Source organism: Pinus tabuliformis, chromosome 4_1 (assembly GCF_031772625.1).
Source record: "Pinus tabuliformis cultivar Carrire ecotype Pingquan chromosome 4_1, CPIR1, whole genome shotgun sequence".
In the NCBI taxonomy this organism is placed as follows: Eukaryota; Viridiplantae; Streptophyta; class Pinopsida; order Pinales; family Pinaceae; genus Pinus; species Pinus tabuliformis.
The window spans coordinates 842,205,610-842,277,698 of NC_142303.1; the positions used below are offsets into that span (position 1 = coordinate 842,205,610).

General features: G+C 40.1%; 1 protein-coding gene across 1 annotated transcript; it reads left to right on the top strand.

Annotated features, from left to right (window-relative positions):
* Positions 1 to 21,911: 21,911 nt before the first annotated feature.
* On the top strand, positions 21,912 to 23,015 carry LOC149178842 (histone-lysine N-methyltransferase SUVR5-like). Its single transcript, XM_089422250.1, has one exon. It carries the CDS (start codon positions 21,912 to 21,914, stop codon positions 23,013 to 23,015), a length of 1,104 nt encoding a protein of 367 aa, XP_089278376.1.
* The last annotated feature ends 49,074 nt before the right edge of the window (positions 23,016 to 72,089 follow it).

The following is a 72,089-nucleotide window of genomic DNA, read 5'->3' on the forward strand; positions in this document are numbered from 1 at the left end:
CTCTGATGCTGAAGCTCTACCTGCTGCTGACAAGTTCTCCCTCTCTGACCTCTAAGCTGCTGCAACACTCCATGCATCTCGCACCATTGCACACCTCTCTGTGCCATCCTGCACTGGTGCAACACTCCTGTGCCTCTCGCATTGTTGCAACCTGCTAGCTCTACATAGTCCTGGGACTCCTGCACTGTAGCTCTCTCTGCCGCTCCATCCGCATCTATCTCTACCCACTCAGCTAGTCCTGCTACTCCTCATCGGGGCTCCTGTAGCAAAGTCAAATCAAAGAGGTTGGGTACCTCAAGGATCTTACCCCTATTCCAGCCTTCTTGGGACTGTCACTCCACATCGCCCCACCTTCGACCTGGAGGTATGGATGCATGTGATCCCTCTGCCCATCTGGCTCGAAATTTCCCCATACTAGATATCTCTGCATGAGTAGATGTCTCTACTTGATCTCCTCTCGGATTCTCTAGTTGTGGTTGCTCCACAACCTCTTGAAGCTGCTTCAACAATTGTGGCTCCTCCACTATTGTCTGAGACTTCTTCTGGCGCTGCATGTTGAGAGGTAATTTACTCTCCCTCTCAACCACCAAGTATCTAACCTTTGCCTTGCTCCTCAAGGCCTTGCATGCATCTTTCACCTCAAATGCATATAGGTTCTTGGCTGGCACACTAATCTGTTTCATCTTTCTCGCCGTCATGAAATTTTCTGGAAAAATAGCCGATTTTAAATCAGCGATATCTCCCTCATCTGAACTCTGATTCAGATGATTTTTTTTTTGAATTTGGGTCTTGTTCTGCAAGGAATCCATATATACTATTTGTTTATGAAAATTTTGCACAAATTTTTTTAGATCTGCTCTGAAAACTCGCTGCCCAATTTTTTTTTACTTCGAGTTCTCTTCTTTGTGTATACTATTCTCTACTTTGATCACCTTTGCTCTGATACCATGTAGAAATTCCCACTGTAGATCAATAGATTATGCAATATACTAAAACAGAATACAAGATCTACTTCTACAACACTTTGCGGAAGCTTAATCAATTTGAGCACGATCAATGAGAACACATATAACTGACAATGAGAAGCAATCACACATAACACAGAAGAAATAACCTAGGGAAAGCCTCAGCCTAAAACCCCAACTCTGTATTATCATACAAGTGGAAATATAGTCAGTATTACAAAAAGAATTAGCTCAAAATCTATCCTGCTCTCTCTGCAATACCTCTTATGCTCATAGATAGTCAAAGGCCTCTCTCAAACCTGTGGTTTGCCCTCCAAGCCTCCTATTTCTTTGCGCAATTCTGAATGGGGTCCAATGTAGCCACTTGTGTGAATTGGCCTCTTCACACACTCACTAACCTCTGATCCAACAACGCAGTCCTGAAGGAGATAAATCCCTCTCCATGGATGAGCTTCCTTTATAGGAAAAATCCATCCAACTGATAATACATTGTCCCTCCTCTGATCTCAACTGAGTCTCTATCTGAACTGACATGCATGAGTTATTCATGAGAGAATATTCAGTTATCTGAAGTGCAACAGTTATATGCAAGCATGCATTAACTAACTGAACTCACATTAATTTAAACAAACTGTTTAAATCAATCTAACTGGACTTGACTCAGTTAACTGAGCCAACTAATTACAACTCAAATTAGAACTCATCCTTATCTCTTTAACTGATGGATAAATTCCTCAATTAATAGAGAAACTATTGCATGTCCTCACATAGACTTCATGTTTGATTTTTCACAACTAATTAACTCATGATGAATTAATTAATTTATTTTCAAACAACTGTTAAGTTCAAATTCGAATTTTACTTCCTATTTTAGTCCAGGGACTGACTAAAATTGGAATCCATCCTGAACTGCTAAAAATATAATGTTATTTTTATCACGTCCATTTTTTATTCCCTATTGCTCATTCCAGCACTGGTACCCCAACTGTTATTTATAGCAGTGTTATTTTTAGCACTTCTATTTTTAGCATTTCTTGTTTCCATTTTCAACACAACCTACACCTATCCTCCTTAAATACATCCACCTTTTTCTTTTCCAATATCCTTGAATATGAGAATATCTTTGCTCCAAAACCTCTTGGAATATGAGCTAAAATTACTATGGAACTCGACCCTAGTTAGGGAATTCTATCTCTGTATAAAACTAGAATTCTCCTTTCTACAAGCCTCCTCTTTGTTGCATTTTAGCTGGAGATAATGCGACTCTATTTAGGGAGCCTAGTAGGTTTCTTGACCTCCCTAAATAAGACTCCTTCCCACCTATGTTCACACAAAAATACACGACCTGCAATAAGAGAGACTTGCTGATTTTTGTGCCCAAAACAACCCTTCACCCACTTGGCCTTGTCTCCTCATTTTCTTGCCTTTACCTGCAAACCACAACCCTAAAACAAACCCAAAAAAGTGCATACCCAAAATTGTTCTTCTCTCCTTCTAGGTTGTGCCTACCTCAGGGATCTCAGCCTTCTTGTTTTAGACTTCACATGAGGAAAAGATGCCATGTTGGATGAGGAATGAGGCTCCTCCTCATCCATATTTATATCTCTCTCTAGGGTGATGTCTGGCCTATCAAGAATGGCTTCTTATGCTAAGGTTTACTTGATCTTGGGACTAATTCACCCACACACAACCTTTAAAAATTAATATCTTCAATTTTCGATGTCCACTCTTGATGATTTTTGTTTCCCCTAGTTCCTCTAGAGGTCCTCTATTATCTCCATTGGTCAAGAGATCGAAAGTCCACTTAGTTTTGACCCAACTAATTTGAATATAAAACTCCCAACCTTGAGTTCTAAGCCCCCAAACCATATTTGTGTGTTGATTCCTCGACAACCCTCTAACCTAGGGTTTGGAGTACCTTCCAAGCTACAAATATCAACACTCCCTCTAAGCAAGGGAGGTACTTCCAAAAATAGGAAGTCTCCATCAACATCATCACCGATGAAACTAGCCCATCTGACATCCATCACTACAACATACTCTGAAGAATGAACCTTGCAATCATGGTAGTGACTTTGCCTCATCCATCTAAACCTGAAGACCTCTACACTTCCATAGGGTTACTCCTTTTAATGATAGACTCTCTCTGAGTCTACACAATCTCCACTAGCTCAACTTGTCATTGATCTCATGTCCTACAAGGTCAGTTCAAGTTGTGGTTGAACACAAACCATTATCACCGCAACCCAATCCTACAAGTACTTGTTCTTGTGGTTCAAACACAACTCTTGCACATCCCTAAAATCTCAGACATGCAACATTACAATCCAATGAAGAAACTAACCTACCAACATGTGGTCCTTCACATGAAGCAATCTTGATCAAATCAATCTCGTCCATGCGAAAGAAATCCTCGAGTTGTCCCAACGATCCATGGAAATTCAAAGGAAGTCCATGATCAGGACTATTCCCTACAACAAACTGTTGTTCTCTAGGCTCACCACTAATCCACCAGAACTCCTAGTCAATCTCACTACCAAAGCAGTCAAGACCACATCTCCATGTCTTCATCTAAACCCTTTGCTCCATGATCTAAACGATCTTAGCTCCCTCTGAGCTACTTTGTTGTGCAAACTCTGATTCACTGGCCCTTCAAAGTAGTTCTCATATCATTTTTTTTTCCACGATATTGGAGTTTAGGTTAAAATATTACAATCATTGATGCTACCAATCCAAGTATCACAACAAACTACTTTGGACAACAGAACAATAAATAGCATTAAATCAACATGTGCACACATATAGACAAATTTTTACAATTTTAGTAACAACCCAATTTCATTATATTAATCAACTGTTAATACAATTGTCTAGGGCTCCCGTACCAAGGATAATGGCCCTCATACATCCACTGATACAAAGATATACAACTGGGACCTGGTGTCAACAACTATGACAACCAAACTGCCCAAACAAGATACACTAATCCTCTCGCTAATGTAGCACTCTCTCTCAGCTCCTCTTAGTCGTACCTTGAACACACTTGCCCAATCCTTTGGCTCACGATCTACAACAAAAACTCTTTGCCTCTACCAATGCACCAGGTCCATTAGGTCACTGAACACGACTCTACCATCCAGCTGACCATAAGTCCTACAACCAACACATCGACTCTTCACACTCATTGGATGCTCCTTAGTCCTTCAAGGACACAACCCTTTGAGACTTCTTGCACATTGTCGCTCCTTAGTCCTTCAAGGTCACAACTCTGAGGTACTTTCCTGATGAAGACACACTTAGGGCCAGAGAGCTTCCCTTCTACTCAATACGAATGTCCTTCTCTTCTAGTGAACTAGGGCTAATGTAATCTTCTCCCTAGACCTCCTTTATTTGCCCTTCAGGAATCAACCCTAAGCTTACAAGTCTTCCACTGCTAGCAGTCCAAACGTATTTCTTTTTCCTACACTTAGGGCTCAAATCTTCACCAAACTTACAACTGTCAATGTCCTTCTTAGCTAGCTAACTTAGGGCTAGTTTGGGTGACCTAATTTCCACCCTCCACCAACCTTAAGGGACCCAATACATTTGTCCTAAACTAGGACCTCCAACCTACACATTTCCTCCTTAAATACGTGCACCTTCTACTCTTCCAATACCCTTGAATTTGAGCAAATATTCCCTCCAAAGCCTCTTAAAATTTGAGCTAACTTCACTGTGGAACTCAACCTTGGTTAGGGCATTCTCTCTCTGCATAAAACCATACTTCTCCCTTCTACAAGCCTCCTCTTTGTTGTGCCTTAGCTGGAGATAATGCGGACTTGTTTAGAAATCCTAGTAAGCTAATCAACCTCCCTAAATAGGCCTCCTTCCCACCCACATTCACATAGAAATACATGGTATTTAATAAGATAGAATGTTGTTGATTTTTGTGCCCAGAACAACCCTTCACCTACTCAACCTAGTCTCCTTTTCCCTACCTTTACCTGCAAACCACAACCCTAAAACAAACCTAAAAACATTCCAAACTAGAATTTTTCTTCTCTCCTTCTAGGTTACGACTACCTTAGGGAACTCGACCTTATTGTTTTAGGATTCACATGAGGAAAAGATGCCATGTTGGATGAGGAATGAGGCTCCTCCTCATCCCTATTTATATCTGTCCCTGAGATGACATCCAGCCTATAAAGAAGGGCTTCCTATGCTAAGGCCGACTTGATCTTGGGACTAATTCACCCACACACAACCTTCAAAAATTAATATCTTCGCTTGTAGACATTTGATCTTGATGATTTTCACTACTCCTAGTTCCTCTAAAGGTTCTCTATCATCTCCATTGGTCAAGCCATTGAAAGTCCACTTACTTTTGACCCAACTCCTTTGGATGATAAACCCCCAATCTTGGGTTCTAAGCCCATAAACCATATTATTGTGCTCATTCCTCCACAATCCTCTAGCCTAAGGTTTGGAGTACCTCCCAAGATACAAATATAAACAAAAGACTAGTGGGAAACTTACTATGAGCAAAGGGACAAGGAGTAAACCTCAATACTTTCAACCACACCATGTTGGAATTATTTCTGAGATTCCATCAAAGAACGATATTTCCTTGTCGGGAGCTATGAATATAAGTACATAAAGTGGACCACACTATGACAGGAAAAGGACCAAGACGTGTCAGAGTTCACGAACATTTTCCATATCCTATGCACAAAGTTGGGTATCAAGGATTTCACTGACATTTGACGCTCAAGTATCGTAGTTGTCTACACAAATACAACGAGGAATAAATGGAGTTCTTAGACATCTCCTCGCATGGCACAACATACCAAATCTCGATATGCTGTGAGGATCGAGAATAAATTTAAACAGAATAAGTGAGACCTTGGATCTTGTTGGAAATACTGAGAGGGGGGGTGAATCAGTATTTCTTTTCAATTGTTATTTTTACCAGTTAAAACATTTATATTTAGAACACAAAATGAACAACAGGAATAAATGCTCTTATTAATATAATCTTTACAATAAATCAGATACAATGTATATAAGGTTCCAATCTGTTGCCAAGCACCAACTTGGACTTTTTGTGAGGCTCCAACCTCCAGGGCACCAACCCTGTCTTGTCAAGGCACCAACCTTGGATTTAGGAGCACCAACTCCAAGGACACCAATCCTTCCAATTCTAAGGCACCAACCCCAAGGGCTCTGACCCTATCTTGTCAAGGAATGTTTGATAGTAATTCTCTGTTCCCAAAATATTCTTTACTGAATTCTGTCAATTTACAGCTTCACTGTAGTCTCCATGCTACAACATCAATGGCAAACTATCTTCATATGAAGGAGTCTTCACAACTCTTCATACTGTCCACACAGAGTCTGCAAATTTACCTCATGATGATATCAAATAGCCATCATGATCTCCAATAATGTCTCCACACAACTTCATTGTGTCTACAATGAACTGCACTAAGCTCTGCACAAAAACCAACTCTCTGTTTCAAGCCTCTATTCTCACTGTCACGGTAAATGCTTCAAGCATGACTGCTTCTCACTGTTCTTGCTATCTCTTACTTCCCAGAAACAAATTCACATACACTTCAATGTTGGTGCTAGCTACTGCTCCCTTCAAACGATGTCAGATGAAACTTTATTTTTCCCTTCACAGAATTGTTCTTCAGGTTGCGTTATGTACCTGATTAATTCATCACTAGTCTGAGCCTTTCAAAGGTTAACCCGATCAACAGAGTTGCTTGTCCTTCGGCTTCCTCCTGTCCTGCTGGACCTTCGGCTTCCTCCTATCCTATTGGACCTTTGACTTCCTCCTATCCTACTGGACCTACCGCTTGCTCTCTTTCTTCCAGTTCACACATTGTAAACTTTTCCTTGTTTTCTGTTATAGATGCTTGATATGCCATGACCTTTGGCATCCTTTTTCGCTCGCTTGATCTTTGGCTTCCTCTGTGCTCGCTCGACATTTTGGCTTCCTTCTTCGATCACTTGATCTTCGGCTTCCTCTACGCTCACTCAACCTTCTTTGCTCGCTTGATCTTCGGCTTCCTGATCTTCGTCTTCCTCTATCTATTCGAGTTCACCAATACTCAAAAGACATGTTCTTTTGGAAGAGAAGCCGACTTATGATATCACATATTAGAATTATATCATAGAGGCCCTTTCATCCATAGACTTAATTTTTGACGGAAATCGCATTACAAGAGAGTTTATAACCATATTGGAGATCCCATGTGCCACGTCATTCCTTTAATCGCAATCACAGCTTTCAGAAGTCTTTTACAAGTCGTGCCCATAACATACTCTGCCATCTGATATCAACATCATCAATCTTCATATATCAACATAGTTAAAACCATATAATGGGTGGTCCCACTAGCCACATCATCACCTTAATCGCAATTGCAAGTTTTCAGAGGTTTTCACATAATATAGTGATTCCACTACTGCCGATGGAGCGGATGTGATGCGATCTTAAGCAGTTATTAATAAACCCGTTGGGGCCACAACCTTATCGCAATCGGCGGTTTTCCATTGTTACATCTCTTCAATACTTGTGATATGCGACAGATGCGATATTTCTTTAGGACACATTATAATGGTGCAGTGGGTTCGCATACTTATATTGCAATCGGGGTTTTAATGTGACAATAGCTTTAATAGGACTTGCGATGTGGCAGATGCGATGTTGTATTACAGTGTATTGTAATGGTCCTGTGGGTTCATATATATATCAAAATCACAGATTTCAAGTGGCATTCCTTTATGATACATGACTTCCAATGCAGATGCAATATAACATTAAATCATGTTGTAATGTTGTAACGAGTCCACAATAATATCGCAGTCGCAGTTTTTAATGTGACATCCATTTATGAATTGCGATATGAAAGTTCCAATGGGAGGATGAGATATTGTATTAGGGCTGTGACCATAAATTGTTCGAGTCTGTGTATTATATCGAAATCGGGGATTTCAGTGTAACAACAGTTTCAACACTTGTGATGCGATATTAATTTAAGATTCTTTTGATAACTCAACCAGATCACAACTTTATCACAAACGACGGTTTGTGGGAATTCGACTGGCACATGGATTAAAAACCAGCCTTAACCCATGTAGTTGACCGTGATCTTAGGGTTGACTATGAGATCGACGGTTAGGATTGAGTGTGGGACTTCACGAGTGTGGGACTTGAGTCGTACTTTCCTACCCCTGCTCTTCCGATAGCTGTTGCTCCTGTTGGCTCTTTCCTCGCTGTGTGTTCCTCTTTGCTCCTTCTGATGAATTCTTCCTATCGGTTCTTCTTGGGCATATATTACATGCGATACTCCCGATATGGCTCCTCCGATGTTAACTCTTTTGATACTCTGCAATACTCCTCCGATATGTTAACTCCTCTGATATGTTGGCTCCTCCGATATTTCATGCGATATCTTTGATATGGCTCTTACTCTTGAGCATATGTGATATTTTAATAAGAACAGTTTGTAACAAACTCTTACTCATGGCTTGGCTTTCCTGTGGCTTCTCCTCACTCTTCCACTCTTACACTTTGGCTTCATGATGGCTTTCGATAAACTGCTTCCGATGAAATTTTCCGATATGCTTCTCTTGCTCCAATAGGTCTTCCTTTGACTTCCAATAGCTCTTCTTTGATAGCTCCTGTTACTTCATGGATCTACTACTTTTGATGAACTCTTCTGATAGCTCTTCTTTGACTGCTCTTGTTCTTGACTTCCAATGGCTTCCAATGTCTTTCCAATGGCTTCCTTGATGGCTTTGCTCCTTGGCTTCTTGCTCCTGTTTCTTCACAGATCTGCTCTGCTTCTCCTTGGCTTCATATCATCATTTAGTATCCTAGAATATTTCCATATTGACATCAATGACAATCTAGATCAACAATCTCCCCCTTTGTTATTGATGGCAATATTCTTCTTCTCTCCCCCTTTGACATCAATGGAAAAGGACTGCACAAGGGCTCCCCTTGTCGAACTGCTCCCCCTATCAAACTGCTTCTGTTCTTTATGAATAATATATTTTTATGGGTATGTTACTCCCCTTGTTGTGGTGCTCTTCTTTTTACTCAAGATAGAAGGATTGCTGCCTCATCATCAACTAGCACATTATCCCTTCTTCATGTCTCAGAACTACTTTATCATGGCTTCAATAATGCTTAAAGATGCTCCACTTCAATGCATCCAAACATATTGCAAATATCCACACACCAAATGTTCAAGTCCTAGCTTTTATGCTTCAATCCATATTCTGTTGTCTCCACAGCAAGAATTAAGAGGCCTTCATAGTCCGAATCAAGAGAAAATTCCATTGAAATTGCTATCTTTCTTCATATCCAAGTTCCTTTGTATCTCTATGCTTCTCCTTAAGTTACTGAGCTATGTTCGACTGCACAACATTGTCCTTTCTATAGTCTTTTGATGAGCCATCTTTTCCTTGTGTTCTTGTAAAAATCTCCCTAAGTCGAGACATAAACTTTTGTAATAACAACAACATAGTTATTTTCCCTATTTCTCTAGTATTAGATGACCTTCTCTGCTACTCCAATTTCTACTTAGTGATCAAGTGGAAGACATCTTCAACAATAGTCCAAAGAATAGTTAAGAGATCATGTTCTTCAATCTAGTGCTCCCGAGAAATGATGTTTAGCAAAGGATGATTGTTAATATAGCTCATCAAGAATTTCATAAGGAATCTTTCACGAATAGCTTCTGCAATAATGATCAAGAATCACAGGCTCCCCCTAACTGTATGCATCGTCTCTTTTGGCAGAGTCTTCCCATCAAATGCTTAGATTGTTGAAGATCAGGCCAATAACATGTGTTGTTGGCTGGAGAGTTCAAGGGACTTTCGGATTGTATTTGTTGAGAATGCAACAAGATGATGGAGCTTAGTGGAAAGGAGTCGCCTTCACTAAGTGGGCTCGCAGGCAAATTATGGCGCAAAGTCTATTTTTAGACTATGTCTATTTTTAGACATATGGATCATGGTCTATGAGCTGCAGAATGTTGTTTATGGATGATTGGTCATGTTGGAAAAAATAGATGGACTTCTATTTTTTGATCACAGCAGGAGTGATTAGAGTCTATTTTTAGACTGCTAGTCAAAAATAGAAAAGTCTAATATTATTGTCTCATAATAATATTTGGACTATAAACTTTATCTTATCCTCTTGGAGCACTTCAGTTTGAGCTACAGATGTGGCACATGCAGTAGAAGGAAATGCGCTTTCTTTGTGGGTCAGTTAAGTTATTGCATGCAGGACTTTAGTTAGAACTCAAGCAGTTGAGTTTGGTGGAGTTGATTGTGGAGTTGATGGAGTTGTGTTCAGTTTGACTTGGTTAAACTAGTTGTAATTAGTCTAACTGTAAATAGACTAATGATGAGTTGTTAAACTAATTATTAACTCATAAATCAACTAAATAATACATCAGTTAACTCAGTTGCATGTCAGTGCATGTATAGTTCAATAGGGACAGGTGTTAGAGGTTGAGATTGCTATCAGTTGTGACTATAGTTGTGCATGAGGATTTGCACAAGCAATGTATTGAGTATGCCAATGAGTATTGTGTTGATTTGCCCAGTAGAATAGCCTGTTCTCACGTGATTTCCAGTGTGAGTGATTCTCAGCAGGTTTATGCAATAGAGGCAGGCAAAGCAGTGGAGCAGATTTGAACTTGTGACTTGTTTGGGTCTGAGCTGGTTTGTGTGTAACAGGTGGAGATAGTGCTGGATACTTGTGAGGAGTATTGACTATGTAATGTTACATGTTCTCAATCATTAATATACAGATAGTGTGGGGTTTTCAGCTGTAAGCTTTCCCCGGGTTACATACTGTGTTAATGTGTGCATGCTATTGATGTTTTATTGTTATTGATGCTGCTAAATTGATGATCAACGTAGAGGAGCTTATGTATTGTGTATGTATTCCGCAATAGTACATGATCAGGATAATCTCCGTTGAATAAGTGTCATATTATTCAAAATTTCTACATGGTATCGGAGCTGTTGATCATCAGATCTACTATTCAGGAAGTGTTTACATTCTATTTCTTCAGGCAGAGTTTGTAATCGGGCCAGCTAACCTCTGGATTCATCCTTCCTTTGGAAGGTGAGATATCTGGTAAAAGCCCATACAGTCAATCTCTGTACGAGAAATATTTTGTTCTCACGAATCTTAGATCCGAGTCGGTTGCGTTTGGAGCTGGTGGAATTTGAATTTGCAGCAGTGTTTCCTTGGTGTCAAAGAAGCAATCTCTTTCAACGGATTGCGATTGGAGTATGCTCTTGAGGGAAGCTCAAACTATATTGCATGCAAGGACAGGATGGAGGCAGTATTGGATGATAACGAGCTGAAGGAGTTCATAGAGACTGATGTCCCAAAGCCCATTGATGCTACTCAAGCTTATGCTTGGCAAAAGAAGACAGCAAAGTGTCAAAGGATTCTGTTGGAGGGCGTGAAGGATCACATTGTGTCCAGCCTGCATGGAAAGACTTCTCCATACTTGATGTGGAAGGCTTTAATAGATCTATTCCAAAGCAAGAGCGATCAGAGGAAGCTGGCGCTCAAAGATAAACTTAGAAACATCAAATGTGAGAAGGGTGACAGTATGCCCAAGTATCTCACGAAGTTCACTCAGTGTCGATATGAGATGGGAAGTGTGGGGGTAACTGTCGATGATGAGGACTTGGTGAGCTTGGCTCTCCTTGGTCTTCCGAAGAGTTGGCATTCCTATCAGGACTCTGTCAATGGTCGGGAGAAATTGCCAGGATGGGAAAGACTGTGGTTAGATCTTGTGCAGGAGGAGATCAGGCGGAGTACCAGGGACGGATCTTCATCAAAGGGAGCTGATGAAGAAAATTGCACTTTGGCTACCAAAGAAAAGAAGGGGAAGCACAAGAAAGATTCTCAGTCTGGTGCGAAAGGAAAGAAGCAGGACATGTCCAAGGTGAAGTGTTTTCACTGTCACCAGTTATGCCACTAATTGTCTGCAGAAGAAGAAGAACAAGCAAGCTGCTGGATCTGCAGCAGGAGAGGCTCTAGCCTCGCAGTTTGAGCTTGATTTTTCATTGATCGCATGCTTGGTTTAAAGTGTGATGGGATCGGTGTGGTTCTTGGATAGTGGTGTGTCTTTTCACATGACGGGAGATCGAGATTTGTTTTCTGATCTGGAGGACAAAGATCTTGGAGTGCACATCGAGATGGGCGATGATGGTAGATACAGTGCGACCGGTATCGGTACCATTTCCTTTGAGAGGGAGTCTGGTAAACCCTTCGTATTGAAGGAAGTCATGCATGTTCCATGATTGAAGAAGAATCTTATCTTTGTGGCGATGTCAGAAGACAAGGGGTATGATGTTGTTTTCAGCAAGGGACAGGCTTTCCTACGCAGCAAGACAACTGGTGAAACCTGGAAGATAGGGGTTCAAGTGAGGAACCTTTATCAGTTGCATGTAGATGGATGCGCAATAATGGCATGCAAGGCAGAAGGATTGGTGAGCCAGGATGATGGCGAGTTGTGGCACAGGAGATTGGGTCACCTTCACCATGGAGCCTTGAAGATACTGTAGCAGATCACTACAGGGCTTCCTAAAGGCACTCTTGCGCAGTCGGATCAGTTCAAGGGGTGTACTTTGGGGAAGTTTGTGAAAGCCACCTTTCACGAGAAGGATCGTCGTGCCACGAAGATCCTTGAGAGAATTCACACAGATGTGTGTGGACCTTTGTCAGTTGCTTCGACAGCAAAACACAGGTATTATGTGATTTTTGTTGATGATTTCTCTCATAAATGCTGGATCTTCTTCATGCAGAAGAAGAGTGAGACATATTCAAAGTTCTGTGAATTTAAAGCACTGGTTGAGAAGGAGTCAGGGAAGAAGGTGAAGGCTCTTAGGAGTGATAATGGTGGTGATTACATCTCTGATGAGTTCAAGGATTTCTGCAAGGCAGAAGGGATTTGAAGAGGGCTCATAGCTCCCCATAACCCACAGCAGAACGAGGTTGCTGAGCAGAAGAACAGAACGATTATGGGTGCTGCACAGGCGATGTTGCATGATTAGGGCCTACCCCTTCACTTGTGGGCGGAAGCATGCAATACAACAGTTTATGTGTAGAACCGTTGTCCTCACAGGATACTTGGAATGAGTACACCCGAGGAGGCTTATTCTGGTAAGAAGCCTGATCTTTCTCATTTGAGGATTTTTGGTGCTAACGTTTACATGCATGTGACGAAGGATACTAGGAAGAAGTTGGAGCCAACCGCAGAGGTTGGGATATTTGTGGGGTACACTGATACGCCCCACAACTATCGTGTGTATTTTCCAGACAGTGGTAAAACTGTTGTGCGACGGGATATAAAATTTCAGGAGGAGAAAGCCATGAAGTGTTTGCTTGAGAGGGAGCTACACTTGCATGAAGATGAGGAGCTATTAGTTCCTAAGGATGAGCTTCAGGACGTGGATCAACCATAGGACGAGGTCCATGGAGTGGAAGAGACCACTCATGCAGTGCCAACCATCAGAGGGAGAAAGCGCTTGACAGAAGCTGAGCGACTGGCTCAAGATGCAGAGAAAGTTGTAGGACCACCTACAGCTCAACGCAGACAGAGACAATCACCTGACACTGGATACATGGCTCTTATGAGCAAGTGTGTTGTGATTGAGCCATCCTCTTTCGAGGAAGCTATGGAGGATCCCACATGGGTAGACACCATGGTGGAAGAGTATGATTCTATTGTCAGAAACAGTGCATGGGATATTGTTCCTAGACCGGAAGGGAAATCAATGGTGGGTTCGAGATGGATCTACAATGTTAAGCAGGCAGCTGACGGGAGTGTGGAGAAGTACAAGGCAAGATTTGTTTCCCGAGGCTTTTCACAGATAGAGGGGACCGATTATGAGGAGACCTTTGCACCTGTCACAAGGTATTCTTCCATATGGACGATTCTTGCTCTCTCGGCACAGATGGGGTGGCACATTCATCAGATGGATGTGAAGACTGTGTTCCTCAACGGAGTCATTGAGGAGGAGGTGTACATTGAGCAGCCCGAAGGTTTTGAGATCTTTAGCAGCGAGTCGCATGTGTGCAGGCTCAAGACAACTATTTCACTGGACTTGGATTCTCCAAGAGCGAGGCGGATCCTAACCTATACCAGACTGTGGTGGAGGGTAAGTTGCTTATCATTGTACTGTATGTAGATGATTTGATTCTAACGGGTGATGAGCTGTTGATACTTTCATGCAAGGATGATCTTGCTAAGGAGTTTGAGATGAAGGACTTGGGCCTCCTTCATTATTTCCTGGGATTGGAAATTTGGCAGCGTAGTGGTGGACTGTTTGTTTCTCATGGTAAGTATGCTCGGGAGATACTGGAGAAGTTCAACATACATGGCTGCAAGCCTGTTGATACTCCTCTTCCTGGAGGTTGGAGGAAGGAGGATGCCACTGTTTATCGGCAGTTAACCAGCTTTCACAAGCTATGGTTAAGCCTACCAAGCTCTTCTGGAAGGCGGGCAAGCATGTATTGTGTTATTTGAGAGGCACATCAGGATATGGATTGTGGTACAAACAGGAGGATGAGGTGAAGCTATGTGGCTTCACGGATGCAGATTGGGCAGGGAGCCCAATGGACAGAAAGAGCACATCAGGAGGGGTCTTCAGTATCGGGTCGACAGCAGTTTCTTGGTATAGCAGGAAGCAGAGATCCGTGGCACTCAGTTCAGCAGAGGCCGAGTATATGGCAGCAAGTTTGGCTGCATGCGAGGCTATATGGATGAGGAAGATCCTAGTCGATTTGTTTGGTTCTAATTTGGATCCTACTGTGATTTACTGTGATAACCAGAGTTGCATTAAACTCTCAGCTAAACCTGTATTTCATGATAGATCTAAGCATATTGACATCAGGTACCATCATATCAGAGATTGTGTGCAGCGAAGAATCATGTTACTTTCATACATTCCAACGGAGGATCAGGATGCTGATATCTTGACGAAGGCGCTCACCAGGAGAAAATTCGAATACCATCGAGGCAGGATAGGGGTTGTTGATAATCCATATCTTGTTGAGAGGGAGTGTTGAGAATGCAACAAGATGATGGATCTTAGTGGAAAGGAGTCACCTTCACTAAGTGGGCCCGCAGATAAATTATGGTGCAAAGTCTATTTTAGACTATGTCTATTTTTAGACTTATGGATCATGGTCTATGAGCTGCAGAATGTTGTTTATGGATGATTGGTCATGTTGGGAAAAATAGATGGACTTCTATTTTTTGATCACAGCAGGAGTGATCAGAGTCTATTTTTAGACTGCTAGTCAAAAATAGAAAAGTCTAATATTATTGTCTCATAATAATATTTGGACTATAAACTTTATCTTATCCTCTTGGAGCACTTCAGTTTGAGCTACAGATGTGGCACATGCAGCTGTCAGAAGGAAATATTCTTTCTTTGTGGTTCAGTTGAGTTGTTGCATGCATGACTTCAGTTAGAACTCAAGCAGTTGAGTTTGGTGGAGTTGATGGAGTTGTGTTCAGTTTGACTTGGTTAAACTAGTTGTAATTAGTCTAATTGTAAATATACTAATGATGAGTTGTTAAACTAATTATTAACTCATAAAGCAACTAAAGAATACATCAGTTGCATGTCAGTGCATGTATAGTTCAATAGGGACAGGTGTTAGAGGTTGAGATTGCTATCAATTGTGACTATAGTTGTGCATGAGGATTTGCACAAGCAATGTATTGAGTATGCCAATGAGTATTGCGTTGATTTGCCCAGTAGAATAGCCTGTGCTCAATTGATTTCCAGTGTGAGTGATTCTCAGCAGGTTTATGCAATAGAGGCAGGCAAAGCAGTGGAGTAGATTTGAACTTGTGACTTGTTTGGGCCTGAGCTGGTTTGTGTGTAACAGGTGGAGATAGTGCTGGATACTTGTGAGGAGTATTGACTATGTAATGTTACATGTTCTCAATCATTAATATACAGATAGTGTGGGGTTTTCAGCTGTAAGCTTTCCCCGGTTACATACTATGTTAATGTGTGCATGCTATTGATGTTTTATTGTTATTGATGCTGCTAAATTGATGATCAACGTAGAGGAGCTTATGTATTGTGTATGTATTCCGCAATAGTACATGATCAGGATAATCTCTGTTGAATAAGTGTCATATTATTCAAAATTTCTATAGTATTTGCTTCCTTCTCCATACTTGTGTAACTTTCTTATCTGGCATAGTTCTAGCTTGAAAAGGTGCCCAAATCAAGTTACAATTACGTGCCATATGACCAATCTTGTGACACTTGAAGCACTCTATGTTGTTCTTGAATAAGAATTCATGACTTCTTCTTGCAAAATTGCTTCTCGAAGATTGATAAGGACCATTATATTTATCTTTGTGATATGCCCTACAATATTTTGCCATATGTCCAAAGTTTGTACAAGAATAACAATAACCAAGAAATAAACTTTGGTACATGGGAGATGGATATTTCCTTGATGTACTTCTAAAGCCTTTCTGCCTTGAGATCCTTTGATTGTAACCATTTCTTCTTGCGTCCTTGACATCATCTGCATTTATTCTTGGAATAGGATTTCCTTCATTGCTGCCTTGACTCTTATCCTTGCCTTTGCTGGAACTGGGAGCATCAACATTTCTTTCTGGCTTCCTCACATCCCTTTTGTTTGAAGCATTATCATTCTTGCTTGAGGATTCAGCTATATATCCGAGACCTGATTTATCAAATGGACATCTTTGATGGCTGACCATGTCATCCAAGGCTTGAGAGCTCTTCAAGGTTTTTTCCATCCCTTCAACCTTTTTCTTGAGGGAGACAATCTCTTCTTCCAATCTTTCGCAATCATTATTCTTCTTAGCAAGTTGTTTCTCAATCTCTTCCTTAATACGTATTGCTTCATTTTCTTCTAATTTAAGGGAGATGATATCTGACTTCATTTTGAAGATTTCTTCATTTTCCTTTGTTAGTCTGCTCCCCATTTCTTCCGTGATCCTTGTAGCTTTACATGTTTCGGCCTTGAGAAGGTTGATGTTAGATTTTAATTTGAATATTTCTCCATCCTTTTCATTTAGTTGACATATCATGGTGTTTCTCTCCTTTTCTACTTCATCAACCTGTCCTTCTATGATTTCCAATGCTTCCATTGTCTTCTCGATTCCTTTTCCTAAATTTCTTGCTTCTTGTAGTTGATATTTGAGAGAGGATACCTCTACCTTGTACCGACCAATCTCTTATTCAAGTTTGTTCAAGCTCTTGTGCATTTGTTCAAGTTGACTTGACAAGGTATCTTCCCATCTCTTTTCTTTATCCAATTGATTTGTCATGGATATGACTTCTTCATGATGCTTTCTTTTGCTTTGATGAAATTCTTTCTTAAGCTTGGAAAGCTCTTCATCCATTTCTTGTACTTGAAGCTTGACAAGGTCAACTTTCTTCCTTGTTTGGTCTTGGTCACCAGCTAGTGCTTTCTTATTAAGTTCCTTGTTTTCCTTTTTCAAATTGATAATCTCTTCCATGGCAACCATAATTTTAGTGAGGAGATCTTCTACAAAGTCTTTTTCATTCTCTTCATCTTCTAGGTCTTCTTTAGCCTTGATGTCATCATTCTCATTTTCAGCTTCTATGATGGGTTCTGGATTTTTTTCTTGGTTTCCATCATCTTCTCAACTAGTGGTCATGGTCAATGCCCCTTTTGAGTGAAGGTTATGAAGTTTTTCCCATATACCTTTTGCTGATGAACATTTTCCTAAGTTGTTCTTTATAGAATCAGGTAGCCCATTCAAGATTGCCTTCATTGCTTTTGCATTGTACTCCTTGGATTCTCCATCCATCATGCTATCAGCAATCACTAATTTCCAGATTTCATTGCCTTGAGTCTTTAAGAAATTCCTCATTCTTGCTTCCCATATATTAAAGTTTCCATTGATCCATGGAGCCTTCTCAAATTGATTGTCTTCTATTTCAGTGGTAGAGGGAGACACATATTTAGGAGGATTGGAGACTTTCTTCCTTGGCTTAACCATTTGTGTTCTAAAGATAAACCTTCAAGTTGTTAGGCTTTGAGTGAAGGTAACTACTCTGATACCATAAGGTTCCAATCTGTTGCCAAGCACCAACTTGGACTTTTTGTGAGGCTCCAACCTCCATGGCACCAACCCTGTCTTGTCAAGGCACCAACCTTGGATTTAGGAGCACCAACTCCAAGGACACCAATCCTTCCAATTCTGAGGCACCAACCCCAAGGGCTCCGACCCTATCTTGTCAAGGCATGTTTGATAGTAATTCTCTGCTCCCAAAATCTTCTTTACTGAATTCTGTCAATTTACAGCTTCACTGTAGTCTCCATGCTACAACATCAATGGCAACCTGTCTTCATATGAAGGAGTCTTCACAACTCTTCATACTGTCCACACAGAGTCTACAAAGTTACCTCATGATGATATCAAATAGCCATCATGATCTCCAATAATGTCTCCACACAACTTCAGTGTGTCTACAATGAACTGCACTAAGCTCTGCACAAAAACCAACTCTCTGTTTCAAGCCTTTGTTCTCACTGTCACGGTAAATGCTTCAGGCATGACTGCTTCTCACTGTTCTTGTTATCTCTTACTTCCCAAAAACAAATTCACATATGCTTCAATGCTGGTGCTGGCTACTGCTCCCTTCAAACGATGTCAGATGAAACTTTATTTTTCCCTTCACAAAATTGTTCTTCAGGTTGCGTTATGTACCTGATTAATTCATCACTGGTCTAAGCCTTTTAAAGGTTAAGTCGATTAACAGAGTTTCTTGTCCTTCAGCTTCCTCCTATCCTGCTAGACCTTCGGCTTCCTCTTGTCCTGTTGGACCTTCGGCTTCCGCCTGTCATGTTGGACCTACCGCTTACTCTCTTTCTTCCAGTTCACACATTGTAAACTTTTCCTTGTTTTCTGTTATAGATGCCTGATACGCCTTGACCTTTGGCTGCCTTTTTCGCTCACTTGATCTTCAGATTCCTCTACGCTCACTCGACCTTTTGGATTCCTTCTTTGATCACTTGATCTTCAGCTTCCTCTGCGCTCAATCGACCTTCTTCACTCGCTTGATATTTGGCTTCCTCTATCTCTTCGAGTTCACCAATACTCAAAAGACATGTTCTTTTGGAAGAGAGGCCAACTTATGATATTGCATATTAGAATTATATTAGAGAGGCCCTTTCATCCACAAACTTAATTGTTCACAGAAATCGCATTAGAAGAGAGGTTATACCCATATTGGAGATCCCACGTGCCACGTTATTCCTTTAATCACAATCGCAGCTTTTGGAGGTCTTTTACAAGTCGTACCCATAACATACTTTGGCCTCTGATATCAACATCATTGATCTTCATATATCAACATAGTTAAAACCATATAATGGGTGGTCCCACTAGCCACAACATCACCTTAATCGTAATTGCGGTTTTTCGGAGGTTTGCACATAACACAGTGATTCCACTATTGCTGACGGAGCGGATGCGATGCAATCTTAAGCAGTTGTTAATAAACTTGTCGGGTCCACAACCTTATCGCAATCAGCAGTTTTCAATTATTACATCTCTTCAAGACTTGCGATATGCGACGGATGCAATATTTCTTTAGGACGTATTATAATGGTGCTGCGGGTCCGCATACTTATATCGCAATCAGGGTTTTAATGTGACAATAGCTTTAAAAGGACTTGTGATATGGTAGATGCGATGTTGTATTATAGCATATTGTAATGGTCTTGTCGGTCCGTATGTATATCGCAATGACAGATTTCAAGTGGCATTCCTTTATGATACATGACTTCCAATGCGGATGCGATATAACATTAAATCATGTTGTAATGGTGTAACGGGTCCACAATAATATCCCAATCACAATTTTTAATGTGACATCCATTTATGAATTACAATATGAAAGTTCCAATGGGCGGATGCGATATTGTATTAGGGTTGTTACCATAAACTGTTTGGGTCTGTGTATTATATCGGAATCGGGGATTTCAATGTAACAACAACTTCAATACTTGCGATGTGATATTAATTTAAGATTCTTTTGATAACGCAGCTGGGTCCACAACTTTATCACAAACGACGGTTTGCGGGACTTCGACTGGCACATGGATTAAAACCGGTCTTAACCCCCACAGTTGACCATGATCTTAGGGTTTTCTATGAGATCAATGGTTAGGATTGAGTGCGGGACTTCACGAGTGCGGAACTTGAGTCATACTTTCCTACCCCCACTCTTTTGATAGCTATTGCCCCTATTGGCTCTTTCCTCACTTCGTGTTCCTCTTTTCTCCTTCTGATGAATTCTTCCTATCAGTTCTTCTTGGGCATATATTACATGCGATACTCTCAATATGGCTCCTTCGATGTTAACTCTTCTGATACTCTGTAATACTCCTCTGATATGTTAACTCCTCGAATATGTTGGCTCCTCCGATATTTCATACGATATCTCTAATATGGCTCTTATTCTTGAGCATATGTGATATTTTAATAAGAACAGTTTGTAATAGACTCTTACTGATGGCTTGGATTTCCTGTGGCTTTTCCTCACTCTTCCGCTCTTACACTTTGGCTTCATGATGGCTTCTGATAAACTACTTCCGATGAACTTTTTTGATATGCTTATCTTGCTCCAATAGGTCTTCCTTTGACTTCCGATAGCTCTGATTTGATAGCTCCTGTTAGTTCACGTATCTACTGCATCCGATGAACTCTTCCTATAGATCTTCTTTGACTACTCCTGTTCTTGACTTCCAATGGCTTCCAATGTCTTTCCAATGGCTTCCCTGATGGCTTTGCTCCTTGTCTTCTTGCTCCTGTTTCTTCACGGATTTGCTCTACTTCTCCTTGGCTTCATATCATCATGTAGTATCCTAGAATATTTCCATATTGACATCAATGACAATCTGGATCAATAGATCTGTGAATTTGGAACAAGGAAAAGTCATCTCCAAACCATAAAACAAAGGACAGAGCCAAGGTGGAGCGACCCAGGACAACCCATCAAAGACAAAAGCAAAGAATAGCATGACGAAGACGAAGAAGAACACTAGAAAGTGGTGTGAGTTACATAAGAGCCCCACCCACAACACAAATGAATGTCGCACCAAGAAGTCACTGATGGGCAAGCTAAAAGCTTCAGATTCATATGCATATTCTGACTCTGAGCCAGAACCCGACAAGAGGAACGATGAGGGGTAGCAAATTATTGATGCAAAACATAGTGCCACTATTGCCACTGTTAGACTCCGTCTCATGTCAGAGATTGATTCTTCTTCAAAACCCTGTTTTGAAGAAGAAATCATTAAATGTGGTGCTTTAGAATATGTAATTTATTCTCTAGCTCTTCAAAAGGCAGCAGCGACTTCAAGCTCCTCTCCCTGCACAAGCACAATTCAAAACATCATCAGCAATCATATCCATTGTTTGATTTGGTCTAGAAGCTGTCTTGTTACAGTTATCATTTGGTTTTACAGCTCTCCATACATCTGGTTACTCAGATCTGGTTACTTAGTCAAGGAATCGCTGGACTGAAAGGCATACTTTAATCTCTTGACAAGCATATGCCTGTGGCCTTGTTGCTTAACCTCTGCTGCAGACTTCTTGACTATGAGGTTGAGAGGAGCACTAATATTCATAATTCCACCGTTGTACAACGCCCTTTTATCCGGTTGTATACTTGAGTCAGAGGTGGCAATCAGATTATTGAGTTTGTTTATTTTAATCAATCAGTGGTTAAGAGCTCATATTGTCCATTGTGGACATATAATCAATTTTGTTAGATTTGGGTCTTCTTATTATGCCGGCCAAGTTAAATTTTGGGCCATGTCACAGTAGCGAAAAACATTTTCTATTTTGTATAAATTCAGTTGGTCCCATTTTTCATATGGAGCTATATTACTGCGAGGTTGGAATGTACAATGAGAATCGGGATGAATCTCAAACAATGCCGGTAGAAGCACATCAATTCAATGGATTGCAAGGCAGTCTTGATGACCATGCAATGACTCCACGCTTGTTCAACAGTTTCAAGAAGAGAAAAGGAATTGATACAGCAATAACAAAGGATATAGCAGGTGACCTGAAATTTGATGAGAGAAAATCAGAGAAAGCTAGACAGACTTCATACAGGAAAGATGACAATGCCAATGATGTCAAATTTCTGGGACGGAATCTGATTTGTGATGACATATCAAGTGGAACAGAAACATTAAAGATACCATGCACTAATGATATAGATTGTGAGTCAGTTCCACTGTTTGAGTATATCAGTGAAAACAGGTTCTCAGCACTTGTTACTGCTATTCTGGAGAGTGTGTGTTCCAACAAAGAAAAGCAAGCAAAAGTATGTGATGGTTGTGACAGTTTTGACATTGATGATCCCGAGGCTAGTATATCTGCCCATGTAAATTTGAATGGAGGCACCCGTGATCAAGATGCTCGACTTGATTGGCAAGGAGAGCCTATGCTAGGTCGTCTACCATATGATCGTTGTGGCCGTCTCCAGCTTGGGCATGATTCACGGGATGTGGTGGAATGCAATACCAAGTGCCCGTGTGGATCAAAGTGTTTGAACCGAGAACTTCAGAACGGCCTCAAGTTTGCCTTGGAAGTTTTTAAAACAAAGGAGGGATGGAGTGTACGATCTCTTGAACAAATCCCAAGGGGAAAGTTTGTTATTGAATATGTTGGAGAGGTGCTATCTCAGAATGAAGCCCTGGAACGTGCTCAAATGTGTGATGAATACAGCCTCAGATATCTTTTCAGTATGGATCATCCAAGTGTTGCTGAAGAGGATCAACTGGTTATCGACATTTTTAGAATGTCAAATTTGGCACGCTTTTTCAACCACAGTTGTGCAGGAAATTTATTAATTTACAGGGTTTACACAGAGACTTTAGATACTAGAATTTATCGGATGGGTATGTATGCATGCCGCGACATAGAACTTGGGGAAGAACTTAAGTATGATTATAATGTGTCAGTGTAAGTATATGCCAACAATGGAGGCATCCAGGCTACCTCTCAGCAGCTATCAAATGCATGTGCCAGTTTAGGGGTGCTTGTTAAGTTTTTGGTGAAAGCATCTGAAGTCCATTCAATCTAGGGCAGGAGCCAGCCCAGCCTTCAATTCTATTAATTTCCTGCCATAACCAGTCACGTTGTCATTCGGCAAGCGTAATTTTTCACGGCATATGTGCTATCTTAAGTGTAGTGTTAAAGTGCAAGGGACACAGTCAAACTTTTACGCAACTATGCAAGCTTGGCACTATGGGTTGGAGGTAATGAGCAACACCAACCAGATGACATCAATGCAGCTCTAAAGAATGACTTGTAGCTTCATCCTTATTCGAAGTCCCCTGTCAAATGTTACAGTGGAGGTCTCAGTATGGGATTTGGAAGGGACCTGTCCATACCACAAAATCAACAAAAATATATCAGTGCCATCAAAAATAACACTTCCAGTTTTTGAGATGCAGTATCAAAAATCACATAATGCAAAGCCGGTTTATTTTCTTCTCCTCATGCTTCTTGATACATCAGCAAAACCTTTATCGAGGAACTTTTATTGGCTCAATTTTCCAAGTCATTCTCTCCCTAATGTTGAAGATCATGACAACCAACATGAGCCCATTAGCATTAAGAATAATTGTGAATATGGAAGTATGAATGTAGAAGAACCTGCAACTGAGACAACATAGGGATTGCTTTCAGGGGTGTCAAGCCTTTTTTCAGGAAGAACAAAAGCATTCAAATGACAGGGGTGTCTTTGCCGTTTCTCATTCAACAAAAGCCGCAAATGCCTGGACGCGTAGATTCATGTGTCATACCATGCTCAACAGATATGCCCATTATTATCGGATAAGAAAGATTGTAGGGGGGTCGATTTCCATCCGATATATGCGGTGGATTTATTCCAGATTATCAAAATCTTCTCCTAATTTCGGTAAAATGGCCAACGCATTTCCAGATTTGGGGCGCAGTTTGCAAAGTGGCATTCATAGGTTCGTTTGCGTGTCAACAACTTGAAATCGAATCAGGGTAACATGCTTATTCTCCAGGAGAGCTGCACTGATGTATGTGGCTCTTACGTTATTTACGCTCCCGTTGATATAGTGGCCATGAATGTCGTTCTCAACGATGGTGATCCCAACTACGTGGCTCTTTTACCATCGGGTTTTGCTATTTTGCCTGATGGCACACAGTCGAGTTTGGGTAGCGATGTCATTAATGACAAAATCTCCAGTGGCTCGTTGTTGACTGTGGCTTTCCAGATTTTAGTCGACTCTGTGCCAACAGCAAAGCTATCTTTAGGGTCGGTTGCAACTGTCAATAGCCTCATATCCTGTACAGTTGACCAAATTAAGACGGCTCTGAACTGTGAAAACGCTTGATTGAACAAGGCGCCTCTTGTTTCTTGTTTCCATCTGCTCTATTTTTATGGCTTTAGTTGAAACAGCGCCCCTGTTTTGGGGGTCGATCTGTTGTTTTTTGTTTTAGTTGATTTAATGTATAAAAAATTAATTTGTAAGGGTAATAGGGGAGAGTTTCTGAGTGCTGAGAGCTGGAGGAGAAACTGAGTTTCATTGTACAGTCTATGACAGAGATTTTTAATGAAATTTCACAGCTCTGACTTCTGAGATTCCTGTGGTATGTTAATTTAGCATAAGTGTTTCTTGTGTTTCATATGTAATCTGTTATGTTCCATTTCACTACATGATCATTTCTAACTGAACAAATGAAGTGTTTAGGTAAGAATTCATGCCTGCCATGCTCTGCCTATAAGTTTGTTCATGTTTAATGTTTTCCTCTGTTTGGCAAGGATTCAGTTATATGCCCTTGTCAGCTCCTCACCAGTCTTGCCATCCCATTTAAAATCTAGATTTGATGCTAAATGTCTTGCCTACCTTGCCTCAGTCGATAACCTGTGTTGTTCATTATATTTCTCTGTTTCAAGCTGTGATTTTGCCCATGCAGCCCAGAAAAACCCCGTTATTTAATTAAAAAACCCCAAATCAACCTTTATAATCAGTTTACTAGCCTAATATCAGTGTTACATTGTTGGTCATCTCATCCTATTGAAAATCTACCGAGATTGACCGGAGAGAGCCTTCTCCTGCCCCGTAGGGCTAGCTACGAGGCTGAATGGTTTGATGTAGCTTTGAGATTTGCCTTTTCAGCCTGAGGTGAAATTTCAAGTGCTAACAGCCACCACCAAGGTCCAAAATATTGAGCCCAAAGATCCAGAGGAGGGGGAGCGTCTCTTCCACTCACAGATGTGGGTGAAGGGTTCTCCACTATAGTTAATTGTCGACAATGGGAGCCAAAAGAACCTCATCTCAGCATAATAAGTTAAGCGGTTAGGCTTGCCGACCACACCACACTCGTAGCCATACACCATTGTGTGGCTCCACCAAGGACGAGATATTCGTGTTAGCCAATAGTGTCACCTTCAATATAACATCAAGCCCTTCACTAACGAGTCATTGTGTGGTGTTTCTCCTCTTGAAGTCTATGAATTTTTATTAGGCCAACCATACTTGTGGAAGCCTCATGCTGTGTATGAGTCCAGACCTCACACTGTTATTATTTCTTTGGATGGAAAAATATACAGGATACCGGAGGTAGCCCCGCCTACCGCCATTTCTTTGATCTCTGCTAAACAATGCAGTAAGATCATCTCCTAGACTGGAAAATTTGTTTTCTTTCTGATTCGCTCTCAAAGTAAGGGGAAGATCATGGCCACATCCATGGCCCCCAGAAAGGGTTCCTCCATGCAGCAGAAGCAAGTTGATAAGGTCATGGAAGAATACAGGGACATCTTCTCCTCACCCACAAGGGTACCCTTACACTGTCAGGTCAAATATTCGATTGATCTCACTTCCAGAGCTCCTCTACCCAATGGGCCAATATACTGCTGCTCTCTTATGGAAAATGAGGAAATCAAGCATAAAATACAGGAACTGCTACAAAAGGGCACATTCGACCAAGTTCCTCACCTTGTGGGAGACCAATTGTACTCGTACCGAAGAAGGATGGGACCTAGAAACTCTTAATCAATTATCAAGCACTGAATAAAATCACTATCAAGAACAGGTACACGATCCCATGGATTGATGACCTTCTTGACTAGCTCAAGGGGGTCAAGTACTTCAACATGATTGATTTGAATTCCAGCTATCACCAAGTTCCAATAGAACCCAAATATGTACGGAAGATTGCCTTCAAATCCAAGGAGGGTCTTTTTGAGTGGTTGGTCATGTCCTTTGGGTTTCCAAGTTCCCCTGCAAATTTTATGAGACTGATGGATGAAATATTGCAGCCTTTTACCAACTCGTTCATGGTTGTGTATCTGGATGGCATCCTCATCTTCAGCAAGAGTTGGGCATAGCTGTTGCAACATATTTGGTAGTGCCTTCAAACCCTGCAATAGCACAAACTATGTGCCAAATTGGAGAAATGATCCTTTGGCATGAACCAAGTTCAATTTTTGGGCTACATCATTAATGAACAAGGTGTGCATGTGGCTAAGATCCAAGTAATTCAGGATTGGCCAACCTCGAAAACTATAACAGAGCCTCGCAACTTTTTGGGCCTTGCAATTTCTATTGAAGGTTCGTGTTGGGATTCTCTCATATCACTTGGCATTTGAACCAAGTTATCAAGGGCAGAGCGAAAGCAAAGTTATTTTGGTCCAATTCCCAACAAAAGGCATTCATTGAGCTGAAATACCACCTTTTCTCTGCGCCAATACTCACATTGCAAAACCTGCAACAATCATTTGAAATTGAGATAAATGCCTCTGACTATTATATTGATGCAGTTATCACCCAACAAGGGCATCCGATGGCCTATCACATTGAGACACTCTCTGATACGATTTGGAAATACCCCAGTTACAATAAGAAGATGTATCCCATCATGCAAGCTTGTCGGTAGTGGAAATACTACATTATAGGGAAGGAGACGACCATCCACATAGATCACCACCCTCTTCAGTTTATGCAGACACAATGGATGTTGCAAAATGATTATCATCAGAAATGGTCCACATATCTTCAAAAATTTCATTTGAACATTAAATACAAGAAAGAAAACACCAATAGCATTGCATATTGTCTTAATCGACCCACGATAGTGGCGCTAACCACTGTTCTCAACTCTTGTGGGCACAAGACTTCTGGATGGCCATAGTTGTACAAAAATGATCCAGAATTCGCCACCACATACCAGATGTTAATGGATGGCAACCAAGTACCAAAATTCCACCTCCAGTACAAACTATTATGCTACCTAGGGCACCTTGGTGTTCCTTTAAGTGAGCATGCCAAGCTGATTTTGGAAGCATAGTATACTTTGATAGCAGGATATTTTGGTATGGAAAAAACAGTGGCAATATTACAGAAGTATTTTTATTGGCGAAAACTCTGACTAGATGTTGGAATATATATCAAGCCTTGCATTTCCTATGCCATCGCCAATCCAACCATTAAGAAGAAAGGCCTGTATACTCCTCTGCCTACTCCTAGCCAACCTTGGAATCCATTGTTGAAGAATCTAGGGAAAATGTAGTTAATGTAATTCTTCTTAGCATGATAACTATTTTTGAGGCATTTTAAATTTTTTCTTATTAGCACAATATTATCTTGATATCATTAGTGTGTGTATTTATTAATTCATCACTTAGTTACCGAAATACAAGAGAAAAGAACACCAAATGTTGGCTTTCTGCCAAGGCCAAAACCTCTCCCTCTTGGAGAGGAAAACTTGCACAAAATTCTTCTTATAGAGGTTCTACTTGAAGAATACCAAGACCATGACCCTTGACCTACTAGGCCACTCCAAGACCAAGACACCAATCCTATTCTTACTGTTGACATAATCTTCATCATTACTGCATCATCTATATCATCATCATAGCTGCATCATTGAGGCCATCAATATTGCACTCTTCATTGCTGCTACATCATTGTGGCACCTTTATGGAGGGCTTTACAATGATAATGAGATCATCGTTTTTGTAGCATAACTACTCCTTTACTTATATCCTTGTTGCACCCTTACTGAGATCATCTTTATGTCAACGAGGTCTCTATAATGTATGATAGCTGCATCGAGATATTGATCATGACATTATCTTGATGATTACCAACTCACTGAGATCATGACATTATCTTCATGATTACCAACTCACTGAGATCATGATTGTGACTAGTATGTCGAGAATGCTTCACTGTGAGATCACTGAGCTTCTTCTTATTATCATTATTCCAAGACTGTTGAGACATGACCCTTCTCCATTGACACACCAAACCTATGTCTTTATCCGAGATTCCTGTACCCTGAACTAGGCCGAGACTGTAGGGAAATATGCGAGGAGATTACTATAGTTGTCACTGAGATTTCAGAGGTATTCAGAGGTTCTATCATCATATAAAGTTGCATACACTTATCCAAAAATATTAGAGATATTCAAAGTTGCAGACACTTATCCAAAATTACCAGAGATATTTGAATTTGCAGAGGCTTATGCGAAGTTTTGTGTTTCCTGTGGTGACTCCAGCGGGCTATTTGTAGTTGTCACGTCTCCATAAATGAGCCGAAATACAGTGTCAAATGTTGCGTCTATTTATTTAGCCAACATAATATATATATATATATATATATATATATATATATATATATATATATATATATATATATTTTGAGGCCGACATGACAGTACTCCTTATAATTTTTCTTGTTGTCTTCTTTATGAGGATTGAGCTATTATTGGAGGGATAATCTAGTCACTAGGTAGACTTATATACATTACATATATTCTCAAGAAGAGCTCTTTGACTCTTTGACTTTCCTAGAGCTATGAAATGAGCAAGAAACTCATTCTTATAATTCAAAAATAATATTGCTTTTTCTTGACAAGTACAAAGATCAAAATTACATTTGTAGATACCAAACCTAGTTACACTTTCTTCAACACTCCCTCTTAACTAGGGAGGTATTTATAATGGTACTTGGTTATTCTCAATCTGAATAATTTCTCATAAGAAGAATCAGATTGGTAACCCATTTGTATAGCATCATAGTAACCAACATTGTTTCCACAACAAGGCCTTGACTGGTAACTCTATCTCTCATCAGATCAACGCACAACATTGGTGAGACCAATGAATATAGACACCTTCATCATAATCTCTCAAGGTACATACCCGCCTAGTTTTTCACTGAGTATGACCTTCTAGGACTATTCTTATCTTGGGTTCCATCCCTCAAAGAATATCGTTCCTCTTGCCTACTCTTATCTTGGACGCCCTACACATCCTCAAAGAGTATTGGATGCCATATGATTACCCAATCCTCCCATTCTTTCTTCCTAGGTGAAGACACAAATGTTGTCTCTATCTCTCCCTCTCAATTAGGGAGGATACATCCACCATGTGTCTACATTTCTCTTCATGGCCTTCACTAAGACTTACTGCTGTTATTCCTGGTCTAGTGTGTTAGTGTCAGTGTTTCACACTGCCATCAGTGATCAAAATCTGCTCTTTTGCATTTCATAGTTGGAGTCCCATACCGATGAGTTTGCATTCCATTAGGTCATGGATTCACTGATGGTAGGGTTTAATTCAATTTTTCCCTCATGATCTATACTTTTTGATCCTCTTCCATATATTTCAGTCATGGCTTATGTTCCATTTACAATTCATTTCATTAGGTCTTAGGGTTTGGTCTCATTAGGTTTTAGGGTCCCACCATGGTCAAAATCCAATAATTACATGCCAATAATGATCAGCAAGGACATGAGGTGGCAAATAATGATTGCTTCTCCTAAGCATCTAATGATGTTGCCAAGCACCTGCCACTACAAAAATCAAGTCATCATGAGCACCAATTCACCTGCAAAAGTAAAAGAGAAACAAGCACTAAAACCCTAATTTCCTCTCCCATTGAGCTAGGGTTGGCTATGGGAGCAGAGATATATGAGAATAGGAGGCATGAGAGATATTATAAGGTATGAGGTCATTTCATATCATCAAACATCAGGTCTCCATCATTTGTTGAGAAGTCATTCCAAGGTCTCCTATAATTTACCTCATGAACTAAAACCCTCATCTCTATTAGTGCTATCCTACCATATCAACTTCTTATTTCTCCCCAAAACCCCCTCACACATACATTTTGCCAAACTCCCTCATCCATATATTCTGCCCACTACATTCCTCTACACCATTACCCATAGCACCATCCATAAAATCCATACATTATCACATTGTGCAAGCCAAGGGAAACATGGATAGAGACAATGACTTTGAATATGAGGAGGAAAGAGATTTTAACCTGATTGAGCATGAGGAGCCACAACAACACTTTACTCATCATGGAGGTGGCATCATTAACTTGGAGGCTCAGGATGAAAAAACCCTCAAAGACATCATCATTCAAGAAAGGGAAGCTCAAATACAATCTTTGGTAGACAACTTAAAAAGAGCCAATTTCATCATCAAATATTTACAGCAGGAAAACAAACAATTGAGTGACAAACAAGTCCTCATGGAGCTACAAATGATCAAAGCAAACAGGCAACTGGCCAAAGAGGCTCATGTCACATTGACTCCTATTGAGCAAGACATCGAAAATGATAGGGAAACTTGGTTTGAGAGGGTCAACATACATCTTGAAGAACTGATTGAGAAGGCCAACAGGGATAAGAAAATTCTCCGGCACATGTCATATCACTACATGACTTGAAACAAAATTTGTAACATGAGGATCAGGAAGATTAAAGCTAGGTTGAGGAAAGCCTTAGAGGGAAAAAAGGAGAAATATAAGTTGGAAATATTATATGAAGCCTCACTAGCCCATCAAAATAGTTGATAGTGGTGTCCCATGCCAAATTTGGGCAAGTTTTGAAGATTTTTTTGCATTTTTCAATTTTTGAAATTTTCAACACAGAAAACTGGCCCGGTGGCGCTGTGATTTTTCTTGGAGCATCAGATGAAGAAAAAGTTTGTATTTTTTGATTCATGATGAGAACATACACCCTAGAAAGTTTCAGATTTTTTGGAGCAAATTTGGGTCGCCAAAAGGTCCAAAAACTACCAAAAAATGACCTTTCTACCTCAATTTGGACACACAGAAGCAGTCTTGGAAGATTCAAGTTTTGAGGGGGCAAATTACCTCTAAATTAAAAAATTCCAGTTGTTCTAGAAACTAGACTTAAATACCTTTCCAATGAGCGATCATGGGCTCAATTTGGATAAGGGGAAGACCTCCAAAATTAGGTGGAAAGTGGCGCTACACTTTTGACCAGTGGCGCTGCGCTTTTGACCAGTTTGCCCAAAAAATCAAAATTTCGCCTGTTTTGACTGTGGATTTGTCTTCTCTCTCCTCATGGATGATTTCACTCATGTAATTAATGACATGGCATGTAAATGTGATGGTAAAATAGTGTTAGAGGGTAGATTCATTAGTTAGAGGTGGTTTTGAGGCTAATGAATCAGTTTCCCTACTTATAGAGGCAAGTTGTTTGACTGCCTATATTCCAGTTCTTAGTTGGGAAATGGTTGAAACTGCCCCTCTTCTCATGGATTCAACCCCTGATGGTTAGGATGAGTGGTTTTGATGTCTATATTATGTATTTTTTTTTATCATTAGAAAAGGTTGGATTTACTTGGATGCTCTGAACAATATTGTACATCATTGTAAGTAGTTTGGCAAGGAAATTAATAGGAGTTGCATCTATTTTTATGGGATACCTGTGGTATGGTTCTTTTGCATAGTTTCTTCTTTTGTTATCAGTTTTTTACATGTTTTATATGTGCCATCATCTATTTCACTACTTTTGACTGAATGATATCAAGATAGACAGGTAGAATTCATTGTTTGCAGTGCTCTACCTTGGGAAACCATTCAGTATTCTATGTTTTCTGCTGTTTGAGAAGGATACATGATAGCAACATGCCCTAATCAACTCCTCACCAGTATTAGACATCTCACCTTACTCAATTTCAAATGCAAAAGCCTATACCTACCTTGCCCCATAGAACACCCTGTATTCTAACCTAATTTCCCAGACCCAAATTCCCTAGCTCCATCTGATCCAGCAAAACCCAACAAATTCAATCAAAACCCTTGAGCTACTATACCTAGCATAAAATCTTGTTCATGATCCAGTCATCTTGACTGAGATTCATAATGAGAGAGCCCTCTCCCGACCTAGTAGGGCTAGCTACCAAGTTAAGCTTGGTTTGTGGTTACCCTAGAAATGGCTCCCTTCAGCCTGAGGTCAATCTAGGATCTAACATAGTGCATGCCACATGAAATAGAAAACACAATTGTCACTCCTTTCTAATCAGGGGTGACCCAATCCAAGATCCATCTTGATCAAGGACTTGTCAGAGCTCCCTCTTAACAAGGGATTCTCCTTTTCATCATAAACTTCTTCTTCATGGGTCCGTCAGCTGGTTGATCAACTTATTTCCTTGATGTCATAAAATTCAGTAGAGCTTCTTTTTTGTTGGGAATCAGCCATCGATCACTTTCCTTCTTGGTTCGTCATGTAATTCCTTTATTTGTGGAAAGTGGCCTTATTGATACATATCTGGAACCTTCGTCATATAGCTACTTCTTTCCCATCATGCTTCTTTCAAGAATTTCCATCCACCACATGAATGTCAGTTTAACTTGTACTTACAACTCTTGTTCCAATAGCACTGCATGCACTCATTCAGATATTATTCAAGAAATCAAAACATAACATTAAATCAAATCATACCTTACTATATGTCTCTTCATCATGACATCTTCCTGTAGGTATCCGCATCTTGCATTCATGTTGACACATCTCCCAAAGATATCCATTGTCAAGGGTCTCCATCTTTTTCAGACTTTCATCAGAGTCTTCATATCATTTTGGAAGCTTTCCTAGTCAAATCTTCTTGGTCTATTGGATGTTGATTGCCTTCATCATGGTTGCATATCTCACGATCTCTTCCTTCCTCACTCATTCCATTCCATGAGATTTCAATCAGAGTTTCTTAACTATAGTCAACCACCTCATACTTCATGTGAGGACATATTATGTTGATTTCATCTTAGTGTGACTTTATTCCTTCTTGCATCCTTTCAGAGGAGGAGATCCTTTTTCTCTTAATCATGCTTCTTAAGATAAAAGCAATGATCCCTGTTACCTGCAACCATATGACATGATATTATAATATTAAACACAATTATACATACCTTATTTTACCTTTAGAACATCAAGTTTTCTTCCAACAACTTCCTTGATTGAAATGATCTTCAATCCCTTGATCTTCTTCATGTCATCATATCATCATCTCATGGATTCCATAAGGTGATGTTATTGTTGAAACACTTGCTTCCTCTCTAGATTAGTGAACCCTACGATGAGGATTCCATCAGATAATTTTGAGGATCTTGTATATCCCAAACTGGCAAATGTTTCCTTTTTGACTTGATGTGTGATGAGCCTTAGATGACTCCTTTATTTCCTTCAATGTCCACTGAGTTTCCCAAGAGATATATATCCTACATATTGTATGCCATAGATTTTGTCCTTGATTATCCCTATGGTGATGTTACAAGCTCTTGTTTCTAATGCTTCCATGATGCCATGATGCATATTATTATCATTGTCATATCCTATAACACAAGATTTAGGATCTTTTGATAGGACCCTTTTGTGAGGGATACTATATTACTCATAGGAGAGATTTGTTACTCCCTTTTTCCTTGGCACTTTTCTTCAGCTTCCTCCATATTTCAATGATATGAGCTTCCAAATCTTTCTATAGCATTGAATCTTAACTATACTTATTTTTTCTTTCTTGAGGACGAACCTTGCCTTTCCTTTCTACACATGGTTGAGTTATTTTAACCTTCAATATTTTTTCCATCAACTTGTCTTTCTCTATCTAGCATAGAGACCACAAGTTGTTGAATGAGGTAACCTTCTTGTTCATGGATATTTTTTTACCTTGCCTATCAGTTAGAACGATGGTGATTATCTTCCTTCTGTTGTGCTATACAACAAACCCCCCATTTCAATATTTTTCTTAATTTTATTCTTAGATGATAAATAGGAAATAGGGTCCCTTTAGTTTATAAAAAGCAATAAAATCTTTACATATAAATAAATTTCTTTATTTCTCGCTTTTTAAATAAAAGTGCTTCAAAAAACCCTCTAAAAACAACACACATTGCAAATCGCAATCGCTTAAGGTTAAGGAACATACAATTCGTATGATATTGTTGCAATCTGAGAGTCTCAACCTTAGAGCTTCTTAAGAAAATCATTGACAAACATGCGATGCGATAAAGTGATCGCATATCGCCTATCGCATCACAGATTCCAAGTGATAGGTTTAACGGGACATTGAAACTTTGCGATGTGATAAGATTCTCGCATCTCGCATATCGCTGAAACCAAGAGAAGCCGCACCCAAAAACTGCGATGCGATAAGGTTCTCGCATCTCGCATATCGCAATCCCAACAGAAATAAGTGATAATCACCTCGGGGACGCACAATGCAATGTATTAATATAATAAAGTGGTTTAATGATAATATGGAGAAAACATGATACGGGCGGTTAAATAAATATTTTCCCAACTCTATGTGCCAGGTCATCACTGATCGCAATCGCAAAAATTAGAAAGACTCTTAGAACATGGCACTTACACCTCCCGACTTGCGATATGTGATGTCTCTTTAAAAGAATATATATTGAAATCGCTCATCACAAAGTCGGAAAGTTTATGAACCACATTCTAATTAGGCTTTAACAAAACTGTGATGTGATCTATTTATTGAACATTTAAGTTTCACATCGTTAAATATGGAAAAACATTAAGAACAGTAATGACTTCAGTCCTTCAAGATTTTGTCGTTCGTGTTAATATTATTTCATAATACGAAATATTTCGCACCAAATACTCCTACCCTGATTTTCGACTGTACTATTATCACCACTATTTGTTCAAGCATTAGCCACTCTAAAAGTTTAAGTTTATCTCTCTTTTCTGTTTCATATAATTTCAGTGTGAATCTGGAAGTATGTAACCAGCTAAAATGACAAAGAAAGCCCGAAAGACAAAAGCTTCCCCTGCAGTAGCCGAAGGAACATAAAAATTTGTGTTGATCTGAGATACGACATGCCAAGACTGTGGGAAAATTTCATGGGAAGGCATTTATGATATGATGGAAAAGGAAAAGCCTAAGGTAACTAAAGAACAGGTAATAGCAGATGGACCTACAGAATTTGAGAATACATTGGGTGATTTCACCGACTCTTTTCTTCATAGAATAGCGTCCCGACCAAAGATTTTGCCATACAATGACATGGTAAAATGGGTAGTTGAGGGCATCAATATAACAGACAGGACGCTATTCACAACCGATGGAAGAATGTTTGGATCCTTCAAGCCTGAGGACTTGAAGAAAATGTATCACTTTCCAGAGCCTCAGAAGTGTTATAAAAAATCATTCCTTGAAGCTTTCACAAAGGAAAATGAAATAGAGTCAGACCCCATCAAACAATGGAGGCACTTCCCTAACAAACACAAGCACGAGTCATCCAGTATGTATTTTGTGGACTCTCTAGCATCTCCATATTGTTATGTTGCCACAATGATGTGTAGGCTATTTGGAAGCCCTAATTCTGCTAAGTTTTCCATTGAAATGGTCCCGTTAATAGAAGCAACATTGAATTCTTTTGTGATGGATTGGGCTACTATCCTCTCATACAAAATGGCAGTCCAAATACTTGACTATAGGAAAAATAGGTTTGTGACCACTTGAGTTGTTCCCCCATTCTATATGAGTTCCTACATAGTCGATACCATTTGTTTCAATTTTGATTTTCCCATCATGGGATGGAAATGGACTGTTTAGGACCCAACCCCTATCCATATTTATCATAAAGACCTGTGGCAAAAACAATATAAGAAGCATTTTTACAAGATTTTCCATGGCTTCATCCTACCCATTCATTAGGCCATCTTTAATAGACCAACCCCTCGGCCGTCTGAGGAAGCTAGCATCGATCTAACTTCAATTGGCAGTTGGTTTGGGGAAGAGTTGTTTACATACATTAGGGTTTTTGGCAACATTACCAACCCACATGTCCTTCCCGTATATGTCCCAGATAAATTATTGACTAGGGAAATAGCCTGTCAGATGGTTGAAAAAGGGCTTACAAAAAATCTCAAAGATGCCAAGAAACAATTATGGCCTGCATTTCTGGTTCACTGTGGCATTTATTCATTACATGATTATAAGCACACCCAAATTGAAGCAGATAAAATAGGGGGTTTGAACCTAGTGGTTATTCCCAAAAGATAGTATGACCTGAATAATGTTGCCTTTAATTTCACTACATAGGTAAAAGTTAAACCATTCATCCATCAGAAAGATGAATTTGATGACTTCTTCAGATCAGCCGAGTTGTTCTCACAAGTACACCACCTGGAAAATATTAATCTGGGACCAGGGAAAATGGAGCAGTTCATCCAATACATGATGCAAAGGCTTCAGATAGTGCCACTCGACTTGTTGAGTATTGCACCAATCATCCAGCAAATAGCGCAAAGAACAGAGCAGGAGAAAACTTCTGAGGCATCCGAGACAAGCGATAAGGCAATGGAACAGTTGGACATAGATGTTCACATTGATCCAATATTGATCAAAGAATGGGAACAGTTTGATCAATAGATTAAAGGTCATAGTAATACCCAAACTGTTATCGCACCAGAATCTCCCTTAAAGCAACAACCCTTGATTCATGATCTTTTGATTGATAGATCATCCGGCATGGAATCACCCCTAAAGGAAATCGAGGTAATCCATGAGTACCATTCGTCAGAGATTACACTCATCATAGAAGAGATTCCATCGTTGGATGTGTTCTATAGCCCTAAAAGCAGAGTTGTAGTCAAAAGGTAGCGAAAAAAGAGAAAATAGATTAAGTATCAGCGACAATTCCTAAAAGTGAATGCATGAATATCATTTGGAGAGACTCAGAAGTTAATCCCTGTGAGAACTTGACCAAATTATCTTAGTTTGCATGAGCATATACAACTGCCACGATTGATAAAGCAACCGAAGTTAATCAATTGCTCCAAGAAAAGGATCAGAGAATTAAACAATTGGAAGAACAATTAAGGGAGGAAAAACAAGGATTGATCAGCAAGCCATTGAAAGACAACAACTCCTATCTCAAGAAGTGAACAGCTGAAACGGGCACATCATGAAGAGATCAAGTCTAAGGATGAGCAAATAAATCAGCTACAACTCTCAATAGATCAATTTAAAGATAATCCCAAAATTGAAGAGTTTAAAAAGGAAGCCTTAGAAGTAAATAATTTCTTGTCTCAACAGCTAACCCAACTCTACCAAAAGATAGATCTTATTCACCCGCTATGTATCAAAACCAGCACGCTGATAGATCAAGCAGTGAATTCCAGATTGGAATTCGAAGATGCGGATGAAAAGATTATAGATTACATCTCTTGGCAGAACACAGAAAAGGGAAGGGCTACTAAATCACCAGTATTTGAAGAATCTCACAAAGAGATATTATTTGCAGAATGGGAGACATAATTGATCAAAGAAGAAAGAGCAACTTCCAGGGCCAGGGCAGTAAGGAATAATATCATTGAATTGATTAATGATGACTTACACAGTGCCAATTTAATTTTTGAATGTTCCCCAGAAAACCTTCAAAAAGAAAAGGTGTTGGAAAAACAATGGAAGCAAGATTTGAATACCAGGGAGGAGAAAATAAAAAAATTAAAAAGACTTAATTGGGATGCACATTGGTTCTACTTGGTCAAACTGCATAGTCAAGAAATGACAACCAAATTTCTCGCTGATGCAGCCGATCGCATGATGCCAGAACTCTCGGATGCAATGTACACAGGTCAACTACATGATAGGATGAGTCATCCACTAGAAGTCCAAACTATGCTTGAGATTTTTCAATTAAAGTTGGAGGAGGAATGATTGATGCGATGCATCTTTTTAGAGTTATTGCAATTCTATTTTTATCGCCAAATCCCATATTTTGAGAGAGTTTGTTCCAACCACTTCAAGCACTTCTTACGAACAATTTGTTTTATTTTTACTATAAAGACCCTTTTATGTCAGTGTAGAAAGGGTCCTTAAATTGTATTAAATTAGATTTAAGAAGATAACACTTCTGAACTTCTAGATTTATTTTTGTAGAAGATAAGGATCAAGGTTCAAACTTGTTATAAAGGAGAATTCAAGAGGACTTGCATTTCTGTATCTTTTTGGAGTTTTCGGAAATAAGAAGAACGAACTAGAATTTTATTCTCATAGCAGGATTCAAATACATATGGTACTTTTATCAAATGTCTCTTTGTTACATGTAATGCAAATAAACAATCTTTTTTATTCAATATTGTTATTATATGTGAATGTTCATACAGTGCTGCTTTACATCACTTTTGAGTAAGTTGGAATTGGTATTCTGTAAGGACATATGCTGATAATTGATGTTAATATGAAATGAAATATGTTTTATATCACTTTGTGATCATCATTCATGCTTAACTTTCTGTAGTCAAGTGACTGATGTTTATTAGCATTCAATTACTAGGAATCATTATAAATCGCATTGATATTGTATTACCCGGGTTATTTATATATAGATTTATTTGTATACTTTTGTAAATTTGCAACTCAAACCATCTATCACCTCGTTATATACTCAAAACACTCATTCATCAAAACACATTTGATTGGGAAATTGGTCCCATATTATCCAGGTGGAGCCACCATCCCAAATGGATAAGGAATTGTATTAAGGGTCAAACTTGGTGGTTATCCCCAATGTTGGTGCAACGATTTTAGAGACATCAACATTTTTGGCGCTAGAAGGAGGGTCTGACTATGAATGGTGAGTAAATCTAAATCTACAGGCCATTCTAAGATTAAAATTCCCTCACCATCACCTCCAACTTTTCCCTCCCATTCTAAATCTCCTATTCCCAAGCGAGAAGTTGAAAAGAAAAATACAGAACCCACTACTAAAATCCTAAACAAGCCAGAAATTACTCCTTCTGAAACCCCTAAAGTACAATCTTTGATCCATAGATTACAGGGGATTTCAATTTCTCAAGAAGAGTCTGAGTTATCCCAAGGTAGTGTCACTTCCCAGTATATCCCTTCACAACCGTTAACTAGCGCAAAGATTGAAAAAACTGGAATCCCACCAGTTGAATTCCCTTTGCCAAGTCAAAAAAGGGCTAGGAAGACCCCATCAGAATCTAACAGTGAGATTCTTTCATCATCATCCATACCATTGCAAGTTCACACACCCGCTTCTCAACTCCAGATCATAGTCCAAATAGGTACAGGAGCTTCAACATCCTCTACCCAATCACTTTCAACTGCTTCTTCACCCTCTTCTACTAATAGCTCAATAATGGTACATAATAAACCTCAACCAAGGCCATGGACCAATCTAGGAGCTGTTACAATGCCTGCCCCTTTGACACAATTTCCAACTCATCCAGAAAAATGGTTACCTAAATTCAACCTTGATAATGGCCTATTAGTGGAAGAACATATAAATAATTTCATGTTTTCCATTAATTTGAATGGAGTAACAGAAGAGGACACAGTTGTGAGGTTATTCCCATACACATTACAAGGAGCAGCTGGATCATGGTACTTCTCATTACCATCAGGCTCGATTAATAGCTAGGATGCTTTTCAAGAGCAATTTTTAACCAAATTTGGAGATGATAGGTCTATAGAAACTCTGATAAATGACCTCTCCAATTTGAAAGCCGAGCCCAAAGAACCCATTAAGGACTTCAACTCACGTTTCAATAAGTTATTGAATAAAATACCTACGGCATCCAAGCCTAGTGAAGAGGTTCGAAATGAATGGTACATTTCTGCGCTACCTTCAAACACAACTACATTTTTTGATAGAGATGCTAAACCAACATTAGTAGAAAATATGAAATAAGCAATAGTTGTTGAAAAACGTATTGTGGCCTTAGAAAAGAAAAATGCACTAGAGGAAAGAAAATCCAGAAAAGTAACCTTTAGAGAGGAATCAAAGAAGAAAGTAACTAAATATCCTTATGAGATGGAAGTCTTGCAAAAAGTTCTTAAAACTATGTCCAATGAAATGGTAGAAATTAAAAAACAGGTATTTGAAACCTCATCAAAAAAACCATTTAGAAATTTTAAAAGAAACCAGCCAACTGATCCTAAACCACCAAATGCTATATCAAATGCAAAATCTGATTTAGATGATGAAGAAGAGGAAGATATAGCTTGATTAGCTGATGAAACATAGGAAGGAGAAACAATTGAATGTCATGGAATGTGGGACTTTATTTTTGTTATAAAATTATATATTACGGAGCAATGGAACACATAAAATATTGTAGAAATATACACACAGAAAACGCATAAAACAAGAGAGACACAGATATGCGTGGTTCACCTAGTTTGGGCTACGTCCACCCCGAACAGCCAGTCCTTCATTTCTATTATCCAGCAAAATGAAGAGACACAACCTACAGTAGATCCGCTGTAATATCCTCTATTTTTCTCTCATAGTCTCACCTCTCTGTTTCTCGCTCACAGAATACACATCTATATCTTAGCCTCAAATACAATGCCCTCATAAAAAGAGAGGGGTTTCCTTCTAGGGCAAAAAACCCTAAACTAAGCATAAGTTCTACCATTAGATCATCTGCCTAATGAACGGCCCAGATTGACTAGAAATTACTATACTTTTACAAGGCAAGTTTACATCTGTTTTTAGCTTCGGGGGCACTACCCCGGAGCCCCCGCCAGGGGACCGCTGGCCCTCAGACCTCCCAGCCGGGGGGGATCGGCCCCCCAAAACCCCCATGGGGGGGACAAGTCCCCCCCCGCGTGGAGGGGTGTACAAACTTCTTGGGGTATACATCCAGCTGAACAAAGACCTCTGAACAATCATGCTCCACACACAACAATCTCCTACTTGGAGAATGATTGTAGCAACTCCACCGCTGCTTCATTTGCTGGACAATGACTCCTCTTTGGACTTGGCTGTTCCTCATCTTCATCGTCATCCTTGAAGACCAATTGAAACTAAGCATGTTCTCAGTTTCTCCCTGGTTACAACTTTTGTTAGCATATCTGCAGGATTCTGGCTAGTGTGTATCTTTTCCAGCTTCAACTCTCCATCTTCCAACACTGATCGTATGAAATGGTACTTGAGCTGTATGTGTTTATTCCTCGAATTAAATGCTGAGTTCTTTGCAAGATGAATGGCACTTTGGCTATCACTGTATAACATGCCCATATCATGCTCCTTACCCAATTCACCCATAAACCTTTGTAACCAAATCATTTCTTTACTAGCCTCTGTAGCAGCAACATACTCTGCTTCTGTTGTTGAAAGTGAAACAACACTTTGGATTTTTGAAATTCAACTGACAGCTATTCCACCAACAGTAAATACATATCCTGTAGTGCTCCTCCTGTTATCTTTGTCAACTGCCATATCTGCATCAACATATCCTTGTAGGGAAATGTTTGAACCACCAAAGCATAATGCTTGATTTGGGGTACCTTTCAAATATCTGAGAATCCATTTCACTACCATCCAATGTTCCTTTCCTGGATTATTCATGTACCTGCTTACAACTCCCACTGCATGTGCAATATCAGGCCTTGTGCAGACCATTGCATACATTAAGCTTCCAACTGCTGATGCATATGGAACTTTAGACATATAATCCATGTCTTCTTGGGTCTTTGGGTACATTTCCTTACTAAGTTTGAAATGGCTAGCAAAAGGTGTACTAACTGGTTTTGCATTGTGCATGTTAAATATTTTCAACACCTTTTGTATGTACTCATTCTGAGACAATGTTAATTTGCGATTTTTCCTGTCTCTAGTTATTCTCATACCAAGGATTTGTTTTGCAACTCCCAAATCCTTCATTGCAAATAAATTTGCCAATTTTATTTTGAGCACATTTATTTCCTGCATGTTAGATCCTGCAACAAGCATGTCATCTACATACAATAACAATATAATATAGCTTCCATCATTTTTCTTTTTTAGATAAACACAATGATCAGAGTGGCATCTAGTATAACCTTGTTCAGACATAAACTTGTCAAATTTTAGATACCACTACCTTGGAGCCTGTTTTAAGCCATACAAGCTCTTCTTCAACTTGCACACTAGTTTCTCCTTCCCTTTCACCTCATATCCTTGTGGCTGCTGCATATATATCTCTTCCTCCAAATCCCCATGGAGAAAGGCTGTCTTTACATCTAACTGCTCAAGATGCAAATCTTCAGCTGCTACTAGACTTAAAATAGTTCTGATTGAAGTCATTTTAACAACAGGAGAAAATATTTCATCAAAATCAATACCTTTCTTCTGTGCAAACCCCTTCACCACAAGTCTAGCTTTGTACCTCTGTTTTCCTCCATCTTCTTCCTTCAGCCTATAAACCCATTTATTCTTCAATGTAGTTTTTCCTGCAGGCACCCTGGCTAAGTCCCAAGTCTGGTTATGCATTAAGGAGTCCATCTCTTCTTCCATGGCTACCTCCCACTTCTTCCTGCTTTCAACTTGCATTGCTTCTTCATAACATTCAGGTTCACCAGAATCAGTCAACAATAAATAATATAATGAAGGAGAGTATCGTTCAGGGGGTCTACTTATCCTGGTAGATATTCTAACACCACTTTCAGGTGTTTGGGGTGCCTGTTGTTGTTGTGGTGGTTTCTGTTGTTGATTATTATTATTTTCAGGCACCTTTACTTTTTCAGTGATTTCATCAAGAACTGTGTATCTCTTGTTTTCTTTTTCCTGTTTCTTTTCCTGCAACTAATTTTTATACAAGACCTTTTCATTGAATATTACATCTCTGCTCCTAATGATTTTTTGATTTTCGTAATCATATAAGCGATAACCAAAATCCTTAATACCATATCCAATAAAGGTACATTTCTTTGACTTTGCCTCAAGCTTTGTTCTATTTTCTTTATCAATATGGACAAAAGCCTCACAACCAAAAGGCTTTAAAAAAGAGTAGTTTACCTTTTTTCCTGTCCATGCTTCCTCTGGAACACCACCATCCAAGGAACTTGAAGGCCCTTTGTTTATTAGATAAACAATAGTATCTACAACATCTGCCCAAAACTGTAAGGGCAATCCTGCATGCAATCTCATGCACCTTGCACGCTCCATGATTGTTCTGTTCATCCTTTCTGACACACCATTTTCTTGTGGTGTTCTTGGAATTGTCTTCTCTCTGTGAATTCCATGCTCTGAACAGTACCTATCAAACTCTTTGCTGCAATATTCACCTCCATTGTCTGATCTAAGACACTTCAATTTCTTTCCTGTCTCAATCTCAAACAAAGCTTTCCATTTCTTGAAAGTATCATATACATCAGATTTATTCTTAATACAATAACTCCAAGTTTTTCTAGTTGCATCATCAATAAAAGTAACATAATAACGAGAGCCACCGAGAGATGATACCTGAGCAGGTCCCCATACATCTGTATGCACAAGCTCTAATTTTTCGCTCTTCTTTTCTTTCCCAACTCTGAGAAATCTGACTCTCTTTTGTTTTCCATAAATGCAATTCTCACAGAAGTCCAAATCAACATTCTTCAAACCCGGCAACAAATTCCTTGAGTGAAGAATCTTCATCCCCTTTTCACTCATGTGTCCGAGCCTATGATGCCATAATGCTGCATCTGCTCCTTTGGAAGTTAAAGCATTAACAGAGTTAGAAATACCATTGCATAAATACAATGTACCAACCTTTTCGCCTTTTGCTATTACCAGGGCTCCTTTGGTGACCTTCCAAGCTTTATCTGTGAAAGTTGTCACACAACCTTCACTGCCTAACTGCCTTATTGAAATCAAATTTTTCTTTAGATCTGGAACATTCCTTACTTCCTTTAGTAGCCATTGGTTTCCATTTTGTTGTTTTACAAGAACCTTACCCATTCCAACAATTTTACAGGGTTTATCATCACCCAAACGAACTTGTCCAAAATCTCCTTGAACATAGTCATGAAAGTATTTCTTATCAGGTGTGGCATGGAATGAGGCCCCTGAATCTACCACCCAAGAATCAATGATATTTTCGAAAGAAAGAATCAAAGCATATTGTAACACCTCACCTGTCACATTTGCTTCATGATTGTTTTCTTGATGTGCATCTCGTTCTTTTCCCTTCTGAGATCTGCAGTCTTTCTTTAGGTGTCCTTTCTTTCCTCATTTCCAGCACACTATCCCCGATCTAGACTTGGATTTGCCTTTCCTTGATTTACTGCGATATCTTGAGCTCTTTCCTCTTTCCATTTTTCTTCCCCTAGACTCTGCACTCAAAGAATTACCCGATGTCTCACCGGAGCTTTTCCGTCGCATTTCCTCGCTAAGGATAGCACCAACAACATCATCAAACTTTAAATTACTAGATCCAGAGATAGAGTTACTAATGTCCATTACTAAACCATTCCAACTTTCTGGTAATGAGCACAAGAATAACAGAGCTCTAACTTCATCTTCAAATTTTACCCCTACAAAACTTAATTGACTTGTAACTGTCTTAAAATCATTTAAATGATCTGCAATAGATCCACCTTCCGACATCTTCATATTAAATAACCGTTTCATAAGAAATACCTTGTTTGAGGCCGAGGGTTTTTCATATAGTTTCGACAACGCCGGAATCAAATCCTCTGTCGTTGTTTCCTTTGAAATGTTGAAGGCGACTGACACAGCGAGGCACAACCATATTGTTCCGAGTGCCTTTCTATCGAGAAGGTTCCATTCTTCATCTATCATAGCCATCGGCTTCTTTGTTTTTCTGCTCAATGGTAGGTACAGATCTTTCCGATACAGATAATCTTCCATCTTCATCTTCCATAGCGAGAAGTTTTGGCCTTTAAATTTCTTGACCCTAAACTTACCATCTTCCGCCATTGCTCCCACTCGAATGAGGAATCCTTCTTTCCTGCGAGTTTATCAGCCAAATAGACCTTCGACTCTGATACCAGTTGTTATAAAATTATATATTACGGAGCAATGGAACACATAAAATATTGCAGAAATATACGCACAGAAAACGCATAAACAAGAGAGACACAGATATACGTGGTTCAACCAATTTGGGCTACGTCCACCCTGAACAGCCAGTCCTTCCTTTATATTATCTAGCGAAATAAAGAGACACAACCTACAACAGATCCGTTGTAATATTCTCTGTTTTTCTCTCACAGTATCACCTTTCTGTTTTTCGCTCACAAAATACACATCTATATCTCAGCCTCAAATACAATGCCCTCATACAAAGAGAGGGGTTGCCTTCTAGGGCAAAAAACCCTAAACTAAACATAAGTTCTACCGTCAGATCATTCGCCTAATGAACGGCCCAGATTGACTAGAAATTACTATACTTTTACAAGGCAATTTTACATTTGTTTTAGCTTCGGGGGCGCTACCCCTAAGCCCTCGCCGGGGACCGCTGGCCCCCAGACCTCCCATCCAGGGGAGATCAGCCCCCCCGGACCCCCGCAGGGTGGACAAGTCCCCCCCCCGCGTGGAGGGGTGTACAAACTTCCTGGGGTATACATCCGACTGAAACAAAGACCTCTGAACAATCATGCTCCACACACAACAATTTTGATCAACTCTAATAATGAAAGTGAACAAGAAGCCTTACCAGTAAACACTAGAAGTAAGAGTGTTATAGAACCTAATCAGTCAACTCAAAAGAATAAAAACTCGAATCTTGTTACTAAAGAGAAAGATCCCACGAAGAAAACTCCAATTTCATCTCCTCAAACAAAACCATCTTTGTCTAATCCTCCACCATCATCAAAGACTCTAGTAGTTTCAGATCCCATGGATTATAACATAGTTGAGGATATGAAGAAGACTCGAGCAAATATTTCTCTGCATGAACTTAGCAAGCTCAAACATCAACAAAAGTTGTTGCTGAAGGAATTAAATGCAGTACCTTCTTCTCCTCTTCCAACTAGTGTATTATCCAAGGCTGCCAGAGGATCAGGTAAGCCACCGGCTGATAAGGTGGATACTACTGATGCCATTTTAATGGGAGATAAATCAAATTCTCATACTCCTCCTTTTCTTTTGACTTATGAGATCTACAATAGAAGTTTGCATAACTACTTGATTGATTCAGGGGCTTCATCAAATATAATGCCAACATTAATTTGCTCCAAATTAAATATTGAACCCCAGAAATATGCAGTTCATATTGTTCAGTTAGATCAGACTAAGGTTCAAGTTTTAGGAGAAATAAATTCAGTTACTACCAGACTATCTGCTGATCCAAGGGTTGTACAAATAATTGATATATTGATTGTTGACATCCCTGAGTTTTGTTACTTGGGGTAAGTATGTCAGAGAATTGCTTAAATTTTTTAAAATGGATTGAAGAAATTTCAACCCCCACTCTGGTTATCAATTTTCCTTATCACTCCATGCATTTAGTTTTAAATCCAAGCATGATAAAAATTCGAAAATCTGGAAATGAAAATATTTTTCTAAAAACACAAATTTAGAGATTTCACAACTACTGAAATTGCATAAATATAACACAACAAAATTATGACAGCCACACACAGAAAATAACACAGTGATTTTTGGTCAATGTGACCCTAGAAAAACCCCCCTGCAACTCTTGGGGAAAACCAGTTTGAGAGCTCTTCTTTATTTTTGAAAATGCTTTTACAGAGAAACTAAAATACACAGTAAAAATTCAATTACAAATTATCTCGATTTCCGTGCTTGAACTCCACCTCAAAAATCATGCCAATCAACAAACAACCAAAACATAAATTTTTCTAGTAAAAAAACAACATTAAATGTTGTAAAACCTGCCTCAAAAAATGTGCCCAGAACTTGTTATACGAACTGTACGAACCATACATATTTCAACAGTACGACTGCCTTGAAATTCATGCCCAAATCTGCCTTGAAATTCATGCCCTTAATGTTGTCCTTCTTCCTCGATTTCTGTGTTGTCCCTCTTTGTTAAAGTTGGAAATTGGGCCAAAACTCCATGTGGGTCATCTTATTAATGGAAGCTGATATTTTTCTTGGATCCCTCTCATCAAGAGGTGTAGGATTGATCTAACGATCATCAGATTCCAATAAGTATTCATGGAGATATGAATTTATTTGTGTTATGGGACAATTCGTCAAGGTCGGCCAGCAACCAAATAAATCCCACTTGTGCTCAACGTTTTAGTATAAATAGAAGAGGACTTTAAGTCATTTGAAATTCACTCACTCTTGTGATCTCTCTTCATCCTGTTTTGGGTTTGATGAAGATGAAATCTAGAAAGAGTGCCCTAAGATAACATGCCCTAGATCTAAATGTAGTCATGGAGAATAAGCTCTATGTTGCTCTAATGGACAAGCCTAATGCAGCCAAAGAAGAAGCCATTCTGTTATCATGGATAAAATTATACACAAACCTAAATTACAATCACAAAGAAACCCTAGACACAGTGAAGGAAGGAGCCTAATGAAGAAGAGCCCTAACCTGCTGATCAAAGGAGCCTCCTAAATGCTATCATGGAACAAGGGTTCTAATATTGTCATGCCCTAAACACAGAGAGACCTAAGCTCTATCCCAAAGGAATCATGGTTGTAGCCTAACATTGTCATGGTGATGACCCTATGGAGATGATTAAGACAGTCTCCTAGTCGTAGAACTTAAGATTGTCCTAGGCCACAATCCATGAGGGTATATACGCAGCAACAAGGGAAGGATCTAGCCACCATCTAGCCATAGTCATCTAAGGACCTAGTTGCTGTCATAATGATGCCTAGCTACAGTCAAGTCTTACAAGTAGATCTGGCCACAGTTAAAAAGAAAACCTGTAGCTGTCAAGAGGAATACCAATACGCAGTATGAAGGTGTCCCTAATCCGTTGTCCTAAAGGTCCTTATTATGCAGCCCTTATTCATTGTTCAAGGAGGCCATTATACATTGTCTTAAGTCCACAATAAAGAAACCCTATACATAGCAATAAAGGGTCTCCTTATCCACAGCAAAATATGGCACTTATTCACAGTATAAAGAGGTCAGAAAGGACAGCGTATAAATTCGGATTGTTGTAGGTGACAGCATGACAATAGAAGGATTTTTTAGTTTGGGTCTGCTTGAAGGAATCTGGAACTATAGCCTAGCTGCTTTGCTAGGCTGCAAGCCATAGCAAGAAGCTAAGGCTGATATACATATTGCAGCATGATGTAACAACAAGGTATTGCAAACATGATGAAGCAACAGAAGTATTGCAGCAGCATGATGTAGCAACAAAGTATTGCAACATGATGATGATGATGTATTGAGTATGCCTTGTGTGTATGATTGGGTGAAACATAGTGTAGCATAGCAGTCATTGAGTACAGATCAGTGATGGTGCAACATTGAGTGTAGATCAGTGATGAGTACAACATTAGATGCAGATCTGTGATAAGAGCAGCTCAATGATTGGAGCAGCAAAGTGACAAGAGCAACAACATGAAGTGCAGCATGGTGTAGCATGGTGAGGTGCAGCAAGTGGACAAGATGCAACACTATGATAGGTGGAGTCACCTTGGAGAATCATTTGAAGCAGCATGTCTTCAACAAATCTCATGTAGATATAGAAAGTCAAAGTGTTGACTTCTGTTGTAAGTGTACTATCTCTCTCTCTCTCTGCTGAACTATTGAAGAACATAGAAGAAGAATTGATCAAGGGTTTCCCCACATTGGGGTTTGTCCCTGGCTAGCGCCACATCTTGTGTCCTCTTGTCTTGGCTTGTCTTTTGTGATTTATTTTTATGTTCTATCTGTAGTTTACTTTAATGCTGATGTGATTGCTAATCTGGAAAAGATATTGAGCTAACTGTGAAAATTTAAATAAATTTCTCTAAGCATAGAACATACCTAAAATTAACATTGTATCAGAGCATAGGTGAAGACAATGCCCAAGCAAGAGCAATCACCGAAGATAGTTGGGAAAGGAAAAAAGGATCAATGGATTCCTCATCCCTCTTCAAATTCACCAAGGGTGAAGTCAAAGCATATAATATTATCATAATGGTGTAGCAGAAGTTTCTGATGGCCTACGCTAAAATCACTTCAATGGGAAGTCCGGATCTCCGGGTAGAAGGAAAGGCAGATGCCTTGGTTGTAATAAGTTCGGCCATTATGCGAAGGAGTTTCTGAGGTAGGGACACATTACTTGATGATAATAACAATCATTCCAGGGACATCTTCAATGATCAGAGTAATGACAGGTAATGTAGGTCATCAAGGAAATGATCGACTCTTCAGAGAAAGCAAGGAACCCCATGTATGAAGAATCAAATGTTGTTTCTGATAAGATGAAGAAGCGCTATCTTGTATTAGCCCTCTCTTTCAGATTCTTTGGGAATATGGATTATTGATCATAGTGCTTCAAGGCACCTCATCAGATGGAAAGGGTGCTCTCTTGAATTTGGTAGAGACGGAAACAACTGTGGGATTATACTTGGAGTCGATGCCACCTATCCCGAATAGGGTGTAGGGAATGTTATCCCTCAATTAAATGAGTGTAACTCGATTCATTTACAAAATATCTTTTATGTACTTGATTGCAAGAAGAACCTGGTGTCCATCTCGGAAATGGAAGTCAAAGGTTTTAGGGTGGCATTCATCGATGAAAGGTTGCAGGATGGTCCATTGGGGATCATGTCAATTGACATATCGCATCTATAACACCGGAGGTCTACCTTTGGGGCCCTACCTGATGTGAGTTAGATGGTGATAGGAATGTCTGAATTCAAGAAGAGCATGAAGGTACATGTTTGAGATGTACCAAAGGAAAATCTTAGAAGGGGACCATTCCCCTCATGCAGCAGGTCTACAGGTTTGGAACAACCCGAGGAGCTTGATATTCATGATCAGGAATCTCATGTATACAGGTGGAAGAAAGCCCTCTATGGATTGAAGCAAAACACCCTGGGTGTAGTATGAGAGGATTGATAGTTGTCTGATGAAGCTGAGATTCACTAGGAGTGAAACCGATCCAAACCATTACCTAAAGGTTGTGGATGATAGACCTCTCATATCGGCACCTTATGAGGACGACGTATTTTTGACAGGTGCAGACCCTCTCATTTGTAAGAAGTAAGAGGGAGTTGGATTTTGGATGTGGAATGATAAACTACAAGCCCGTGACTACCTCGAGGATCTTAACTTTCAGAAGTTATATGGTAGTAATGTCAGACCAGATTTGGGAAATGCCTCTAAGTTTCATAAACTCATTCGCGTTAATGTTCTTGGTGAACTTCCGTCTGGACATATGTTTTGCAGTTAGCATGGTGAGCTCATATTTGGTTGAGCCTCACTAGATTGGTGCCAAGAATCTTCTGAGATATCTTCAGGGCACAATTACTCATGGGTTAATATACACTGCCAAGAGATGTGAGACTACTTGGATACACTGATGCTGATTGGGCAGGAAGTGTGGTGGACTGTAAGAGCACCTATGGGTGTTGTTTCTCTTTAGGATCTGCCTTGATATCTTGGATGAGCAAGAAGTAGAAGTCGGTAGCCTTGAGCACCACTCAGGCAGAGTACATTGCTACTAGTATGGCCTCCTGCAAGGTAGTCTGGTTGTGAAAGCTCTTCAGTGAGCTGTTTGGATTTACATTGGATACCACCATGATCCTGTGTGAAAACCAAAGCAGGATTCGTTTAATAGAGAATCTCGTATTCCATGATCATTCCAAGCATATCGATATCAGGTACCACTATAATCGAGATATGGTGCAGTGGGGAGCTATAAGGCTCTAACATATTGTTACAGATGAATAGATCGCTAACATTTTGACAAAGCCCCTGGGAAAGGCCAAATTCTTGACTTTCCGAGAACGACTTGGTGTCATTCAGAGACCCTCTTATGAGGGTCAAGTATGATGTATTGAGATCTAGGAGCTCCAGGGGGGTGCGGGGTACTTATTGGAATGACATGTGACCACAGGGCGACTCACCAGCCCCTGGTGGTACACTATGTACAGGGTAAAGAGGTTCAATCTTTTCCCTCTGATACCCCATGGTGACTGTGGAACAGGATGATTCATTCTCTTATGGGCCAGGATGATTCGTCCTCCGTGGCGACTGTGGACAAGATGATTCATTCTCCTATGGGCCAGGATGATTCATTCTCCGTGGTGACTGTGGAACAGGATGATTCGTTCTCCTGTGGGCCAGGGTGATTCGTTCTTCGTGGCGACTGTGGAAAGGATGATTTGTTCTCCTATGGGCCAGGATGATTCATTCTCCATGGTGACTGTGGAACAGGATGATTCGTTCTCCTGTGGGCTAGGATGATTCGTTCTTCATGGCATCCACTGACAGGATGATTCGTTCTCCTGTGGACAGGATGATTCGTTCTCTTGTCGAGGCATCCTACCCATGCAGTCTAGGACTCATGGGAAGTACCTCTCATCTGATCAATGAGCAGGGAAATGAGGATAGGGACCTTAGTAGTACTATTGATGGATGCATCGCTATATCTACTATACTCCCTATGCTAGGATGATCTCCATTGATCTGGGATCAATGAAACTGGTTTGGGATCAACATGAGTGGTTTGAGACACTCTCTTGTGATATTGATCTGGGATCAATAAAACTAACTTTGGGTCAGTGAGAGTGATGTGACACACTCTCTTCAGATGAAACTGACTTCAGATCAATAGAGAATGGTATGAGACATTCTCGATCAATTATTCTTCTTCATGGTTCAACAGAGCAGAGCAGAGCATTGTAGGGAACTGATGCTAGAGATAGTACAGGTGGACATATGGATCAGCGGATGGAGTTCTCCTTAGTTGAGAGGGAGTGTTAAAGTTTGAAACTATGGCCAAAAATCCATGTGGGTCATCTTATTAATGGAAGCTAATATTTTTCTTGGATCCCTCTCATCGAGAGGTGTAGGATTTATCTAAATATCATCAGATTCTGATAAGTATTCATGGAGATATGAATTTATTTGTGTTATGGGACAATTTGTCAAGGTCGGCCAGCAACCAAATAAACCCCACTTGTGCTCAACGTTTTAGTATAAATAGAAGAGGACTTTAAGTCATTTGAAACTCACTCACTCTTGTGATCTCTCTTCATCCTGTTTTGGGTTTGATGAAGATGAGATCTAGAAAGAGTGCCCTAGGATATACGTTGCCCTAAGATAACATGCCCTAGATCTAAATGCAGTCATGGGAGAATAAGCTCTACATTGCTCTAATGGAGAAGCCTAATGCAGCCAAAGAAGAAGCCCTTCTGTTATCATGGAGAAACTTATACGCAACCCTAAATTCTAGTCACGAAGAAGCCCTAGACGCAGTGAAGGGAGGAGCCTAATGAAGACCTATACATTGTCATAAAAGGGTTCTAACCACTGTACAGAAGAGCCCTAATCTACTGATCAAAAGAGCCTCCTAAACGTTGTCATGGAACAAGGGTTCTAATATTTTCATGCCCTAAACACAAAGAGACCTAAGCTCTGTCCCAAAGGAATCATGGCTGTAGCCTAATGTTGTCATGGTGATGACCCTATGGAGATGATTAACACAATCTCCTAGCCGCAGCACTTAAGATTGTCCCAGGCCACAATCCATGAGGGTATATATGCAGCAACAAGGGAAGGATCTAGCCACCATCTAGCTGTAGTCATCTAAGGACCTAGCTACTGTCATAATGATGCCTAGCCATAGTCAAGTCTTACAAGGAGATCTGGCCGCAGTTAAAAAGGAGACCTGTAGCTATCAAGAGGAATACCAATACGCAGTATGAAGGTGTTAAGTTATGGTATGTTCTATGCTTATAACAGTTTACTTCTTTTTCTTATTATATTCCACAGATTAGCAATCACATGTAAATAAAGTAAAGTGCAGATAGAACATTAAACGATCGACGGAAAACAAGCCAAGACAAGAGACACAAGATGTGGCGGCTAGCTAGGGGCAAACCCCACAATGTGTGGGGAAACCCTCTGATCAAATCTTCTTTTATCTTAAATAATTTAGCAGAGAGAAATAGTACAATAAATCTGATTCATATCAGCAGTAGCAAACCCTAGATCAGCAACATCAACATTAGCGACTTCATCATCAAACTAGGGCAGACGATATCTCACAAACTGACCATCGGATTGGCTTGATTCCACCACCAAAAGTTGTGGCTTTCAGAGGAGGTTAAGATGAACCTATAGCGTAGTTCAGATGATGATATATTCTAGTCCACGCAGGTCAATCTTTACTTCTGCAGGTGCAACTTCAGTTTCAGCAGCTTTTGGCTTCAAACTAGGGCAGTCGATATCTTGCAAACTGTTCGTCGGATTGACTTGATTCCACCACCAAAAGTTGTGGCTTTTAGAGGAGGTTCGGATGAACTTATAGTTGAGTTCAATTGATGAGATATTCTAGTCCATGTATGTCAATCTTTACTTCTGCAATTGCAGCTTTAGTTTCAGCAGCTTCCGGCTTCACATGTGTGAGGGAGAGACCCTTTTCTTCGCAGTAGATAAGAGACTCTTTTCTGCACGGTAGAGAGAGAGAGATGTGATGAGATGAGTGAGTCCAAATGAGGAAAATTCCTCCTATATTTATACACAACGTTGGTGTTTGAATAGATGTGACTATTGGGCTTCTGAGCCTACATAAGTTGTAGGTCAGCTTGATAATAATTCCATAATCAAAATAAATTCATATCTCCATGAATACTTATCAGAATCAGATGATCTTTATATCAATCCTACACCTCTCGACGAGAGGAATCTAATAAAAATATTATCAACCATGAATAAGATGAACCACATGAAGTTTTTCCCTAGTTTCCAATTTTAACACTCCCTCTCAACTAGGGAGAACTTCATCTGCAATCTGTCTATCGGTTGTTACTATTCATCCATTAAATGCACTGCCCTGTATAGACTGACCCTTTCCCTACTCTGCTCTATTCTGCCTATTCTTCTTTGTCTTGTTTTGCCCTATACTGATCTGTACGGCTCTGCTCTGTTATGCATTGCTCTGCTTTGTTCTGTTCTGCTCTGCTTTTGTCCGAATTATGAAGGAGAAGAAATGATCGAGGATGTATCATACTGACTCAAAGTCAGTCTTAGAGTATGTACCACTGGTCCCGGACCAGTCTCAACCAATCCAAATTCAGCATCATAGTGAGTACAATTCCACTGGTCCCAGACCAGTATCATCCTCCACTGACTCAAAGTCAGTCTCAGAGTGCGTACCACTGATCCCAGACGAGTTTCAACTGACCCGAAGTCAGCTTCATAGTAAGTACCACTCCTACCATTGGTCCCAGACCAATATCGCAGTCTCAGAGAGTGTACCACTGTTCCTAGACTAGTCTCAACCGACCCAAAGTTAGTGTCATAGTATGTACCACTCTCACTGATCCTAGACCAGTACTGCACTGACACAAAGTCAGTCTTAGGGTATGTACCACTGGTCCCAGACCAGTCTCAAACGACCCGAAGTCAATGTCATAGTATGGTACAACTCCTACCACTGGTCCGAGAGCAGTATCATTGATCCCAGATCAATGGAGGTCATCCTAGCATAGGGAGTACGATAGATACAATGATGTGTCCATCGGTACTACTATGGTCCCTAACTTCATTTCCCTGCTCATTGATCAGATGAGAGGTACTTCCCATGAGTCCCAGACTGCATGGGTAGGATGCCTCGATAGGAGAACTAATCAATCCTGTCCTCACATGAGAACACATCAATCCTGCTACAATCGACATGGAGAACACATTAATCCAGGCTGTTATGGAGAACACATCAATCCAGGCCTCACAGGAGAACACATCAATCCTGCTACAATCGCCATAGAGAACACATCAATCCTAGCCTCACAAGAGAACACATCAATCTAGGCCTCACAGGAGAACACATCAATCCTGCTACAATCGCCATAGAGAACACATCAATCCTAGCCTCACAAGAGAACACATCAATCCAGGCCTCACAGGAGAACTAATCATCCTGCTACACAAGAGAGTGAATCATCCTGTTCCACAAGAGAGCGAATCATCTTGTCCCACAAGAGAGCGAATCATCTTGTTCCAGTGCGCACCACCAGGGGAGGGTGAGTCACCCTATGGTCGTATGTTGCTCCAGTAAAAACCGCAAGCTCTCAGAGCTCCCAGAGCTCAATGTATGCAACATGCAGGACCCTTATACAAGGGTTTCTTGACAACTCCAAGTTGTTTGGGAAAATCACAGATTAGATCTTTCCTCGGGGCTTTGACAAAGTGTATCGACCTATACATCATCTTAATGCGATGGAGCCTCCTTGCTCATCGACTTACCATATCCCAGATGATGTCTATCTGCTAGAGCAATCGACGAATACGGGATTCCTGAATCCCACCTTTGGTTTTTACAGAGAATCATAGTGGTATGTGCTCAAACAGCTCACTGAAGAGCTTTCGCAACCAGACTGACTCACAGGAGGCCATGCTAGTAGCAATATATTTTGCTTCGGTTGTGCTCAAAGCCACCGACTTCTGCTTCCTACTCATCCAGGATATCGAAGCAGATCCCAAGGTGAAATAGCACCTGAAAGTGCTCTTACGATCCACCACACTGCCTGCCCAATCAACATCAGTATATCCAAGTAGTCTCACATCTCTGGCAGTGTATCTTAACCCATTAGTAATTGTGCCACAAAGATATCTCAGAAGATTCTTGGCATCAATCCAGTGAGGCTCAACCAAATATGAGCTCACAATGCTAACTGCAAAACATATGTTCGGACAGAGGTTCACCAAGAACATCAATGCGAATGAATTTATGAAACTCAGAAGCATTTTCCAAATCTGGTCCGACATCACTACCATATAACTTCTAAAAGTTAAGATCCTCGAGGTAGTCACAAGCTTGCAGTCCATCATACCGAATCTTTCCAATATCTTTACCACATATTTTCCTTGAGATAGGAAACTTTTCCCTGGCTTCTGCCACACTTCAAGTCCTTGGTCCTTCATTTCAAATTCAGAAGCCAACTCCCTCTTACATTTGTGAATGAGAGGGTCTGCACCTGTTAGAAAGAGGTCATCCACATAAAACACCAGTATGAGAGGCTTGTCATCTTCAACCTTAAAGAAAAGGTTAGGATCGGCTTCACTCCTAGTGAATCCCAACTTCATCAAGTAACTATCGATCCTCTCATACCATGCTCGGGGTGCTTGCTTCAGCCCATAGAGAGCCTTCTTCAACTTGCATACATGAGATTTTCGATCATAAATCTCAAATTCTTTGGGTTGCTCCACGTAGACCTCTTCTTTGATCGAACCATGCAAGAACGCGATCTTGACATCCATCTGATGTTGGTTCCATCCTTGTGAAGCCGCAAGGGCTATGATCGAGTGGATGGTCGTATATTTGGAAACAGGTGCAAATATCACATCATAGTCTATACCTTCCTTCTGAGAGAAACCACGAACAACAAAACGAGCCTTATACTTTTCCGTACTTTCATCTGTTGCATGCTTTATCTTGTAAATCCATTTAGAAGTGACAATTGTCTTGTCCTGGGGTCTGGGAACTACTTCCTAGACATCATTCTCCATAATAGACTCATATTCTTTGGTCATAGAATCCTTCCATACGTGATGCTTGATGGCATCTGAGAATGATGAAGGCTCATTTTGTATGATCGTGCTCATGATGGTCAGGTATCCCTGATACTTGTTGGGTTTCTTACTTTCACAGAAGGTTCCTCGGGGTACAACATGTCTTTCAACATCATCAAGTACCCCCCTAAGCCATGAAGGCCTCTTCCTGGAAGAGGAAGGCTCAGGTGGATAAATAGGATCCATCGGTTCTTCCACATTAGGCATTGTGACATCATCATAGGGATAGCTTCCACAATTGTACGATGCCACACCATTCTGCTCTGGAGTATGTGGTGTAGCAGTATCCCTCTTAATGCCAACCTCAGGTATGCCTGAGTGAACCAACTGTAATATATCGGAGGTCTTGCTTAGGCTTGAGGGGAATGGTCCCATTTTGAGCTTTCCTTTGGCACATCCCAAACATACACCTCCTTTTTTTTCTACTCAAAATTTGGGCATCCCTGTTACCATATGTCTTACATCGGGTAGATCTTTGTAATGAAGGTGGGAAAACCTTCGATGCCAAAGTTCAGAATGAAGAGATGTGTCATAAGATATGACACCTAGCAGACTTCCATCAACCTGATATAATGAATCAACACAAAACCTAAGAATAAAATCATCTTTAACATTATTTTTCCATATACGTATCTTGCCATCGTTGAAGGTTACCTTGTAGCCTTTGTCTTCCAATTGCCGAGATGGACACCGGGTTCTTTCGGAGGTCAGGGGCATTTAATACATCTTGGAATTTCTAGCCTTCTTGAATGGTTGTCCTCTTCCTTGATTTCCAGCATTCATTTTACCTTTGCTATTGAATTTTCCATCCCTTCTGTTAGTGTCAGTCTTTCCAGCCTTCCTACAGTGATCAAATATGCTCTTACAAAGTGGTCTCAGAGTGTCAAGGTCAAATTTTGTCATTTCAGTGAGTCTTCAAGCAAAATTTGGTCACTAGGCATTAGGTCTAGGGTTTGCTCTCACCCTTTTTAAAGTTGCCCAAATGTCAGTCCATGTCACTATTCAGCTGATTCTATCATCATTCATAGGGTTTTCATTATCATGTCAGTGTCTAATGAGTCATTTTACACCTTGTTCATGCTTCAGTTGCACCCAGGCAAGGCCATTTCCCTCTCCTAGGGTTTTGAAGGCAATTTCTCTTGGGCGGCCAAATCATCGGAAAAACTCATATCCTGATGTTCATACACCTTCCCCTATCCTTAAAGTACCTTATCAAACACTTCCCAACACTCAGATCCCGCAAAATCCTCATTTTTGCACAAACCCTAGTTTCTAGCTACAACCTGGCAATTTTCTAGGTTGGGCCTGTGTTTTGCCCTTTTGGACCCCTTCCCCTCACTCAATCTCTGATATTCCACTTTCCCCTACTTCCTAACATCCCTCCCCACTCCCCAAAATTTCCCCAAGAATTTAGAAGCCCCTTATCCCCTTCATTTCGCTTCATTTCGACAAAATTCCTTGTTTCACACATCGGGACAAGTTTCACTCAAATGATGTTTCAGAGAAATAAAAGATGAATTTCGGAAAACTGAGAGAGGGTTTTGTCCAAAAAATACCAAGGAAGAAAAACCTCCTTCACTTTTTACACAGGTGTCATGGTTTGAGAGAAATGTCAAGAATACCGTTGCCTCAGGAGAATCAAAAACACCTCTGAAGTGACCTTGGGAAAATCAAGTTTTCTCCTATCTTGGTTGGCCAAATGATTTTTGTGAAGGGTAAAATGATCACTAGACACAAATATCTTTCCAATGAGCTATTATGAGCTCAATTTGGGGTTGAGGAAGGCATTCAAAAGTTGACTGCAACAACACTCTTCCTTGAGGCAGCCTCATTTGGCACTTTTTGACCAGTCTTGGGAGATTTGATTTTTGATAGGTCAAATGAACTCCAAATTGAAAAATTATAGTTGGGTTGGAAAGTAGACTCAAATACCTTTCCAACGAGCTATCCTACACCTGATTCCAACATAGGGAAGGCCTCCAAAAGCCTCCTGAAAAACGTGACCCGTTGAGCTAGGCGCGCGACCCGTCAGAGGCGCGCGACCCGTCAGAGGGTTTCCCACAGTGCAATTTCACAACGGGCGCGACCCGTCAGGCGAGCGCGACCCGTTGGGTGTGGTGCTCGACCCGTCAAGCTATCTCCCTACAAACTCATTACAAATTTGCTCAAACGCCCTCCAAGCCATCAAATCGCTTGAGGTAGGTTCCCTAATCTTGGAATGATTGCTGGTTATGGTTGGTGGATATTATGAACTTGTTTTAATGATCAAATTGTGCAACAGAAAATGCTCCAAATGGCTGTAATAAATGTGTAAAAATTTGTTAGGGTTTCTTGTTGTTTCATGGTTTTCTCCCTTGTAATTATTCTCCCCATTCCCATTTCATTTTCCCTGCATTTCCATGCCAATATCCCTTGTAAATTTGTAAAGCAAATAAACCCTATCCTTTTAACCCTTTAAAAATAAAAATGAAATCCTAACCCTACTTCTCCTTATGCTCATGTAAACATATGAAATTGATGATGTATATGCCATGATGTTTGCAGTATATTTCCCTAAATTCCCTGTTATATACATGTATTCCCATTTTCCTTGTAAAAATGCCCCTCCCCTAACATTTCCCTCATGTTCCTTGTCCCCTTGAAACAACATATAAATCAGCATTTTATAAAGCAGAAGCATCAGTACATTTTTTCCACTTTGCTCTTTTAAACATGTCAGAAACTGAAACCTATGAGCAAAGTGATGACCAAGCATCCGTTTCCGAGATTGAGGAACAGAGGAGGCCACATAGGGGTGGTAAGAGTGGTCACCATGTAAGAGAGGAGCCCACCTTTTTGACTTATTTGCAGGCTTGTCCACTTGCAGTCACATGTTTCCGCCACATGTCATGTTATGAGATTTGTGAGAGGCTATGCTTATCCGGGTCAATGCACACTTGGAGAGGCTTTTGGCTAAGGCCAACCAAGAGAAAAAGTTGCTGAGGAATATGAAAAATCATTATTGGGCGAGGATGCATGTGTGCAAGGCCAAAATGAAAATGTTTCAAAGGCGGTTGACCGAGGCTCTAAAACGGAGAAAGAAGCCAAATCCCCTCCGTATCTTGGCTAAGGCTTCACTCAAGGATCATGGCACACAATAGCCTAGCCACAGCTCAAATCCCAAATTTTTTTGAGAATTTTGGGTAATTTTGGCATTTTTTGGTAATTTACAGGGTTTGGCTCTTTAACGGGTCTCACCCTCGGTGAGACCCTTTGTCATGGAAACTCCTTTTTGCAAAAACTCAGCATTTCTAGATTTTTCATGCAAAGTTACATATGTCTATGGATGGACTTGAGTTTTTATGGAGTTTTGGGCCTCCAGAAGGTCAAAATACATGCAAAATTTGACTTTCTGCCCCTTTTTTGAGTTGCAGAAACTAGTCTTGGGAGAATTAAGTTTTGACAGGGAAAATGACCTCAAAATTCAAAAATTCCAGTTGGGTTGGAAAGTAGACTCACAGACCTTTCCAACAAGCCCACTTTTACTCAATTTGACCACCTGCAAGTGCCTCAAACAGGGCTCCAAAGGGGCGCGACCCGTCAGGCAGGGGGGCGCGACCCATCAGGCAGTTTTGTCCAGAAATGCATTGTACAGCCCAGAAAATGCAGATTTGACTCTTTTTGACTTTTTGAGGTTAATGATGGTCCTATTTGATGTAATTGTGACACTTTTTAGACACTTTTACCCTTTTGTAACTCTTCTAGAAGATTCATTTATGAAAAGGGTAAAAATTAAATGTATGAATTGGTTTCCAAGTTTATAGAGGCAAGTTGTTTTGACTGCCTAGTTTGTAGTGCTTAGTTTAGAAGTGGTTGAAACAGCTCCTAGGATAGTGAGCTCGACCCCTAGAGGCAAGGGAAGAGGTTGGCTTGCCTATATTATGTATTTTCTTAATCATTTTCAAGGGTTGGAAGGTTGGACTCTTGAGGGAGAAGCTATCATTGTATTATTTCATTGTATCTCTGCAATTTTTGGCTAAGGAAGACCAGGGTTTTGTAGTCCTCTTTGGGATTCTTGTGGACTCATGTGTTGATGGTGTGTTTCTCAATGTTCTTGTAAGCTTTGTTATGTGATTCATTTCCTTTCTTTACTTCTGCACATTAAACAAATGAAGTGTTAAAGTAAGAATTCATGCTTGCCATGCTCTGCTTTTAAATTTGTTTAATTTCAATGTTTTCTACTGTCTAAAGAGAATTCAAAGTTATTGTTTGCTCTCTTTAGCTCTTCATCTTTCTTTCCTGACCATCCACCTCAGTTAAAGGCATCAATACTGTCTCCTACCTGCCCCCAAAGAACCCCCTGCAGAAACTGTGTCCAATCCCCGCACCCAAAATTGCCCTCTCCTCAATTTGCCACCAAAAACCATAAAAACCCTAAATCAAACTCTTTGATCAGTTTACTAGCCTAATATCAGTGTTACCCTATTGGTCATCTCATCTATTGAAAATTTTACGAGACAGACCGGAGAGAGCCTTCTCCTGCCCCGTAGGGCTAGCTACGAGGCTAAATGGTTTGATGTTGCCTTGAGGTTTGCCTTTCTCAGCCTGAGGTGAAATTTCAAGCGCTAACACCTTCGATTACCATGAGAGGGATTTTGATCATCGTAACAGTCAGAGTCCTTATTATCAGGGCATTCCCTTGCATAGTGACCTGCTTTATTACAAATGTAACATCGTCCTTTTCTTCCAACCTTAGGTCCAGTGTTTCTTTTTCAATTTAAACCTGGAATTATTTCTTTTCTTAGCATGAGAAGAAAAAGCAACGGGAGGACCTTTAGGCATGGGCATTTCTGGCTCTTCTACCCTTGTTTCTTCTTGAATGCAACTAGCCATTAATTCCTCTAAACCAGGAATTATATTATTGTTCAGAAGAGTAGTCCTGAACATGTACCATTCGGATGGTAATCCTCCAAGAGTCGTGAATTCCATTTCTCTGTCAGTAATAGTCTCCCCAATAGATAGGAGATCGTTCTTGATCTCGGTGATTCTTAAGAAGTATGCTTTCATTATCTCATCTTTACCCTTCTTGATTTCCCTTAGCTTATTTCTAAGAAACAAAACTTGATTTGCGTCATTAACTTTAAATAAACTCACCAGTCTATCATAGATTTCCTTGGAGGTGTCTAGTTCACAGATGTAGGCCACCAAGCGCTTGTCGATAGAGTCCCAGATGATCTTCTTCGCTTTAATTTCTTCGTTCTTCCATTTGTTCCTGGCAGCATGAGGTCCATTTGATGAAGGATCAACAATATTGCCTCTCACATGATCCAACACTCCTTGATCCTCAAGGGTTAGATCGATAGACATCTTCCATCCGTGATAGTCAGCTTTCTGATGGAGCTTGTCTTCGACAAGAAAGAGTGTTGAGGACCCCATTGTTCTTTTAGGATAGCCTTGCCAATCTTCTCTTCGGTGATTGCTCTTGCTCTTGCTCGGGCTTTGTCTTCACCTCAGCTTCGATACCATGTTAAGTTATGGTATGTTCTATGCTTATAACAGTTTCTTATTTTTCTTATTATATTCCAAAGATTAGCAATCACATGTACATAAAGTAAAGTGCAGATAGAACATTAAACGATCGACATAAAACAAGCCAAGACAAGAGACACAAGATGTGGCAGCTATCCAGGGACAAACTCCACAATGTGTGGGGCAACCCTTTGATAAAATCTTCTTTTATCTTCAATAATTTAAGAAATAGAAATAGTACAATAAATCTGATTCATATCAGCAGTAGCAAACCCTAGATCAGCAGCATCAACATTAGCGGCTTCATCATCAAACTAGGGCAGACGATATCTCACAAATCGACCGTCGGATCGGCTTGATTCCAACACCAAAATTTGCGGCTTCCAGAGGAGGTTCAGATGAACCTACAACGTAGTTCAAATGAGGATATCTTCTAGTCCACGCAGGTCAATCTTTACTTCTGCAGTTGCAGCTTCAATTTCAGCAGCTTCCGGCTTCAAACTAGGGCAGTCGATATCTTGCAAACCGTCCGTCAGATTGACTTGATTCCACCACCAAAAGTTGCGTCTTTTAGAGGAGGTTCAGATGAACCTACAATGTAGTTCAGATGAGGAGATATTCTAGTACACGTAGGTCAATCTTTACTTCTGCAGTTGTAGCTTCAGTTTCAACAGCTTCCCACTTCACATGTGTGAGGGAGAGACCCTTTTCTTCGTAGTAGAGAAGAGACTCTTTTATGCACAGTAGAGAGAGAGAGATGTGATGAGATGAGTGAGTCCAAATGAGGAAAGTCCTCCTGTATTTATACACAACGTTGGTGTTTGAATAGATGTGACTATTGGGCTTCTGAGCCTACATGAGTTGTAGATCGGCTTGATAATAATTCCATAATCAAAATAAATTCATATCTCCATGAATTTTTATTGGAATCGGATGATATTTATATCAATCCTACACCTCTCGATGAGAAGAATCTAATAAAAATATTATCAGCCATGAATAAGATGACCCACATGAAGTTTTGCCCTAGTTGCCAATTTTAACAGAAGGTGTCCCTAATCCATTGTCCCAAAGGTCCTTATTACGCAGCCCTTATTCGTTGTTCAAGGAGGCCATTATACATTATCTTAAGTCCACAGCAAAGAATCCCTATACACAGCAAATAAAGAGTCTCCTTATCCGCAACAAAAGATGACACTTATTCACAATATAAAGAGGTCAGAAAGGACAATGTATAAATTCGGTTGCTGTAGGTGACAACATGACAATAGAAGGATTGTTTAGTTTGGGTCTGCTTGAAGGAAATTGGAATTTTAGCCTCGTTGCTTTGCTAGGCTGCAAGCCATAGCAAGCAGCTAAGGCTGATATACATATTGTAGCATGATGTAACAATAAGGTATTGCAAACATGATGAAGCAATAGAAGTATTACAACAGCATGATGTAGGAACAAAGTATTGCAGCATGATGATGATGATGTATTGAGTTTGCCTTGTGTGTATGATTGGGTGAAACATTGTGTAGCATAGCAGTCATTGAGTACAGATCAGTGATGGTGCAGCATTGAGTGCAGATCAGTAATGAGTACAACATTAGATGCATATCCGTGATAAGAGCAGCTCAATGATTTAAGCAACAAAGTGACAAGAGCAGCAACATGAAGTGTAGCATGGTGCAACACGGTGAGGTGCAGCAAGTGGACAAGATGCAACACTATGATAGGTGAAGGAGTCACCTTAGAGAATCAGTTGAAGCAACATGTCTTCAACAGATCTCATGTAGATATAGAAAGTCAAAGGGTTGACTTCTGTTGTAAATGTACTACCTCTCTCTCTCTGTTGAACTATTGAAGAACATAGAAGAAGAATTGATCAAGGGTTTCCCCACATTGGGGTTTGTCCCTGGCTAGCGCCACATCTTGTGTCCTCTTGTCTTGGCTTGTCTTTTGCGATTTATGTTTATGTTCTATCTGTGGTTTACTTTAATTTGATGTGATTGTTAATCTGGAAAAGATATTGAGCTAACTGTGAAAATTGAAATAAATTGTTCTAAGCATAGAACATACCTAAGATCAACACTCTTCCTCGATATATGTGCCTTTCTCCTGTTGTATGGTTTTGCCTTGGGATGCATGCCAATAAATGCTGGTGCCCAAATTTGCTGAAATGTCTTCTTGCTGCTCTCTTTCACTTCCTCACTGGTCAGAGATTTTCTCCTTGCTCTCTCTTTTGTTTGTCTTAAATGCCCATGAAAGAATGAATGATATTTTTCTCTTCTCTTCTCCTTTTATGCTCTAAATGACCTCTTGGGTTACCCTGAGGTCTAATGGATGAGATTCATATAGATCTAGGAATGAGAATACATGTGATTTTAATTCTCACTTTCTATTTTTTAACTCGCCCACTTAAATAAAGACCCACTTAGCCTTTTATTTCCATAGTCACTTTTTCACTTTCTAATTCTTCATCAACTTTAATAAAGTCACCTTTAAATTAGAATGTAATTTTATCACTTATAAATTCACTTTTAAATTAGAATGTAACTTTACCACTTATTAAGCCACTTTTAAATTAAATTGACTTTACAACTTATAAAATCACTTTAGGAGAAAAGTAAAAAAATAAATTTGGACACTTTCCCCTAGGCCAAAGATCAAAGCCTTAGGGAACCACTTGTCCTTTGGTACCCAAATTTTAACACTCCCTCTTACCAAGGAACGTGTTCCTCACCACTCCCATCTTGTCTCTGAAGTAGACATGCTTGCCCTGTGGTAAGGCTTGCTGAAAATTTCTGCTACCTTCTCATTTGTGGAAGTGTACTCAAGCTTGACAACTCCCTTTTGGACATAGTCTCTAATGAAGTGATACTTGATCTCAATATTGTAAGGACCAAACCTATAGTTTATATATATATATATATATCTATATCTATATCTATATCTATATCTATATCTATATATATATATATATATTTGACAATTAAAAATACCACCATAAAAATAGCGTTGGAAACGCAAAAATTATTGAGCATTAGATAAAACTTTTTTGAATTTCACTTCATTGAACATATCATCAAATTTAAGTATTACTAACTAAACCATAATGAATTCATACAAAAGAATATTATAACAACATAGGTACCATTCACCAAGAGACGAGATTCAAACTTGACTTGCAACTATTTTCCCTCCTTCGTTGTCGATCGCCTCGAAGTGTGAATGTTGTCATGCTTAATATGAATACAATGACTCATCGGTTGACCTCCCAGCCTACTCCTTGGGTTCTCTCCTTCCCCGCGGACCCCCGAGCTACAATGGGGTTGTACAATGGAGGAATGTAATAGCTAGTAGAGGAGAGCACTCCTTGGGTCAAGAATCCCCTCTCTAAAGTTCTCCGCCTCACCAAACTCACTATAGCTCGTAGTCACTACTCTAACATAATCTCATCCATCCAACTGTAGGGTAAAAAGTCCCTTCTCCCATGGTCTGCCCCTTCTTTTATATGAGTCCTCATAGGTGACACTTGGCATTTCATGCATAATTAATTATTTTTGCTAATCCAATATTTTGATTATTCACCCACGCATGTGTCACTCTCTCATCAAGGATCTCAAAAATTATTTACTTTAATTTTAATGTAAAAATAATATTTTTCCTCACCTTAACAAGATTCCTATTTCTTCTCCTAGTTGTCTCTTGATCCCCTTTTTACTCTATTTGTTTTCATTACTAAAGTCAATTGATAAGTCAAGATTTGATCCCCTATCTACTCCGTAATTTAACTCAAGTTATCTCTTAGGTGGATATTCTTATGTTGGTTGTTTCCACATGGAGGTTCTCTAAATTTATCTAAAATTTAATTTATTAGTCTTGTTTTAATTCACCATCCTCTTCTCTTAATTAGGTTTAACTATTTTAGGATTAATATGTATCCTTACATTTATGTCCCTCTTTCCTTTTTTTACCTAATTAAATTACATTATCTACCTAATATTTTCCAACATGGGAAGGGTAGAGTTTTTAAGGTAAAATGTTTTATCTCTTCTTATGATCCTCTTAACCCAAGTTTTATTCTTGATTTAATTACTTCGGTTTCTAACATCATTTACCCTTGATGTGAATTTTCTTGGTTTTTCATATCTTGATTATATTTATTAATTTATTTATTTATAATGATTCTAAGGGTGCCAAGTTTGTTCGTGCCCTTCAAGAACTTCCCTTGAAGTTCCAAGGGTGACCAATTGGTCTTGCCCTTCAAGAAATTCCCTTCAAGTTCCAAGGGTTCCACACCTAACAATTTATTTGTGATGCCAAGGGTGCCAAGTTGGTCGTGCCCTTCAAGAAATTCTCTTGAAGTTCCAAGGGTGCCACACCACTTTCCCTTCAAGCATTCAGTGGCTACGAGGGGAAATTATAGGTGCAACGACAGAGACCACTATCATCTCTTATGTTGCTTGCTATAGTGAGACTAATGGTGTCGGGGATCAAGGAATCTTCCTTGATGTGCACCCCCCGTAAAATCATCATGAGTGACCCAACTTTGGGACCTGCCCTCATGACATTGTGATCTTCAAGGTGAAGGTGGTTCAACCTTTCCAACCCAAGTCATGACGGGAGTGCTACTGGGTGAGATCAGAGAAACTTCCCCACCCCTCGCATGCAGTTCCATCCAATTGTACAACCCCATCACCCATATGTGAGTCATTCGGCCAAGAAACTAATATGTGCCTACAAGCACTAACATATCATCAAAATATAGATAAACATATATAGCAAGTTTCAAAATTGACTTAGAATTTCAAAGACAAAATAAATTTTCATCAAATCAAGTGTCGTCAACTCGTCATATGCAAGTGCCTCTGTTGGTTTCCTGCCATACTCAATAATCATCAGTAACAAGGTTTCTTGTTGTTATTTATTGTCATAATAACATCATTAACATCACCTAGTCATTCATATCATTGTTCATTGTGAACTAGAACTAATGCAAGTAGGTAACATAGGGGACACATCCATCATGGCTATCATCATCATAACATCAATACAACATACATATCTATCAAAGCTAGCAACGTCGTAACATTAATAGAAAACATACATATCCATCAAAGTTATCATCATCGTGATATCAATAGAGAGCATACATATCCTTTACTACCATCATCATCATAAATTCCATAGAGACCAAAAATAACCATTTATGCTACAATCATCATAATATCAATAGAGAACATGCATAACCATTAATGCTACTTCATCATAATGTCAATGGAGAACAAATATAAACATCACAACCACTAATATCTCAACCACTAATAATAGAGTCATATGCTCAGATCCTCAACCTGAGGTCCTCAAAGAATAATGTGTGGGCCTTAGGGCTAAATAAATGTTATTTTCATAGCAATATCAGTCAACTAGAGCGGGGCACTACAAATATTCTTTGACCTGTCATGAAAAACTAGATTCTCCATGAGTTTTATGCAACTCTGATTATCACAGTAAATTATTGAAGGTCTCAATGTCTGACCAAATAGACCAAACAACATCTTGTGAAGCCATATGGCCTCACAACTAGCCAAACCAGCATCGATATACTCTACCTCAGCTCAGCTCAATGCAATTGACTATTGTTTCCGGCTAATCCACAACACAACTACCGAACCCAACCCAAAAGTACTCTTCCTATCTGAAGCACAACCTGCCCAATCTAAATCTGTGTACCCTGCCAGTCTCATTCCATCACCCTGTCTATAATCCAGACCAAAATCCACAGTGCCCTGCAAGTAATGAAGAATGTGTTTTGTAGCCACCTAATGCACTCTCCTGGGCTCACACATGAACTGACTCATAGTGTTAACAGCAAAACATATATTTGGTTGAGTGTTAACCAAATACATCAAACAACCAATCAGTTGTCTGTATAGAGTAGGATCCATCAACTCGGAATCAGAAGCATGAAGCTTCTTCTAGTTAGTGATCATAGGTGTAGACATGGGTTTACACTCCTCCATGTGAAATCTGCTAAGAATATCCACAATGTACTTCCCTTGTCCCAGGAAGAAATGTCCCTCCTCCTGCCACATCTCCAATCCTAGAAAATAATGCATCAAGCTGATATCCTTCATCTCAAACTCTGAAGCAAGGTCTCTCTTGCAGCCCTCAATGAGTCTCTTTGCATTAGTGATGATCATGTCATCAACATACAACACTAGAATGAGAGGCTCCTCACTCACCACAATGAAGTATAGGTTTAGATCAGCCTCACTCTTTGTGAAACCCAACTGCTGAAAGTATGTATCAATCTTAGAGTACTAAGATCTAGGAGCTTGCTTTAGGGCATAGAGTGCTTTTTCAATATGCATACATGGGACTCCTTCCCATGCACCTCAAAGCCCTGCAGCTGCTCAATATAAACCTCCTCCTGAATGAAGCCATTGAGAAATGTGGTTGTCACATCCATCTGGTGGATCTTCCAACCCATCTCTGTTGCAATCGATGTAATGGAGCGAATATGTGCATACTGAGCTACTGGAGTGAAGGTCTCCTCTTAGTCAACTCCCTCTACATTTGAGAACCCTCTCACCACAAATCAAGCTTTGAACTTCTCGATGCTGCCATTTGCAACATGCTTTATCTTGTAGAGCCATCTGGAAGTAACGACTGATTTACCTTCAGGCCTCAGCACTACCTCCTAAACATTGTTTTTCATAACAGAAGAATACTCCTCCATCATGTCCTCTCTCCAGACCTGTTGGATGGCTACCGCCTCATAATTGGAAGGCTCAGAGTCAACAATTATTTTTACCAATGCCATGTAACTACAAAACCGTTCAGGTGGTTTACTCTCTCTAACCTATCTCTTTGGCCCAACAACTGATGTGGCCTCGCGCAAAGTATCTTGAAGCCACTTGGGCTTCCTCTTTCCTGAGCATACTTCTCCCACTGGATCGAAAGAATCCTCATCATCATCAGAAGCCTGAACTCCTAAAGTCCTGCCAACTGACCTCATGCCTGAATCTATGCCTGTAGATGCTGAAGTACCATGCGAACTATCCATTAATGGACTACCTTGTGAATTGCTCTATGGACTGCCCTGCATGATGCCCGAAGAACCACCCACCTGACTCTGAGAGCCACTGCTCACTGATGGACCTAACACTATAATCGATCTACCTCTTGATCCCTGGCCACTAGATCCTTGTGACTAACTTAGCTGCTCCTATGGGTCTAGTGACTCTGGATACTCTAACTCCCGTGACCTCCTGAAAGCTCTCTCCTCCTCGAACTTGACATCCCGCCTGACAACCACTTTATGCTACGTAGGAATATAAATCCGATAAGCTTTTTAGGTCTCGTTATAACCCACAAAGACGCCCTTGTCTACAGTGGGCTCTAGCTTGGTCCTATTCTCCTTGGGGACATAGGAATAAGTAAGGCACCCAAAGATATGAAAGTGCCCAACATCAGGCTTCTTCCAAGAAAAATCCTCCTCCAGATTCACATTCCCCAAGCCACGATGTGGACTCTTGTTCTGCAAGTACACAACTGTGTTGCAGGCCTCTGCCCACAAAAATAAAGGTAATACCTCATCATGGAGCATGGCTTTGGCAGCCCCTGCAATGGATCTGTTTTTCCTCTCTACAACCCCATTCTGCTGGGGGTAGTAAGGAACTGTGAACTCTCTTCTAATGCCTACCTCAACACAAAAATCAACAAACTCACCAAGGGTATACTCCCCTCCATTATCCGACTTGAGGACCTTGATCATCTTACTTGTCTAGGTCTCCACAAGAGCTTTAGACTCTTGAAACCGCTTGAAGACTTCACTCTTGGTCTTCAAGAAATAAATCCAGGTCTTCCTGGAGTGACCATCAATGAATAAAACATAGTACTCATAGACACTCAAGGATACATGAGACATCTGACCACTCACATCGGTATGAATCAAGTCAAGGATCCCGGTCGCCACTGCTGGGAAAAGGGGATCTGGCAAACTTCCCCATAGCACATCCTCTACATAAATCAATGTGATCAGAATTGAAATCTGGCACACCAGTGGTGATATACCACAATGTACTCAAGGCCCCATGATACATGTGCCCCATCCTGCGGTGCAAAATCTCACACAACTCTGAACTTCTATATCTACTGTCGGTCCTATCTTGGGTGCTGCTACTCATTGCCATCAGGGGCTGGAATGAGAACTTGTATACCTTGGCATGGCACACACCAATCTCTCTAGCTGAAGAAGATGGAGTTCCCCTAGGATATATAAGCACTCGCCCTCTCTTAAACAACACATCATACCCTTTGTCCTCAAGTGCTTAGACGGATATCAGGTTCTTCTTTATTCCAGGCACATATAGAGCATCTGACACTTTTAAGGGAGGTTTGGGTCCTCTATCAAATGTCAATGTCCCCACACCGACTGCTCTAACAATGTTGTCATCACCAAGTACTACCTCCATATATGTATCACCCTCTGAAAGCTTTGAGAAGTACTCTCTGACTCCTGTCATGTGGTGGGAAGCACCACTGTCAACATACCAAATTCTAGAAGATGCTCTACTAGTAGTGGGGAATGCACACTCCCTCTGAACCTATATGGCAGGTGATCCTACACTAGTGGCCTCACAAGCTATGAGCCAAAACTCCCGATCAAATCTCTCTTAGAAGCTCTCTATCTTTGCAGAAGCTGCCATGGGTTTGTCTTTCCCTTTCTTGTTATTATTCTCTGAACACATAACAACATAGTGTCCCGACTTTTGAGAATTCCAACATTTGACTTTGGAATAGTCCTCCTTGTTTTTCTGCTTGCCTTTACCTTTTCCTTTGCCTCCACTGTTGGAAGCATGCTTCTTTTCTCTGCCCTTCTTGCCTCTTGCTAACAATGACACATTGTCATCCTCCTCCACTTGTTTTTCTGCCCCAAGATGGTTCTTTCTGATCTCATTTTGAATGCAATCATCCCAAAACCTCTCTGTTGTGGGGAAAAATGCCTATGCAGGACGATCCTATCCACCTAAGGTGTGACAGCGCCTTAGCAACAAACGAATACAGCTATTATGATTTCTTCCTTTATGAAATGTGAAAGAGGGGAGATCGGCAGACTTACCGTTGTCTTCCGGTTGTCCCTCGAACTAGATCCTCTTCTCTTTGTGTGTCCACAGCTACTTGCCTCCTCGCTTGATCAAGAGAACAGCTACTTGAATCCCACGAGATCACAAGAGAACAGCTACCTGTGACAAGAGAACAGCTACTTGCGACAAGAGAAGAACACAATACAAAGGCGAATGTACATATTCATAAATGATTCAGGATCAAAAGTAAATCAAATATACTAATGCAATCATACAAAATACACCAGCATATAGGAAAGAATCAAGATAGCTTTATTGAAAGTAACAGGGTTCAGGAAGAGATACAACCCATGGGGCTCCAATCCAGCATCTCCTTCCCAGCAGAATGGAATTCCTTCTTCAGCTCCCTTCAAAGCATTACACACCCAATGTTTCCAGCCACAAATCAACAGCAATTCTTTGCAATTACCAAATTCCAGCCCCCTAGATCTCATGGAGGAGAGATCCATATATAGATGTTTGGAGAGAGGATGAGTCAGCTTGAGATCTGACTAGTTCCTCTCCCTCTCTCAGTTCTTGAGTCCACTTGGAGGTTCTTGCTTCCACTTGGAGATTTGGAACCTCTTACTCATCACCAGTCGAATTCCTTGATGCAAGTGTCATTTTGGAAGCTTCCTGGGCATTGACACATTGAGGAATGAGCCTGCCACTTGTC

Bases quoted from the DNA above. Each gene is read 5' to 3' on its own strand.
- LOC149178842 (XM_089422250.1), top strand. From the start codon at position 21,912: ATGGAGCTATATTACTGCGAGGTTGGAATGTACAATGAGAATCGGGAT.